The 72,089-nt window shown below is 33.6% G+C and overlaps 6 protein-coding genes across 9 annotated transcripts in view; all 6 read left to right on the forward strand.

The window, feature by feature from the left end:
- Positions 1–4,083: 4,083 nt before the first annotated feature.
- LOC11417090 (probable pectinesterase/pectinesterase inhibitor 7) lies at positions 4,084–6,253 on the forward strand. Of its 2 annotated transcripts, XM_024783693.2 has the most exons (3): positions 4,087–4,300; positions 5,024–5,126; positions 5,325–6,016. In XM_024783693.2, exons 1-3 carry the CDS (start codon positions 4,148–4,150, stop codon positions 6,014–6,016), a joined length of 948 nt encoding a protein of 315 aa, XP_024639461.1. In that variant the 5' UTR covers positions 4,087–4,147. The 2 variants fall into 2 exon arrangements, with proteins under 2 accessions (XP_003591482.1, XP_024639461.1); XM_003591434.4 differs by having other exon boundaries at positions 4,084–5,126; positions 5,325–6,253.
- Positions 6,254–14,192: 7,939 nt separating this feature from the next.
- On the forward strand, positions 14,193–15,638 carry LOC11412280 (probable pectinesterase/pectinesterase inhibitor 7). The gene is made up of 2 exons (XM_003591436.4): positions 14,193–14,511; positions 14,710–15,638. Exons 1-2 carry the CDS (start codon positions 14,256–14,258, stop codon positions 15,399–15,401), a joined length of 948 nt encoding a protein of 315 aa, XP_003591484.1. The 5' UTR covers positions 14,193–14,255; the 3' UTR covers positions 15,402–15,638.
- A 7,870-nt stretch (positions 15,639–23,508) lies between these two features.
- Positions 23,509–25,656, forward strand: LOC25481099 (probable pectinesterase/pectinesterase inhibitor 7). Of its 2 annotated transcripts, XM_039829823.1 has the most exons (3): positions 23,512–23,725; positions 24,449–24,551; positions 24,742–25,433. In XM_039829823.1, the coding sequence occupies exons 1-3, from the start codon at positions 23,573–23,575 to the stop codon at positions 25,431–25,433; spliced, it is 948 nt and encodes a 315-aa protein (XP_039685757.1). In that variant the 5' UTR covers positions 23,512–23,572. The 2 variants fall into 2 exon arrangements, with proteins under 2 accessions (XP_039685756.1, XP_039685757.1); XM_039829822.1 differs by having other exon boundaries at positions 23,509–24,551; positions 24,742–25,656.
- A 25,875-nt stretch (positions 25,657–51,531) lies between these two features.
- LOC120575774 (probable pectinesterase/pectinesterase inhibitor 7) lies at positions 51,532–53,687 on the forward strand. Its single transcript, XM_039829824.1, has 2 exons — positions 51,532–52,574; positions 52,773–53,687. Exons 1-2 carry the CDS (start codon positions 51,596–51,598, stop codon positions 53,462–53,464), a joined length of 1,671 nt encoding a protein of 556 aa, XP_039685758.1. The 5' UTR covers positions 51,532–51,595; the 3' UTR covers positions 53,465–53,687.
- A 9,094-nt stretch (positions 53,688–62,781) lies between these two features.
- On the forward strand, positions 62,782–64,777 carry LOC25484751 (probable pectinesterase/pectinesterase inhibitor 7). Of its 2 annotated transcripts, XM_024783711.2 has the most exons (3): positions 62,783–62,999; positions 63,723–63,825; positions 64,022–64,777. In XM_024783711.2, exons 1-3 carry the CDS (start codon positions 62,847–62,849, stop codon positions 64,705–64,707), a joined length of 942 nt encoding a protein of 313 aa, XP_024639479.1. In that variant the 5' UTR covers positions 62,783–62,846; the 3' UTR covers positions 64,708–64,777. The 2 variants fall into 2 exon arrangements, with proteins under 2 accessions (XP_013469178.1, XP_024639479.1); XM_013613724.3 differs by having other exon boundaries at positions 62,782–63,825.
- Positions 64,778–70,919: 6,142 nt separating this feature from the next.
- Positions 70,920–72,089, forward strand: part of LOC11412469 (uncharacterized) — a 1,237-nt gene continuing 67 nt past the window's right edge. The window contains exon 1 of the mRNA XM_024783712.2: positions 70,920–72,089. This exon is cut by the window's right edge and continues 67 nt beyond it. Within this exon, the coding sequence (XP_024639480.1) occupies positions 71,100–71,597 (498 nt within the window). The 5' untranslated portion in view covers positions 70,920–71,099 and the 3' untranslated portion in view covers positions 71,598–72,089.

The raw sequence follows: 72,089 nt of genomic DNA on the forward strand, positions 1-72,089 counted from the left end.
GTAAAAGGAAAGAACAAAACACCGAGCAAGATTGTTGACCCAGTTCAGCCAATATGGCCTAATCTGGGGGAGAGAGCAGCTCTCCAATCCAATATGTGAAGTGTTACAAAAGGTTACAAGACTCTAGCTTATCAAGCTTTACACATGAACAAACCCTAGAACTACCCTTTGGTATTTTCCCACTCTCACACTATGAACCCAAAATCCCAAGGTGATTACAATGTTTTTCCCAACCTAAGAAACTCTCTCATCAAAGGCACACACCCCATAGGATCCCCTCTTTGATCTCCAAGATTTCTCTCTTAAGCTCTCTTAAGGTTGTCTTCAAAAAAGCACAAGAACACAATATATACTAGTCCTGCCCTGAAGAAATCGTGCCACGATTTCCCTAGATCGTGTCACGATCTGCAACGGTCCCCAGGTTGACCAGTCCTTATCAGTGATACTTAACGAGCAAGTTTCTGGATCGTGTCATGATTTCCCAAGATCGTGCCACGATTTGGCGTCCTGCAAACTTGGCTCACGGCATCTCAAATCGTGTCACGATTCCAAAATCGTGTCACGATTTCTCTGTTCTTCCAGACCACAAATTTGAAGCCAATTTCAACAATTTTTCTATATATTGGAGGATTGAATTAAATTAAATAGAACTTGACATTGGAAATAAATCTAACAAACATTTGTTAAGGAGAGATTTTTTTTTTCTTTTTGTATTTACCCTCTGGTTTCAACGAGAAGGGCTCTCGTAATCCTGAATTCGGTTGGGAGAGAAATAAAATTTGGCCAACAAATGTTTCACTTTAGAATCGAATCCAAATTCTCCTAAAAAATTTGTTATCGGTGGAGTTCATCAACAATTGAGGTCAAATGTTTGGTTATTTGATGATATCACAACAAGAAAATCAACGATTTACTACGAAAATAATGGTAGCTAATCTCTAGCAAAACTCATTTAGCTACTATTAAATTGGGAATTAGCTGTCATATTAGGAAAACTCTAGCTAATTTCAAACTACACCCTGCAATATACTGGTCAAAAAATTATATTTCCTAGCTATTTAGTTAGGATATTTCCTCAATAATTTCGAAGTAAATAACTAGCCACAGGTTCGTTGCAAATTCCTAGTAATTTCCTAGATACATAGATTTTTTAGTATTTTTTTTTCCTGGTATCTAATCAGAAAGTGATTAATCTAAATACATAAAAAATATATTTAAAATGTTGATTAGTTGTCAAAATAGGCATTAATTGGTGATCATAGTGATTACACACTAATTACTAAACAATTCACAATAACATAATATATATTCAATCACAATTAATCAAACTACCAATTTACACATATTCCCTAATAATCAATCATTTCAATAACACAATGTTATACTAGAAAGTAGCAACACATTTGCATAGCACCAAACATTATTTGACTAACATTCTAAGACCTGTTAAGCATGATAATTAACGACAACATTCAATAGCTTTCTTTGGGCTATATTTTCCAAAATCTTCCAACCATAACGATCCTGGAGCTTGCTCATATTCTGACATCATCACTGCAGTCATGAAAACACATGCCTTCCCACACCTTCACTTCTTATTCTCTACTTTGGACTTCTCACTTTCTTCCCATGTCTTCAATAGCAAAACCTGTATACCGCATAAATGCATAAAGACACTTGTTTATGAAGATAAATGCTATGAAAAAAAATAATTATTGGTTAACCATCACATCTAGAAAACATATTTGAAGAGAGGAGCTAGTAAGTATAATCATATATTCATGTTACGAAGGAATATATAAAAATGTGACAGCAAGAACTTATGCATGTAATAGCCATGTGTCTTAGATATTACATGATACAGAAACATGAAGGATAGTTCACAAATTGACAATAACTCAAGTGGTTAAGAAACAAGTAGCTCTTAATATTAATTGTAAATATTAAGATCAAATATTAATAAGATAATGGATAAAGCTAACTGAAATATGAGAAAAAGCAGCAATAACCTTTATGTCCATCTTGTTCCGGCACATTCGAATGTTCACTTGGAGGTTCGTGTCCTTAAGGCTTGTTTCTTCTTCTTCTTCTTGTTCATCTTTCCCATCACTGCTAGGAAAAATTGAATGACTTTAAATAAGCAAGGGGGTTAAAAAGCTACGAATTATAACAAAATTTGAAACTAAAAACACAAAATCAGAGAGCAAGCAGATCCAAATGTTTTGTATCATGAGGTTCCTTATTTTCTAAGTAACATTATCCTCAAACCAACTTCCTCCATTAACCGCCATAATAAAACCGCCGGAAATCTTCTGTTTTTTTTTTAGTGAGATATAAAGGCTCTGTTTGGTAAAAAGAAGCTATAAGCTAGTTGATAGCTGAAAAACTAGCTTATAGCTGATGACTTATAGCTGAAAGCTATTAGTTGAAAAGCTAGCTGTTTGAAATTAAAGTGTTTGGTAAAATTAACTTTTAGAATGAATGATAAGTATAAAATGACATAAAGTACATATATGTTTATTTTTATATAAATTACTAAATATTTTTAACTGATATATTTATCTTAAATATGTAATTTATTTCAAAGTATTTTTTATCTTTAAAATGATAACTGTGATTTATGAATTTAATTGATATATTTTTTTAACAAATCTTGTCTGACTTCATTTTTATATCTTTTTTATGATTTTTTTTTCTTTTTATTTGAATTAGTAAATAAGTTAAAAGGAAAAAAAAAATGAAAATATGAACATAAAAGTACAATAAAAAGTGCCCCTTTTCGACATTTTTCGGCTATTTTTTCTTCAAGTAGACTAATGGTTAGAATTCACCTTTTAGGTGAATAAATGAGGTCTTCGGAGTACATATAACAATGCATTACCCCTACCAACTGACTTAAGTTCACAGGGATATTTTTCGGCTATTTCTATTGTGCATGTTTATTATTATTATTATTTCTCTCTTGGTAGTGCTTAATAGAATAAAGTCGTTACCCCTACCTTTATTCTTTCAAATGAATTTATCTATTTCGAAACCTACGTGATGAAACGACTAAAATGGACTTGTTTGTAGTTGAAAAAGATTCAGTTATATTTACTATGACTATCTTCAATTTAACCAATCATATATTCAACGGTATACACGTAAGTGCAAAAGTCAGAGTTCAAAAACCGAGCGGAATCAACATAAAAATTTCGACATTTTTGTTTGTTGACCTAGTTCTACTATTTTTTTTTTTTTTTTTTATATTATACCAACCGGTTAGTTGAATTTCTCAATAATATTAGTGACAAATCTTGATGAGATCATGACTAGATTCAAACCTTGCCCCGACTTTTAGTTTTTCTTGGACTATTACATCTCTGAAATTAATCACTTTGAATCATTAACATAATGATTTACGATAGTTGGTTCTTAAAAAACCCCACCTATACAAGTACCAACTTAACAATTGGTTAGAAAGGAAGTAAAAAAAAACAATAAAATACCCTGCATGTAGTTTTTTTTTGAATAAAAACTAGGCACAAGGTTGTTAGTATTAATATAACCTTGATTATCACATTGGAGGTTTTATCCAATCCAAATATAACCTTGAGAAACAATATATGTATCCACGATTGCACCAAAAAAAAATATACATTGCACCCACGTTGATGTCGTCTCGTAGAAAATCTTTCGTTTTGTATTTTTGTGTCTAGTGATTGCTGGGAACCAACCCCACCCTGCCGTTAACATGCTATAATTTTATATTTCATGGCTATAAGGTAAGTCGTATATTATTCCTTAAAAAGATGTAAACAAATGAATTAATTAAATCCCAGGGAATACATCCACTTTAGATTGAACTTGATGAATGTTTCCTCATAAAATTAAATATATCACAATATCATGTTGGTTGGTAGGTACTTGGTGAATGCATTCATTCACGTACGGTAGCCACAATATCAACATCAAAGATACAAGGAGACAATATATTCAAATTCATTCTAACAAACTAGTTGACTTTCCAACATTCCCACTAATGATTATAATACGACAAATTAAAATCTTGATCTTAAATCTATATAAACCCTACAAGCCATGCACCTTAAGCTCATATCCCTCCTAGCAATAACAACATCCCTTTAATTCCTTCATCCAAAAACCAATGGCTTTCAAGCACAGATCCATTGCCTATCTACTTTCGATCTTGATCTTTGTATCCTTGCATGTAGCAAATGGTATTCCTCCAGAAACCATTTGTGGGTCCACCGTAAACCCTACTTATTGTAAAAACATACTTGCCAATCAAAATGGAAACATTTATGACTACGGTCGAATTTCAATTCGAAAATCCTTATCGCAATCCCGTAAGTTCATGAACTCAATAGACTCACACCTTCAAGGTGGTTCGTCTTTGTCTCAATCCACAATTCGTGCTCTTGAAGATTGTCGATTCCTTGCTGAATTGAGTTTTGAATACTTATCAAACACCTATACAACAACAAATCAATCTAGTAATGTTCTTCCAACTTCTCAAGCAGAAGACTTTGAAACTTTTCTTAGTGCCGTTTTGACTAATCAACAAACATGTTTGGAAGGTCTAAACACTATAGCTTCTGATCAGAGAGTGAAGAATGATTTGTTGTCATCGCTCTCCGATGATATGAAGCTTCATAGTGTCACCCTAGCGTTGTTCAAAAAAGGTTGGGTTCCTAAAAATAAAATAAGAACATCATGGCCACAAAATGGAAAGCATTTGAATTTCAAAAATGGTCGTTTGCCATTGAAGATGTCAAATAAAGCACGTGCTATTTATGATTCCGCTAGACGCAATGGGAGAAAACTACTTCAAACTAATACTAATGAAGATAGTGTTGTGGTGAGTGATGTTGTCGTTGTTAGTCAAGATGGAAGTGGAAACTTTACCGCAATCAATGACGCCGTAGCTGCTGCACCAAATAACACGGTTGCTAGTGATGGATACTTCTTCATATTTATCACCAAAGGTGTGTATCAAGAGTACGTATCTATACCCAAAAACAAAAAGTACTTGATGATGGTTGGAGAGGGAATCAATCAAACAGTTATCACAGGAGACCACAATGTTGTTGATGGTTTCACAACATTCAATTCGGCTACATTTGGTAAGCAAATTTAATACTTGGACATATTCAATATACCATTACAAAAAAAAAAAAAAAAAATGCCATTTCATCATAAATTGTTTAGCTATATACGGATTAAAAAATTCAGCAACCAATTGAAGATTTTCGGACCACAATGTTGAAGATAATCTATAGGTTAAAAATTTCACTAATTTGACGTTTCTTGTGAATTTTCAGCTGTAGTTGGTCAAGGGTTTGTGGCAGTTAACATAACATTTCGCAACACCGCTGGACCAAGCAAACACCAAGCAGTTGCACTAAGAAGTGGAGCAGATATGTCCACCTTCTATAGTTGTAGCTTTGAAGGGTATCAGGACACATTGTATACACATTCTCTAAGGCAGTTTTATCGAGAATGCGATATATACGGAACAGTTGACTTCATATTTGGAAATGGTGCAGTTGTTTTGCAAAATTGTAACATTTATCCTCGCCTTCCGCTAAGTGGACAATTCAATTCCATCACAGCTCAAGGTCGAACTGATCCAAATCAAAACACTGGAACTTCTATACAAAATGCAACTATTAAAGCAGCAGATGATTTGGCTCCGAAAGTTGGAACTGTACAAACATACCTTGGGAGACCGTGGAAAGAATATTCGAGGACAGTTTTTATGCAATCTTTCATGGACAGCTTCATAAACCCTGCTGGTTGGCATGAATGGAATGGTGATTTTGCGTTGAATACTTTGTACTATGCAGAGTACAGCAACAGAGGAGCGGGTTCAAGCACCGTGAATCGAGTGACATGGCCTGGTTATCATGTTATCGGTGCTACCGATGCAGCCAATTTCACGGTGTCCAATTTCTTGAGTGGTGATGATTGGATTCCTCAAACTGGTGTTCCATACTCCAGTGGATTGATATAGTCAAATTCAAACACCTAGAGTATGAAGTTGTTCAATTTTATATATTTTCTTCTATTTATATAAACGTGTTTTCTCTTCACACCTAGAGCATTTTTGTGTACGTTTTTCACAAAGGCAATATGAGAGTTTGTTGTAAATATCATATTATTATAAAATAATTGATGAATATACATGTCTCTCCAAAGGACATGATTGACTTCAGCAATGGATTCAGTTTATGGCCCGTGTTTATGTTTGCATGATGCCTTTGTATAAATTTCATTATCGAGATTCTTTCACTACAAGAAACTATCGATTTACCTGCGGATTGTCCAGCGGAAATATATCCGCAGGAATACCTGAGGATATCATGCGGTTATCGATACTGCGGTCTTTTCCTGCGGATTTACCCGCCGCACGAAACTCCGCAGGTAATTGTAACTTTTGCTGAGGATTTTCCAGGAAAGATTTTGAATTGTTTTTGGTCACTTTTCCTGCGGCTTTTCCTTAGGATTTGCTTAATTTTTATTTTTTTTAGCTTCTGTATGAAATTTAAATAATTGAAAGATTTAGTATTTTTTTTCCTATTTACATAGTATTAGAACACAAATTATATTTTTTGAACATGTCCAATTATATATATTTTTTTATACATATTCAATGTTAAAATATTAGCATGGGAACATGTATCCATGGCAAAATCCGCTGGAAACAAGTTTCCTGCGGAATATACATTGTTATCCGCAGGAAATGCCCCAGGAAAATCGTGAGTTTCTAGTACTGTTTATATTAGCATATGGAAATGGAAAACCTATGCTTCCATCTTTCTCACTTCAGGTCAGATTTTTACTGTCCACACCATACCTTTTTTTTCTCTCTCTATTTTACCCAATCAAGTTAACTCATAAAATCATGCGCCTTGTTGACCAATAATTATAATAATAGTTAATAAAATTTGAGTCAATAAATCAAAAACGACAATTTGTCCTCGTGAGCTTAGCTCAGTTGGTATGAACAATGCATAAAAATATGCAAGGTCTGGGATTCAAACCCCGGCCACCACAAAAAAAAACGATAATTTACTCAAAAGAATGACAGATAAGAACAACATCCAAGGCCCAATTAGAAGTACAATTGTGAATCAGCATTAGTGAAGACGATGTTTCAACCGATGGGGAAATGTTCTCGTTGAAGATACTACAAGCACTTAAAAGCTCAAGGGAGCTCAACAAGTGATTTAAAAAAAAAAAAAAAAACTAGTAAACTTTGGAAAATCAAGCTAGATTATGTCAACCCTGATAAAGATACCTAACCCCCCAGATGAAAATCATTTCCACTTCGGAGTCTAAAATTTTAAAATTACAAGATGAAATACATGCCCTTGAAATTGCTCATGAAGATACTCAAAAATCACATGTTGAACCACAATTAAAATGTAAAGAAGTTGAAAGTTGGATGGATTTTGCTGTATCTAAAAATTGCAAATATTAGATAAAGAGATTAGATATCTAAAAACTAAATTGACATATTCTCCTCGTAAAGAGAATTTGAAACTAGCTAAAGAAGTGAAGACGTTGAAAAAGCCTCATAAAAGAAATTTCAATAATCTTATAAGAAATTCTTTAAGGCAATTAATAAGAATCATTCTGAAAATGAAAGTAGATCTCATGTTTCTCATGAAGTCAAATCTCTTCCTTTTCATATTGTTTGTCATTATTGTTGCAAGAAATTAGGTCATACCATATCATAGTGATATATACGGAAATATATGGTTCTAAAGGTAGGATGATTTGGATACTCAATTGCAACATTCATGCTACAAACCATCAATGACCCAATATTAGTTAGATACCTACAAAACATACTTGATTTTATGTGATAAGTGCTCAAAAGTAATATATGTTATGTGTTAATTTAGGTATTTTAGTGACTTGTTTTGCAAGTTATCTAAGGAAAAACTACCATTTGTTGTAATTTTGCCATTTATGCTTTATGTGCCTTACTCTACTCAATTTGTGTAGGAAATGACAAGCAAGGACCAAGAAACGATTTTTTGAGCCAAGCCAAACTCGCTTAAGCGAGTTCAACTCACTTAAGCGAGAAAGTTCCAGAGAGCGGCAGACGAACTCGCTTCTAGCACGCTTCCAACTCGCTTAAAGCGAGATCAGTTCGCTTAAGTGAGTTTTTTTTCCAGAGAGCAAGTGAAGAATTTGCTCTCAACTCGCTTCAAGCAGCTCAAGCAAATGAAGCCAACTCGCTTAAAGCGAGATCAGTTCGCTTAAGCGAGTTTTGTCTAGAGGGCAAGTGAAAAATTCGCTCTCAACTCGCTCCAAACACGTTTAAAGCGAGATTCAACAAGGTCAATGGATAAGGTCCACGTGGCAGTCTTTCAATGGCAAGAGTGGGATTCTTTGGCAACCCGTTTAAGCGACTTCAGCTCACTTGAAATGAGTTTGCCTGAACTTAGCCTATATAAATAGCTCTCTCTCTCTCTCTCTCTCTCCTTTGAATCTTTTCACCGTTTTATTCATTTTGTAGTTTTTAGAGAGAGAGAGAGAGAGAGAGAGAGAGAGAGAGAGAGAGAGAGAGAGAGAGAGAGAGAGAGAGAGAGAGAGAGTAAGACATTTCTAGTGAGAGAAACACAAATCAAGCATGTTAGAAGTAGATTCTTCCTAGGATTTGTAGAGATATCATGAATCTTAGTATGGAATCTTCATCTTTCTTCCATCTTTTGCAAAGTTATCATAGACATATGTAGCTACATCTACGCTTGTGGTTTTTAAGGTATTCAAACAAGCTATTAATTTGTAATCTTTGATCATTTAATTTAAGGTTCTAGCTTATTTATTCAATATTGTTATTATTCTTGAGTTTAATGCTTTATTTAAGATTTGAAATGTTATTGAAAGATTGTCATACCCCAATTTTTGACCTAAGGTCACACTGACGCATGTCATTTGACCCTGATCAGTCCCTAACTTTTCAATGAAAAATCTCTATGAAGGTACTTTAAAATACCTCATTTTTGAATCCGAGTCGGGCCCTCTTCTCTATTTATTTTTATTTCCATCTTTTATTTTTAAATTAACTTTAATTTTGCTTTTAAAAAATCTTTTTATTGTTGTCTTTATCTTGTTTTTATTTCATTATTTTTGTCCAATGATAAATCCAAAAACGGTCCCAATCCAAAAATTGCAGTCTGTCACACGAGCGTGCTTCACCTCATCTCAATCCAAATCCAGCAAAACGCGTTGCAATCCAACAACAGCTAACACGCTCCTCTCATCTCAGCACAAGTTTCTGCTCATCTCAACAAACCCTAGTCTCAGCCTTACCCTATAAATACAACCTGAAAGACAACCAGAAAAGGACAGGAATAAAACAAGACAGGAAACACATAAGAGAAAGCCAGCAACGCACACACAGAGGGAAGCGGAATCGCACATCAAGCAATTGGAGTCCAACCACAAACCTACCGCGACGTTCGTGAATCCAAGCCATCACCACCGATCCAAACAAGGCCGCTATTCCAAACACGGCAGCACCTCACGAATCCAAATCCGGTTCGAAATCAGACGCAAAAGGTTTTTGTTTTCCTCTTTTTTTTAGTTTTGAATTTGTCTGTGAACTTCCTGTAAGTTTTTGGTTTAGAAAGGGTTTAGATCTTAGAATATAAAAAAAAAATCAAAAGAGAAGAAAGAAAGTAGTAGAGGTGTAGAAGAAATAGAATAAAAAAAGCAAATTAGGGTTCCGGCCAACCGCCGCTGGAACCCACCTTACCTCCGTCGGAGAAGATGAAGTTTCGCCGGAAACTTCATATCACAACCCAGAAAATGAAGAACATAGAAGAGAGAGTAGAGAGAGAACCGAGAGAGGGAAAGAATGGCAGAGAGAGAAAAGACTTGAGAACATGAAAGAAAAACCGGTCCATAGCCCATATATACATGTCAAACCGGTTCGGTTCTCTGGAACTGACCCAGGGTTTGAACTGAACCGGCCCCAGCCTGTCCTCTAAGTCCAATTCCGAAATTGTTCTTCGGCCCAACTCTCTGCTGTTTTATTTTCTGCTTGCTGTTTGCATCTACCTGAATATTGCTGCACCCCTACCTTGTGATTGAACCCCATTTTATTTTAAGTCTTGCATGCATTTTATTTTATTCTGTTAACCTTGCATTTGGTTGATCTAAATAATTAGAATGTAATCTAGGATTGATGTAAATAATTTATTTTCTTTTTGTCATTTATTTTTCCGCAGACTTTAGAATGTATCATAGGCCTTTTATGTAATAGTCGTAGGTGCAAATATGGGTGCGTGTGTGGGTGTATGCTTTATTTTTATGCTTTTTAGTTTACGGTAATGGTCTTTGTGGTGATCCAACGTCACTACAAAGTACCTACGCTTTTACTTTCTTTTACTTTCTTACTCCGTTAGTTTTAATTTTAGTTATTATTCAAAAAAACAACAAAAACATGCAAATAACAAAAATCACAAAAAAAGTTTTTTTACAATAAACCTTGATCCTAAATCAAGTGATCGTTTATTTTATTTTATTTTCTTAATCAAACTTCAATCAATCTAATCATACTTTGAGCCCATTTTCTTTAATATAAAAAATACAAACAAGCTTATTTTGCCACTCGGCTTTTATTTTTAAAACTTTTTTTCAAAACTAATAAAAAACACACAACCAATCAAACGTCAATTTCTACCCCGAACTACGAGGTTTTGATCCCTCACGGGTACGTAGGCAGAGGACACTCGTCCTTCCAAACAATAAAAACTGTAGATAATTTAGGTCTCACTTTCTTTTTCTTTTAATCATCCCATTAACTCCTTTTTCAAAAGCAAGCAAGTTTATAGCACATTAATTAAATAAAATCAAGAGGTTCACGTAGAGTACTACGGACATAAAGGGTGCTAATACCTTCCCTTTATGTAACTAACCCCCGAACCCAAAATCTTTTCAAAATTGGGTAGTTTAAACTTTTTTTCCCCTTTTCTTAATAAAATTAAATGTTCAGTCGTGAAATAATTAGTGAGTCAAAAGCTAATCAAATAGCCTTGATCTCCGAAAAATGACGCGACAAAGATACTTTTGGGTCTAGGGTTAGAATAATAATCTATCAAAGTTTTTATTCTCGACATAGGGTTTAAGTTTTGGTAATCACTTTGTAATCAAGAACTTAATGCTATTGGATCGTTTAATAGATTGAGAAAACGTCGATTAGACGATATGATTGAACTCATGAAGTTATTTAGACATAAATAACGATTGAAATCATGACATTATTTAGACATGAATAATGTTGTTGAGTGATTGTGATAATATCGTTTGAAAATCTAGAATATGTTATTTGATCATGAGGTTGCAGTTGTTACGCTTGGTTGATTAACTCTAATCCCAAGTGAAATGACCCTATCCCGTCTCTATTTATTTTTAGGAAAATTAGTTATGATAGTTTTACACAAACAAACTTTTAAACCAAACACTTAAGATGATAAATGTCGTTGAATGATTTATTATATACATTAGTCCCTGTAGAGACGATATTAATATACTTACGTGTAAATAGAAATACGATGTGGAAAAATCTTACATCAGTATGTTTGGGAGCATCAAGAAATAAATAATCCACTAGTGAAAAATCGCTCCAAGTATGTTGTTTGATATGACTAATCAAATTTGAAGAATCAAGTGCAGTAATCGAAGGTTTGGTCACCAATGAAATTATAAAAATACAACAAGGGTAAAATGTCAAGTGGACAAATTTTGTTAATTTTAGCTTACCAAGTCTGCACAAAGGTATATCTCTTAATCATCCACTCCACACACACACTTCTCAATCACTCTATTGTATTGACTAATCGAATTTGAAGAATCAAGTGTAGCAATCGAAGGTTTGGGATTTAGGGATTTCTAACTTCATCTTTCACTTTAGTCCATGTCCTTCATTTTGGTTCAATTTCTTTCACTTTAGTCCTTGTGACACATCATGCATCTTGTCAGCACAAAACATTTATCACCTCATTAGTTAACAGGAGTTTTTAATGTCAAGGATTAATCTGATAACGTAAATGCACATCTTGGGACTACTTTGAATTTAATCTCGAGTCAGAGACATTTGTGATAACAAGTTGCAAATTCATGGACCAAAGTGACCATTTATCCACTAAATAATTGTACTCGCAGTTATCCCCTAATAAAATTTGCCTTAGTTACAGAGTGTGTAACTTAATTGATACTCGCATTTTAGGTAAACGTACATTATAACTGTTCGTCAGTTATCGATATGGAGACAGATATAATGGTCATTGTACGTGTGAATACCTTCGTACTTTTTTTTTGTAACGACATTTTTACGAAAATTAGTAAAATTATTAAAATATCTTTTTAATTAAATATAAAACTACCCCAAGTGAAGAAAAAAAATACTAACCTGTTTTCAAAATTTTCGTCTATTTTTTTATTTGTAGTTTTTTTGCAGAAGCGTGAGGGCAATATATTCATATACTTATTTATTACATTTTGTGTTGTCAAGAGAGGATGATGTAGTTCAACATAAATGATAAAAATTAATAATTTCTTTACTTGAATGATTTTTTTTTTTTAAATTAACATTATACACATCGATATTTGCGAATACTCATAGATGCCTTAAAATTCATTAAATACTCGTCTTACGAATATTCACAAGGATAAGGATAACGGAAAGGCACATATGTCATTTTTATATAGAACAAGAAGGGTGGAGATGATTGTTATTTCTATTTGTGGATACCATTATCATCCCTACATCATGTATATATAATTTCTTGTTTATTGCAATACAGCTTGGTCCTCGCATAGTATTTCAACGTTTTTAGATTTTTTTTGTCAAGTAGACTAATGACTAACATTCATCTTTTAGGTGAATAAATGAGGTGTTCGGAGTTCAAACTTAGGCGCATGCATACAACAATGCATTATCCCTACCAACAAACTTATGTTCACGGGGACGTTTTTCGGCTATTTCTATTTTGCATGTGCATTATTTCTCTCTTGGTAGTGCTTAATAGAATAAAGTTATTACCCCAGCCTTTATTCTTTCATATTAATTAATCAATTTCGAAACCTACTTGACGAAACGACTAAAATGGACTTACTTGCAATTGATAAAGATTCGGTTATATTAATGACTATGATTATGTTCAATTTAACCAATCATATATTTAACGGAATACACGTAAGTGGAAAAGTCACAGTTCAAACGCCGAGCGCAATCAACATGATAATTTTGGTATTTTTGTCGGTTGACCTAGTTCTATTTTTTTCTTATATTATACCAACCGGTTAGTTGAATTTCTCAATAATATTAGTGACAAATCTTGATGAGATCATGACTAGATTCAAACCTTGCCCCGACTTTTTGTTTTTTTTGGCTCTATGACCTCCTTGCTAGTTTTTATTGGAGTATTACATTTCTGAAATTAATCACTTTGAATCATTAACATAATAATTTACGATAGTTGGTTCTTAAAAAACCTCACCTATACAAGTACCACCAACTTAACAACAATTGGTTAGAAAGGAAGACAAAAAAAAGAATAAAATACCCTGCATGTAGGTTTTTTTTTTTTTTTGAATAAAAACTAGGCACAAGGTTGTTAGTATTAATATAACCTTGATTATCACATTGGAGGTTTTATCCAATCCAAATATAACCTTGAGAAACAATATATGTATCCACGATTGCACCAAAAAAAAATATACATTGCACCCACGTTGATGTCGTCTCGTAGAAAATCTTTCGTTTTGTATTTTTGTGTCTAGTGATTGCTGGGAACCAACCCCACCCTGCCGTTAACATGCTATAATTTTATATTTCATGGCTATAAGGTAAGTCGTATATTATTCCTTAAAAAGATGTAAACAAATGAATTAATTAAATCCCAGGGAATACATCCACTTTAGATTGAACTTGATGAATGTTTCCTCATAAAATTAAATATATCACAATATCATGTTGGTTGGTAGGTACTTGGTGAATGCATTCATTCACGTACGGTAGCCACAATATCAACATCAAAGATACAAGGAGACAATATATTCAAATTCATTCTAACAAACTAGTTGACTTTCCAACATTCCCACTAATGATTATAATACGACAAATTAAAATCTTGATCTTAAATCTATATAAACCCTACAAGCCATGCACCTTAAGCTCATATCCCTCCTAGCAATAACAACATCCCTTTAATTCCTTCATCCAAAAACCAATGGCTTTCAAGCACAGATCCATTGCCTATCTACTTTCGATCTTGCTCTTTGTATCCTTGCATGTAGCAAATGGTATTCCTCCAGAAACCATTTGTGGGTCTACCGTAAACCCTACTTATTGTAAAAACATACTTGCCAATCAAAATGGAAACAAAAAGTACTTGATGATGGTTGGAGAGGGAATCAATCAAACAGTTATCACAGGAGACCACAATGTTGTTGATGGTTTCACAACATTCAATTCGGCTACATTTGGTAAGCAAATTTAATACTTGGACATATTCAATATACCATTACAAAAAAAAAAAAAAAAAATGCCATTTCATCATAAATTGTTTAGCTATATACGGATTAAAAAATTCAGCAACCAATTGAAGATTTTCGGACCACAATGTTGAAGATAATCTATAGGTTAAAAATTTCACTAATTTGACGTTTCTTGTGAATTTTCAGCTGTAGTTGGTCAAGGGTTTGTGGCAGTTAACATAACATTTCGCAACACCGCTGGACCAAGCAAACACCAAGCAGTTGCACTAAGAAGTGGAGCAGATATGTCCACCTTCTATAGTTGTAGCTTTGAAGGGTATCAGGACACATTGTATACACATTCTCTAAGGCAGTTTTATCGAGAATGCGATATATACGGAACAGTTGACTTCATATTTGGAAATGGTGCAGTTGTTTTGCAAAATTGTAACATTTATCCTCGCCTTCCGCTAAGTGGACAATTCAATTCCATCACAGCTCAAGGTCGAACTGATCCAAATCAAAACACTGGAACTTCTATACAAAATGCAACTATTAAAGCAGCAGATGATTTGGCTCCGAAAGTTGGAACTGTACAAACATACCTTGGGAGACCGTGGAAAGAATATTCGAGGACAGTTTTTATGCAATCTTTCATGGACAGTTTCATAAACCCTGCTGGTTGGCATGAATGGAATGGTGATTTTGCGTTGAATACTTTGTACTATGCAGAGTACAGCAACAGAGGAGCGGGTTCAAGCACCGTGAATCGAGTGACATGGCCTGGTTATCATGTTATCGGTGCTACCGATGCAGCCAATTTCACGGTGTCCAATTTCTTGAGTGGTGATGATTGGATTCCTCAAACTGGTGTTCCATACTCCAGTGGATTGATATAGTCAAATTCAAACACCTAGAGTATGAAGTTGTTCAATTTTATATATTTTCTTCTATTTATATAAACGTGTTTTCTCTTCACACCTAGAGCATTTTTGTGTACGTTTTTCACAAAGGCAATATGAGAGTTTGTTGTAAATATCATATTATTATAAAATAATTGATGAATATACATGTCTCTCCAAAGGACATGATTGACTTCAGCAATGGATTCAGTTTATGGCCCGTGTTTATGTTTGCATGATGCCTTTGTATAAATTTCATTATCGAGATTCTTTCACTACTAGAAACTATCGATTTACCTGCGGATTGTCCAGCGGAAATATATCCGCTGGAATACCTGAGGATATCATGCGGTTTTCGATACTGCGGTCTTTTCCTGCGGATTTATCCGCCGCACGAAACTCCGCAGGTAATTGTAACTTTTGCTGAGGATTTTCCAGGAAAGATTTTGAATTGTTTTTGGTCACTTTTCCTTAGGATTTGCTTAATTTTTATTTTTTTTAGCTTCTGTATGAAATTTAAATAATTGAAAGATTTAGTATTTTTTTTTCCTATTTACATAGTATTAGAACACAAATTATATTTTTTGAACATGTCCAATTATATATATATTTTTATACATATTCAATGTTAAAATATTAGCATGGGAACATGTATCCATGGCAAAATCCGCTGGAAACAAGTTTCCTGCGGAATATACATTGTTATCCGCAGGAAATGCCCCAGGAAAATCGTGAGTTTCTAGTACTGTTTATATTAGCATATGGAAATGGAAAACCTATGCTTCCATCTTTCTCACTTCAGGTCAGATTTTTACTGTCCACACCATACCTTTTTTTTCTCTCTCTATTTTACCCAATCAAGTTAACTCATAAAATCATGCGCCTTGTTGACCAATAATTATAATAATAGTTAATAAATTTGAGTCAATAAATCAAAAACGACAATTTGTCCTCGTGAGCTTAGATCAGTTGGTATGGACAATGCATAAAAATATGCAAGGTCTGGGATTCAAACCCCGGCCACCACAAAAAAAAACGATAATTTACTCAAAAGAATGACAGATAAGAACAACATCCAAGGCCCAATTAGAAGTACAATTGTGAATCAGCATTAGTGAAGACGATGTTTCAACCGATGGGGAAATGTTCTCGTTGAAGATACTACAAGCACTTAAAAGCTCAAGGGAGCTCAACAAGTGATTTAAAAAAAAAAAAAAAACTAGTAAACTTTGGAAAATCAAGCTAGATTATGTCAACCCTGATAAAGATACCTAACCCCCCAGATGAAAATCATTTCCACTTCGGAGTCTAAAATTTTAAAATTACAAGATGAAATACATGCCCTTGAAATTGCTCATGAAGATACTCAAAAATCACATGTTGAACCACAATTAAAATGTAAAGAAGTTGAAAGTTGGATGGATTTTGCTGTATCTAAAAATTGCAAATATTAGATAGAGAGATTAGATATCTAAAAACTAAATTGACATATTCTCCTCGTAAAGAGAATTTGAAACTAGCTAAAGAAGTGAAGACGTTGAAAAAGCCTCATAAAAGAAATTTCAATAATCTTATAAGAAATTCTTTAAGGCAATTAATAAGAATCATTCTGAAAATGAAAGTAGATCTCATGTTTCTCATGAAGTCAAATCTCTTCCTTTTCATATTGTTTGTCATTATTGTTGCAAGAAATTAGGTCATACCATATCAAAGTGATACATACGGAAATATATGGTTCTAAAGGTAGGATGATTTGGATACTCAATTGCAACATTCATGCTACAAACCATCAATGACCCAATATTAGTTAGATACCTACAAAACATACTTGATTTTATGTGATAAGTGCTCAAAAGTAATATATGTTATGTGTTAATTTAGGTATTTTAGTGACTTGTTTTGCAAGTTATCTAAGGAAAAACTACCATTTGTTGTAATTTTGCCATTTATGCTTTATGTGCCTTATTCTACTCAATTTGTGTAGGAAATGACAAGCAAGGACCAAGAAACGATTTTTTGAGCCAAGCCAAACTCGCTTAAGCGAGTTCAACTCACTTAAGCGAGAAAGTTCCAGAGAGCGGCAGACGAACTCGCTTCTAGCACGCTTCCAACTCGCTTAAAGCGAGATCAGTTCGCTTAAGTGAGTTTTTTTTCCAGAGAGCAAGTGAAGAATTTGCTCTCAACTCGCTTCAAGCAGCTCAAGCAAATGAAGCCAACTCGCTTAAAGCGAGATCAATTCGCTTAAGCGAGTTTTGTCTAGAGGGCAAGTGAAAAATTCGCTCTCAACTCGCTTCAAACACGTTTATAGCGAGATTCAACAAGGTCAATGGATAAGGTCCACGTGGCAGTCTTTCAATGGCAAGAGTGGGATTCTTTGGCAACCCGTTTAAGCGACTTCAGCTCACTTGAAATGAGTTTGCCTGAACTTAGCCTATATAAATAGCTCTCTCTCTCTCTCTCTCTCTCTCTCCTTTGAATCTTTTCACCGTTTTATTCATTTTGTAGTTTTTAGAGAGAGAGAGAGAGAGAGAGAGAGTAAGACATTTCTAGTGAGAGAAACACAAATCAAGCATGTTAGAAGTAGATTCTTCCTAGGATTTGTAGAGATATCATGAATCTTAGTATGGAATCTTCATCTTTCTTCCATCTTTTGCAAAGTTATCATAGACATATGTAGCTACATCTACGCTTGTGGTTTTTAAGGTATTCAAACAAGCTATTAATTTGTAATCTTTGATCATTTAATTTAAGGTTCTAGCTTATTTATTCAATATTGTTATTATTCTTGAGTTTAATGCTTTATTTAAGATTTGAAATGTTATTGAAAGATTGTCATACCCCAATTTTTGACCTAAGGTCACACTGACGCATGTCATTTGACCCTGATCAGTCCCTAACTTTTCAATGAAAAATCTCTATGAAGGTACTTTAAAATACCTCATTTTTGAATCCGAGTCGGGCCCTCTTCTCTATTTATTTTTATTTCCATCTTTTATTTTTAAATTAACTTTAATTTTGCTTTTAAAAAATCTTTTTATTGTTGTCTTTATCTTGTTTTTATTTCATTATTTTTGTCCAATGATAAATCCAAAAACGGTCCCAATCCAAAAATTGCAGTCTGTCACACGAGCGTGCTTCACCTCATCTCAATCCAAATCCAGCAAAACGCGTTGCAATCCAACAACAGCTAACACGCTCCTCTCATCTCAGCACAAGTTTCTGCTCATCTCAACAAACCCTAGTCTCAGCCTTACCCTATAAATACAACCTGAAAGACAACCAGAAAAGGACAGGAATAAAACAAGACAGGAAACACATAAGAGAAAGCCAGCAACGCACACACAGAGGGAAGCGGAATCGCACATCAAGCAATTGGAGTCCAACCACAAACCTACCGCGACGTTCGTGAATCCAAGCCATCACCACCGATCCAAACAAGGCCGCTATTCCAAACACGGCAGCACCTCACGAATCCAAATCCGGTTCGAAATCAGACGCAAAAGGTTTTTGTTTTCCTCTTTTTTTTAGTTTTGAATTTGTCTGTGAACTTCCTGGAAGTTTTTGGTTTAGAAAGGGTTTAGATCTTAGAATATAAAAAAAAAAATCAAAAGAGAAGAAAGAAAGTAGTAGAGGTGTAGAAGAAATAGAATAAAAAAAGCAAATTAGGGTTCCGGCCAACCGCCGCTGGAACCCACCTTACCTCCGTCGGAGAAGATGAAGTTTCGCCGGAAACTTCATATCACAACCCAGAAAATGAAGAACATAGAAGAGAGAGTAGAGAGAGAACCGAGAGAGGGAAAGAATGGCAGAGAGAGAAAAGACTTGAGAACATGAAAGAAAAACCGGTCCATAGCCCATATATACATGTCAAACCGGTTCGGTTCTCTGGAACTGACCCAGGGTTTGAACTGAACCGGCCCCAGCCTGTCCTCTAAGTCCAATTCCGAAATTGTTCTTCGGCCCAACTCTCTGCTGTTTTATTTTCTGCTTGCTGTTTGCATCTACCTGAATATTGCTGCACCCCTACCTTGTGATTGAACCCCATTTTATTTTAAGTCTTGCATGCATTTTATTTTATTCTGTTAACCTTGCATTTGGTTGATCTAAATAATTAGAATGTAATCTAGGATTGATGTAAATAATTTATTTTCTTTTTGTCATTTATTTTTCCGCAGACTTTAGAATGTATCATAGGCCTTTTATGTAATAGTCGTAGGTGCAAATATGGGTGCGTGTGTGGGTGTATGCTTTATTTTTATGCTTTTTAGTTTACGGTAATGGTCTTTGTGGTGATCCAACGTCACTACAAAGTACCTACGCTTTTACTTTCTTTTACTTTCTTACTCCGTTAGTTTTAATTTTAGTTATTATTCAAAAAAACAACAAAAACATGCAAATAACAAAAATCACAAAAAAAGTTTTTTTACAATAAACCTTGATCCTAAATCAAGTGATCGTTTATTTTATTTTATTTTCTTAATCAAACTTCAATCAATCTAATCATACTTTGAGCCCATTTTCTTTAATATAAAAAATACAAACAAGCTTATTTTGCCACTCGGCTTTTATTTTTAAAACTTTTTTTCAAAACTAATAAAAAACACACAACCAATCAAACGTCAATTTCTACCCCGAACTACGAGGTTTTGATCCCTCACGGGTACGTAGGCAGAGGACACTCGTCCTTCCAAACAATAAAAACTGTAGATAATTTAGGTCTCACTTTCTTTTTCTTTTAATCATCCCATTAACTCCTTTTTCAAAAGCAAGCAAGTTTATAGCACATTAATTAAATAAAATCAAGAGGTTCACGTAGAGTACTACGGACATAAAGGGTGCTAATACCTTCCCTTTATGTAACTAACCCCCGAACCCAAAATCTTTTCAAAATTGGGTAGTTTGAACTTTTTTTCCCCTTTTCTTAATAAAATTAAATGTTCAGTCGTGAAATAATTAGTGAGTCAAAAGCTAATCAAATAGCCTTGATCTCCGAAAAATGACGCGACAAAGATACTTTTGGGTCTAGGGTTAGAATAATAATCTATCAAAGTTTTTATTCTCGACATAGGGTTTAAGTTTTGGTAATCACTTTGTAATCAAGAACTTAATGCTATTGGATCGTTTAATAGATTGAGAAAACGTCAATTAGACGATATGATTGAACTCATGAAGTTATTTAGACATAAATAACGATTGAAATCATGACATTATTTAGACATGAATAATGTTGTTGAGTGATTGTGATAATGTCGTTTGAAGATCTAGAATATGTTATTTGATCATGAGATTGCAGTTGTTACGCTTGGTTGATTAACTCTAACCCCAAGTGAAATGACCCTATCCCGTCTCTATTTATTTTTATGAAAATTAGTTATGATAGTTTTACACAAACAAACTTTTAAACCAGACACTTAAGATGATAAATGTCGTTGAATGATTTATTGTATACATTAATCCCTGTAGAGACGATATTAATATACTTACGTGTAAATAGAAATACGATGTGGAAAAATCTTACATCAGTATGTTTGGGAGCATCAAGAAATAAATAATCCACTAGTGAAAAATCGCTCCAAGTATGTTGTTTGATATGACTAATCAAATTTGAAGAATCAAGTGCAGTAATCGAAGGTTTGGTCACCAATGAAATTATAAAAATACAACAAGGGTAAAATGTCAAGTGGACAAATTTTGTTAATTTTAGCTTACCAAGTCTGCACAAAGGTATATCTCTTAATCATCCACTCCACACACACACTTCTCAATCACTCTATTGTATTGACTAATCGAATTTGAAGAATCAAGTGTAGCAATCGAAGGTTTGGGATTGAGGGATTTCTAACTTCATCTTTCACTTTAGTCCATGTCCTTCATTTTGGTTTAATTTCTTTCACTTTAGTCCTTGTGACACATCATGCACCTTGTCAGCACAAAACATTTGCCACCTCATTAGTTAACAGGAGTTTTTAATGTCAAGGATTAATCTGATAACGTAAATGCACATCTTGGGACTACTTTGAATTTAATCTCGAGTCAGAGACATTTGTGATAACAAGTTGCAAATTCATGGACCAAAGTGACCATTTATCCACTAAATAATTGTACTCGCAGTTATCCCCTAATAAAATTTGCCTTAGTTACAGAGTGTGTAACTTAATTGATACTCGCATTTTAGGTAAACGTACATTATAACTGTTCGTCAGTTATCGATATGGAGACAGATATAATGGTCATTGTACGTGTGAATACCTTCGTACTTTTTTTTTGTAACGACATTTTTACGAAAATTAGTAAAATTATTAAAATATCTTTTTAATTAAATATAAAACTACCCCAAGTGAAGAAAAAAAATACTAACCTGTTTTCAAAATTTTCGTCTATTTTTTTATTTGTAGTTTTTTTGCAGAAGCGTGAGTGCAATATATTCATATACTTATTTATTACATTTTGTGTTGTCAAGAGAGGATGATGTAGTTCAACATAAATGATAAAAATTAATAATTTCTTCACGTGAATACTCATAGATATTCATATACTTGAATGATTTTTTTTTTTTAAATTAACATTATACACATCGATATTTGCGAATACTCATAGATGCCTTAAAATTCATTAAATACTCGTCTTACGAATATTCACAAGGATAAGGATAACGGAAAGGCACATATGTCATTTTTATATAGAACAAGAAGGGTGGAGATGATTGTTATTTCTATTTGTGGATACCATTATCATCCCTACATCATGTATATATAATTTCTTGTTTATTGCAATACAGCTTGGTCCTCGCATAGTATTTCGACGTTTTTAGATTTTTTTTGTCAAGTAGACTAATGACTAACATTCATCTTTTAGATGAATAAATGAGGTGTTCGGATTCAAACTTAGGCACATGCATACAACAATGCATTGTCCCTACCAACAAACTTATGTTCACGGGGACGTTTTTCGGCTATTTCTATTTTGCATGTGCATTATTTCTCTCTTGGTAGTGCTTAATAGAATAAAGTTATTACCCCAGCCTTTATTCTTTCATATTAATTAATCAATTTCGAAACCTACTTGACGAAACGACTAAAATGGACTTACTTGCAATTGATAAAGATTCGGTTATATTAATGACTATGACTATCTTCAATTTAACCAATCATATATTCAATGGTATACACGTAAGTGCAAAAGTCAGAGTTCAAAAACCGAGCGGAATCAACATCAAAATTTCAACATTTTTGTTTGTTGACCTAGTTCTACTCTTTTTTTTTTTTTATATTATACCAACCGGTTAGTTGAATTTCTCAATAATATTAGTGACAAATCTTGATGAGATCATGACTAGATTCAAACCTTGCCCCGACTTTTTGTTTTTCTTGGACTATTACATCTCTGAAATTAATCACTTTGAATCATTAACATAATGATTTACGATAGTTGGTTCTTAAAAAACCCCACCTATACAAGTACCAACTTAACAATTGGTTAGAAAGGAAGTAAAAAAAAACAATAAAATACCCTGCATGTAGTTTTTTTTTTGAATAAAAACTAGGCACAAGGTTGTTAGTATTAATATAACCTTGATTATCACATTGGAGGTTTTATCCAATCCAAATATAACCTTGAGAAACAATATATGTATCCACGATTGAACCAAAAAAAATATACATTGCACCCACGTTGATGTCGTCTCGTAGAAAATCTTTCGTTTTGTATTTTTGTGTCTAGTGATTGCTGGGAACCAACCCCACCCTGCCGTTAACATGCTATAATTTTATATTTCATGGCTATAAGGTAAGTCGTATATTATTCCTTAAAAAGATGTAAACAAATGAATTAATTAAATCCCAGGGAATACATCCACTTTAGATTGAACTTGATGAATGTTTCCTCATAAAATTAAATATATCACAATATCATGTTGGTTGGTAGGTACTTGGTGAATGCATTCATTCACGTACGGTAGCCACAATATCAACATCAAAGATACAAGGAGACAATATATTCAAATTCATTCTAACAAACTAGTTGACTTTCCAACATTCCCACTAATGATTATAATACGACAAATTAAAATCTTGATCTTAAATCTATATAAACCCTACAAGCCATGCACCTTAAGCTCATATCCCTCCTAGCAATAACAACATCCCTTTAATTCCTTCATCCAAAAACCAATGGCTTTCAAGCACAGATCCATTGCCTATCTACTTTCGATCTTGATCTTTGTATCCTTGCATGTAGCAAATGGTATTCCTCCAGAAACCATTTGTGGGTCCACCGTAAACCCTACTTATTGTAAAAACATACTTGCCAATCAAAATGGAAACATTTATGACTACGGTCGAATTTCAATTCGAAAATCCTTATCGCAATCCCGTAAGTTCATGAACTCAATAGACTCACACCTTCAAGGTGGTTCGTCTTTGTCTCAATCCACAATTCGTGCTCTTGAAGATTGTCGATTCCTTGCTGAATTGAGTTTTGAATACTTATCAAACACCTATACAACAACAAATCAATCTAGTAATGTTCTTCCAACTTCTCAAGCAGAAGACTTTGAAACTTTTCTTAGTGCCGTTTTGACTAATCAACAAACATGTTTGGAAGGTCTAAACACTATAGCTTCTGATCAGAGAGTGAAGAATGATTTGTTGTCATCGCTCTCCGATGATATGAAGCTTCATAGTGTCACCCTAGCGTTGTTCAAAAAAGGTTGGGTTCCTAAAAATAAAATAAGAACATCATGGCCACAAAATGGAAAGCATTTGAATTTCAAAAATGGTCGTTTGCCATTGAAGATGTCAAATAAAGCACGTGCTATTTATGATTCCGCTAGACGCAATGGGAGAAAACTACTTCAAACTAATACTAATGAAGATAGTGTTGTGGTGAGTGATGTTGTCGTTGTTAGTCAAGATGGAAGTGGAAACTTTACCGCAATCAATGACGCCGTAGCTGCTGCACCAAATAACACGGTTGCTAGTGATGGATACTTCTTCATATTTATCACCAAAGGTGTGTATCAAGAGTACGTATCTATACCCAAAAACAAAAAGTACTTGATGATGGTTGGAGAGGGAATCAATCAAACAGTTATCACAGGAGACCACAATGTTGTTGATGGTTTCACAACATTCAATTCGGCTACATTTGGTAAGCAAATTTAATACTTGGACATATTCAATATACCATTACAAAAGAAAAATGCCATTTCATCATAAATTGTTTAGCTATATACGGATTAAAAAATTCAGCAACCAATTGAAGATTTTCGGACCACAATGTTGAAGATAATCTATAGGTTAAAAATTTCACTAATTTGACGTTTCTTGTGAATTTTCAGCTGTAGTTGGTCAAGGGTTTGTGGCAGTTAACATAACATTTCGCAACACCGCTGGACCAAGCAAACACCAAGCAGTTGCACTAAGAAGTGGAGCAGATATGTCCACCTTCTATAGTTGTAGCTTTGAAGGGTATCAGGACACATTGTATACACATTCTCTAAGGCAGTTTTATCGAGAATGCGATATATACGGAACAGTTGACTTCATATTTGGAAATGGTGCAGTTGTTTTGCAAAATTGTAACATTTATCCTCGCCTTCCGCTAAGTGGACAATTCAATTCCATCACAGCTCAAGGTCGAACTGATCCAAATCAAAACACTGGAACTTCTATACAAAATGCAACTATTAAAGCAGCAGATGATTTGGCTCCGAAAGTTGGAACTGTACAAACATACCTTGGGAGACCGTGGAAAGAATATTCGAGGACAGTTTTTATGCAATCTTTCATGGACAGCTTCATAAACCCTGCTGGTTGGCATGAATGGAATGGTGATTTTGCGTTGAATACTTTGTACTATGCAGAGTACAGCAACAGAGGAGCGGGTTCAAGCACCGTGAATCGAGTGACATGGCCTGGTTATCATGTTATCGGTGCTACCGATGCAGCCAATTTCACGGTGTCCAATTTCTTGAGTGGTGATGATTGGATTCCTCAAACTGGTGTTCCATACTCCAGTGGATTGATATAGTCAAATTCAAACACCTAGAGTATGAAGTTGTTCAATTTTATATATTTTCTTCTATTTATATAAACGTGTTTTCTCTTCACACCTAGAGCATTTTTGTGTACGTTTTTCACAAAGGCAATATGAGAGTTTGTTGTAAATATCATATTATTATAAAATAATTGATGAATATACATGTCTCTCCAAAGGACATGATTGACTTCAGCAATGGATTCAGTTTATGGCCCGTGTTTATGTTTGCTTGATGCCTTTGTATAAATTTCATTATCGAGATTCTTTCACTACAAGAAACTATCGATTTACCTGCGGATTGTCCAGCGGAAATATATCCGCAGGAATACCTGAGGATATCATGCGGATATCGATACTGCGGTCTTTTCCTGCGGATTTACCCGCCGCACGAAACTCCGCAGGTAATTGTAACTTTTGCTGAGGATTTTCCAGGAAAGATTTTGAATTGTTTTTGGTCACTTTTCCTGCGGCTTTTCCTTAGGATTTGCTTAATTTTTATTTTTTTTAGCTTCTGTATGAAATTTAAATAATTGAAAGATTTAGTATTTTTTTTCCTATTTACATAGCATTAGAACACAAATTATATTTTTTGAACATGTCCAATTATATATATTTTTTTATACATATTCAATGTTAAAATATTAGCATGGGAACATGTATCCATGGCAAAATCCGCTGGAAACAAGTTTCCTGCGGAATATACATTGTTATCCGCAGGAAATGCCCCAGGAAAATCGTGAGTTTCTAGTACTGTTTATATTAGCATATGGAAATGGAAAACCTATGCTTCCATCTTTCTCACTTCAGGTCAGATTTTTACTGTCCACACCATACCTTTTTTTTCTCTCTTTATTTTACCCAATCAAGTTAACTCATAAAATCATGCGCCTTGTTGACCAATAATTATAATAATAGTTAATAAATTTGAGTCAATAAATCAAAAACGACAATTTGTCATCGTGAGCTTAGCTCAGTTGGTATGAACAATGCATAAAAATATGCAAGGTCTGGGATTCAAACCCCGGCCACCACAAAAAAAAAAATGATAATTTACTCAAAAGAATGACAGATAAGAACAACATCCAAGGCCCAATTAGAAGTACAATTGTGAATCAGCATTAGTGAAGACGATGTTTCAACCGATGGGGAAATGTTCTCGTTGAAGATACTACAAGCACTTAAAAGCTCAAGGGAGCTCAACAAGTGATTTAAAAAAAAAAAAAAAAAAACTAGTAAACTTTGGAAAATCAAGCTAGATTATGTCAACCCTGATAAAGATACCTAACCCCCCAGATGAAAATCATTTCCACTTCGGAGTCTAAAATTTTAAAATTACAAGATGAAATACATGCCCTTGAAATTGCTCATGAAGATACTCAAAAATCACATGTTGAACCACAATTAAAATGTAAAGAAGTTGAAAGTTGGATGGATTTTGCTGTATCTAAAAATTGCAAATATTAGATAAAGAGATTAGATATCTAAAAACTAAATTGACATATTCTCCTCGTAAAGAGAATTTGAAACTAGCTAAAGAAGTGAAGACGTTGAAAAAGCCTCATAAAAGAAATTTCAATAATCTTATAAGAAATTCTTTAAGGCAATTAATAAGAATCATTCTGAAAATGAAAGTAGATCTCATGTTTCTCATGAAGTCAAATCTCTTCCTTTTCATATTGTTTGTCATTATTGTTGCAAGAAATTAGGTCATACCATATCAAAGTGATACATACGGAAATATATGGTTCTAAAGGTAGGATGATTTGGATACTCAATTGCAACATTCATGCTACAAACCATCAATGACCCAATATTAGTTAGATACCTACAAAACATACTTGATTTTATGTGATAAGTGCTCAAAAGTAATATATGTTATGTGTTAATTTAGGTATTTTAGTGACTTGTTTTGCAAGTTATCTAAGGAAAAACTACCATTTGTTGTAATTTTGCCATTTATGCTTTATGTGCCTTACTCTACTCAATTTGTGTAGGAAATGACAAGCAAGGACCAAGAAACGATTTTTTGAGCCAAGCCAAACTCGCTTAAGCGAGTTCAACTCACTTAAGCGAGAAAGTTCCAGAGAGCGGCAGACGAACTCGCTTCTAGCACGCTTCCAACTCGCTTAAAGCGAGATCAGTTCGCTTAAGTGAGTTTTTTTTCCAGAGAGCAAGTGAAGAATTTGCTCTCAACTCGCTTCAAGCAGCTCAAGCAAATGAAGCCAACTCGCTTAAAGCGAGATCAGTTCGCTTAAGCGAGTTTTGTCTAGAGGGCAAGTGAAAAATTCGCTCTCAACTCGCTCCAAACACGTTTAAAGCGAGATTCAACAAGGTCAATGGATAAGGTCCACGTGGCAGTCTTTCAATGGCAAGAGTGGGATTCTTTGGCAACCCGTTTAAGCGACTTCAGCTCACTTGAAATGAGTTTGCCTGAACTTAGCCTATATAAATAGCTCTCTCTCTCTCTCTCTCTCTCTCTCTCTCTCTCTCCTTTGAATCTTTTCACGTTTTATTCATTTTGTAGTTTTTAGAGAGAGAGAGTAAGACATTTCTAGTGAGAGAAACACAAATCAAGCATGTTAGAAGTAGATTCTTCCTAGGATTTGTAGAGATATCATGAATCTTAGTATGGAATCTTCATCTTTCTTCCATCTTTTGCAAAGTTATCATAGACATATGTAGCTAAATCTACGCTTGTGGTTTTTAAGGTATTCAAACAAGCTATTAATTTGTAATCTTTGATCATTTAATTTAAGGTTCTAGCTTATTTATTCTATATTGTTATTATTCTTGAGTTTAATGCTTTATTTAAGATTTGAAATGTTATTGAAAGATTGTCATACCCCAATTTTTGACCTAAGGTCACACTGACGCATGTCATTTGACCCTGATCAGTCCCTAACTTTTCAATGAAAAATCTCTATGAAGGTACTTTAAAATACCTCATTTTTGAATCCGAGTCGGGCCCTCTTCTCTATTTATTTTTATTTCCATCTTTTATTTTTAAATTAACTTTAATTAACTTTAATTTTGCTTTTAAAAAAACTTTTTATTGTTGTCTTTATCTTGTTTTTATTTCATTATTTTTGTCCAATGATCAATCCAAAAAAGGTCCCAATCCAAAAGTTGCAGTCTGTCACACGAGCGTGCTTCACCTCATCTCAATCCAAATCCAGCAAAACGCGTTGGAATCCAACAACAGCTAACACGCTCCTCTCATCTCAGCACAAGTTTCTGCTCATCTCAACAAACCCTAGTCTCAGCCTTACCCTATAAATACAACCCGAAAGACAACCAGAAAAGGACAGGAATAAAACAAGACAGGAAACACATAAGAGAAAGCCAGCAACGCACACACAGAGGGAAGCGGAATCGCACATCAAGCAATTGGAGTCCAACCACAAACCTACCGCGACGTTCGTGAATCCAAGCCATCACCACCGATCCAAACAAGGCCGCTATTCCAAACACGGCAGCACCTCACGAATCCAAATCCGGTTCGAAATCAGACGCAAAAGGTTTTTGTTTTCCTCTTTTTTTTAGTTTTGAATTTGTCTGTGAACTTCCTGTAAGTTTTTGGTTTAGAAAGGGTTTAGATCTTAGAATATAAAAAAAAAATCAAAAGAGAAGAAAGAAAGTAGTAGAGGTGTAGAAGAAATAGAATAAAAAAAGCAAATTAGGGTTCCGGCCAACCGCCGCTGGAACCCACCTTACCTCCGTCGGAGAAGATGAAGTTTCGCCGGAAACTTCATATCACAACCCAGAAAATGAAGAACATAGAAGAGAGAGTAGAGAGAGAACCGAGAGAGGGAAAGAATGGCAGAGAGAGAAAAGACTTGAGAACATGAAAGAAAAACCGGTCCATAGCCCATATATACATGTCAAACCGGTTCGGTTCTCTGGAACTGACCCAGGGTTTGAACTGAACCGGCCCCAGCCTGTCCTCTAAGTCCAATTCCGAAATTGTTCTTCGGCCCAACTCTCTGCTGTTTTATTTTCTGCTTGCTGTTTGCATCTACCTGAATATTGCTGCACCCCTACCTTGTGATTGAACCCCATTTTATTTTAAGTCTTGCATGCATTTTATTTTATTCTGTTAACCTTGCATTTGGTTGATCTAAATAATTAGAATGTAATCTAGGATTGATGTAAATAATTTATTTTCTTTTTGTCATTTATTTTTCCGCAGACTTTAGAATGTATCATAGGCCATTTATGTAATAGTCGTAGGTGCAAATATGGGTGCGTGTGTGGGTGTATGCTTTATTTTTATGCTTTTTAGTTTACGGTAATGGTCTTTGTGGTGATCCAACGTCACTACAAAGTACCTACGCTTTTACTTTCTTTTACTTTCTTACTCCGTTAGTTTTAATTTTAGTTATTATTCAAAAAAACAACAAAAACATGCAAATAACAAAAATCACAAAAAAAGTTTTTTTACAATAAACCTTGATCCTAAATCAAGTGATCGTTTATTTTATTTTATTTTCTTAATCAAACTTCAATCAATCTAATCATACTTTGAGCCCATTTTCTTTAATATAAAAAATACAAACAAGCTTATTTTGCCACTCGGCTTTTATTTTTAAAACTTTTTTTCAAAACTAATAAAAAACACAACCAATCAAACGTCAATTTCTACCCCGAACTACGAGGTTTTGATCCCTCCGGGTACGTAGGCAGAGGACACTCGTCCTTCCAAACAATAAAAACTGTAGATAATTTAGGTCTCACTTTCTTTTTCTTTTAATCATCCCATTAACTCCTTTTTCAAAAGCAAGCAAGTTTATAGCACATTAATTAAATAAAATCAAGAGGTTCACGTAGAGTACTACGGACATAAAGGGTGCTAATACCTTCCCTTTATGTAACTAACCCCCGAACCCAAAATCTTTTCAAAATTGGGTAGTTTAAACTTTTTTTCCCCTTTTCTTAATAAAATTAAATGTTCAGTCGTGAAATAATTAGTGAGTCAAAAGCTAATCAAATAGCCTTGATCTCCGAAAAATGACGCGACAAAGATACTTTTGGGTCTAGGGTTAGAATAATAATCTATCAAAGTTTTTATTCTCGACATAGGGTTTAAGTTTTGGTAATCACTTTGTAATCAAGAACTTAATGCTATTGGATCGTTTAATAGATTGAGAAAACGTCGATTAGACGATATGATTGAACTCATGAAGTTATTTAGACATAAATAACGATTGAAATCATGACATTATTTAGACATGAATAATGTTGTTGAGTGATTGTGATAATATCGTTTGAAAATCTAGAATCTGTTATTTGATCATGAGGTTGCAGTTGTTACGCTTGGTTGATTAACTCTAATCCCAAGTGAAATGACCCTATCCCGTCTCTATTTATTTTTAGGAAAATTAGTTATGATAGTTTTACACAAACAAACTTTTAAACCAAACACTTAAGATGATAAATGTCGTTGAATGATTTATTATATACATTAGTCCCTGTAGAGACGATATTAATATACTTACGTGTAAATAGAAATACGATGTGGAAAAATCTTACATCAGTATGTTTGGGAGCATCAAGAAATAAATAATCCACTAGTGAAAAATCGCTCCAAGTATGTTGTTTGATATGACTAATCAAATTTGAAGAATCAAGTGCAGTAATCGAAGGTTTGGTCACCAATGAAATTATAAAAATACAACAAGGGTAAAATGTCAAGTGGACAAATTTTGTTAATTTTAGCTTACCAAGTCTGCACAAAGGTATATCTCTTAATCATCCACTCCACACACACACTTCTCAATCACTCTATTGTATTGACTAATCGAATTTGAAGAATCAAGTGTAGCAATCGAAGGTTTGGGATTTAGGGATTTCTAACTTCATCTTTCACTTTAGTCCATGTCCTTCATTTTGGTTCAATTTCTTTCACTTTAGTCTTTGTGACACATCATGCATCTTGTCAGCACAAAACATTTGTCACCTCATTAGTTAACAGGAGTTTTTAATGTCAAGGATTAATCTGATAACGTAAATGCACATCTTGGGACTACTTTGAATTTAATCTCGAGTCAGAGACATTTGTGATAACAAGTTGCAAATTCATGGACCAAAGTGACCATTTATCCACTAAATAATTGTACTCGCAGTTATCCCCTAATAAAATTTGCCTTAGTTACAGAGTGTGTAACTTAATTGATACTCGCATTTTAGGTAAACGTACATTATAACTGTTCGTCAGTTATCGATATGGAGACAGATATAATGGTCATTGTACGTGTGAATACCTTCGTACTTTTTTTTTGTAACGACATTTTTACGAAAATTAGTAAAATTATTAAAATATCTTTTTAATTAAATATAAAACTACCCCAAGTGAAGAAAAAAAATACTAACCTGTTTTCAAAATTTTCGTCTATTTTTTTATTTGTAGTTTTTTTGCAGAAGCGTGAGTGCAATATATTCATATACTTATTTATTACATTTTGTGTTGTCAAGAGAGGATGATGTAGTTCAACATAAATGATAAAAATTAATAATTTCTTCACGTGAATACTCATAGATATTCATATACTTGAATGATTTTTTTTTTTTAAATTAACATTATACACATCGATATTTGCGAATACTCATAGATGCCTTAAAATTCATTAAATACTCGTCTTACGAATATTCACAAGGATAAGGATAACGGAAAGGCACATATGTCATTTTTATATAGAACAAGAAGGGTGGAGATGATTGTTATTTCTATTTGTGGATACCATTATCATCCCTACATCATGTATATATAATTTCTTGTTTATTGCAATACAGCTTGGTCCTCGCATAGTATTTCGACGTTTTTAGATTTTTTTTGTCAAGTAGACTAATGACTAACATTCATCTTTTAGGTGAATAAATGAGGTGTTCGGAGTTCAAACTTAGGCGCATGCATACAACAATGCATTATCCCTATCAACAAACTTATGTTCACGGGGACGTTTTTCGGCTATTTCTATTTTGCATGTGCATTATTTCTCTCTTGGTAGTGCTTAATAGAATAAAGTTATTACCCCAGCCTTTATTCTTTCATATTAATTAATCAATTTCGAAACCTACTTGACGAAACGACTAAAATGGACTTACTTGCAATTGATAAAGATTCGGTTATATTAATGACTATGATTATGTTCAATTTAACCAATCATATATTTAACGGAATACACGTAAGTGGAAAAGTCACAGTTCAAGCACCGTGAATCGAGTGACATGGCCTGGTTATCATGTTATCGATGCTACCGATGCAGCCAATTTCACGGTGTCCAATTTCTTGAGTGGTGATGATTGGATTCCTCAAACTGGTGTTCCATACTCCAGTGGATTGATATAGTCAAATTCAAACACCTAGAGTATGAAGTTGTTCAATTTTATATATTTTCTTCTATTTATATAAACGTGTTTTCTCTTCACACCTAGAGCATTTTTGTGTACGTTTTTCACAAAGGCAATATGAGAGTTTGTTGTAAATATCATATTATTATAAAATAATTGATGAATATACATGTCTCTCCAAAGGACATGATTGACTTCAGCAATGGATTCAGTTTATGGCCCGTGTTTATGTTTGCATGATGCCTTTGTATAAATTTCATTATCGAGATTCTTTCACTACTAGAAACTATCGATTTACCTGCGGATTGTCCAGCGGAAATATATCCGCTGGAATACCTGAGGATATCATGCGGTTATCGATACTGCGGTCTTTTCCTGCGGATTTATCCGCCGCACGAAACTCCGCAGGTAATTGTAACTTTTGCTGAGGATTTTCCAGGAAAGATTTTGAATTGTTTTTGGTCACTTTTCCTTAGGATTTGCTTAATTTTTATTTTTTTTAGCTTCTGTATGAAATTTAAATAATTGAAAGATTTAGTATTTTTTTTTTCCTATTTACATAGTATTAGAACACAAATTATATTTTTTGAACATGTCCAATTATATATATATTTTTATACATATTCAATGTTAAAATATTAGCATGGGAACATGTATCCATGGCAAAATCCGCTGGAAACAAGTTTCCTGCGGAATATACATTGTTATCCGCAGGAAATGCCCCAGGAAAATCGTGAGTTTCTAGTACTGTTTATATTAGCATATGGAAATGGAAAACCTATGCTTCCATCTTTCTCACTTCAGGTCAGATTTTTACTGTCCACACCATACCTTTTTTTTCTCTCTCTATTTTACCCAATCAAGTTAACTCATAAAATCATGCGCCTTGTTGACCAATAATTATAATAATAGTTAATAAATTTGAGTCAATAAATCAAAAACGACAATTTGTCCTCGTGAGCTTAGCTCAGTTGGTATGAACAATGCATAAAAATATGCAAGGTCTGGGATTCAAACCCCGGCCACCACAAAAAAAAACGATAATTTACTCAAAAGAATGACAGATAAGAACAACATCCAAGGCCCAATTAGAAGTACAATTGTGAATCAGCATTAGTGAAGACGATGTTTCAACCGATGGGGAAATGTTCTCGTTGAAGATACTACAAGCACTTAAAAGCTCAAGGGAGCTCAACAAGTGATTTAAAAAAAAAAAAAAAACTAGTAAACTTTGGAAAATCAAGCTAGATTATGTCAACCCTGATAAAGATACCTAACCCCCCAGATGAAAATCATTTCCACTTCGGAGTCTAAAATTTTAAAATTACAAGATGAAATACATGCCCTTGAAATTGCTCATGAAGATACTCAAAAATCACATGTTGAACCACAATTAAAATGTAAAGAAGTTGAAAGTTGGATGGATTTTGCTGTATCTAAAAATTGCAAATATTAGATAAAGAGATTAGATATCTAAAAACTAAATTGACATATTCTCCTCGTAAAGAGAATTTGAAACTAGCTAAAGAAGTGAAGACGTTGAAAAAGCCTCATAAAAGAAATTTCAATAATCTTATAAGAAATTCTTTAAGGCAATTAATAAGAATCATTCTGAAAATGAAAGTAGATCTCATGTTTCTCATGAAGTCAAATCTCTTCCTTTTCATATTGTTTGTCATTATTGTTGCAAGAAATTAGGTCATACCATATCATAGTGATATATACGGAAATATATGGTTCTAAAGGTAGGATGATTTGGATACTCAATTGCAACATTCATGCTACAAACCATCAATGACCCAATATTAGTTAGATACCTACAAAACATACTTGATTTTATGTGATAAGTGCTCAAAAGTAATATATGTTATGTGTTAATTTAGGTATTTTAGTGACTTGTTTTGCAAGTTATCTAAGGAAAAACTACCATTTGTTGTAATTTTGCCATTTATGCTTTATGTGCCTTACTCTACTCAATTTGTGTAGGAAATGACAAGCAAGGACCAAGAAACGATTTTTTGAGCCAAGCCAAACTCGCTTAAGCGAGTTCAACTCACTTAAGCGAGTTCAACTCACTTAAGCGAGAAAGTTCCAGAGAGCGGCAGACGAACTCGCTTCTAGCACGCTTCCAACTCGCTTAAAGCGAGATCAGTTCGCTTAAGTGAGTTTTTTTTCCAGAGAGCAAGTGAAGAATTTGCTCTCAACTCGCTTCAAGCAGCTCAAGCAAATGAAGCCAACTCGCTTAAAGCGAGATCAGTTCGCTTAAGCGAGTTTTGTCTAGAGGGCAAGTGAAAAATTCGCTCTCAACTCGCTCCAAACACGTTTAAAGCGAGATTCAACAAGGTCAATGGATAAGGTCCACGTGGCAGTCTTTCAATGGCAAGAGTGGGATTCTTTGGCAACCCGTTTAAGCGACTTCAGCTCACTTGAAATGAGTTTGCCTGAACTTAGCCTATATAAATAGCTCTCTCTCTCTCTCTCTCTCTCTCTCTCTCTCTCTCCTTTGAATCTTTTCACGTTTTATTCATTTTGTAGTTTTTAGAGAGAGAGAGTAAGACATTTCTAGTGAGAGAAACACAAATCAAGCATGTTAGAAGTAGATTCTTCCTAGGATTTGTAGAGATATCATGAATCTTAGTATGGAATCTTCATCTTTCTTCCATCTTTTGCAAAGTTATCATAGACATATGTAGCTAAATCTACGCTTGTGGTTTTTAAGGTATTCAAACAAGCTATTAATTTGTAATCTTTGATCATTTAATTTAAGGTTCTAGCTTATTTATTCTATATTGTTATTATTCTTGAGTTTAATGCTTTATTTAAGATTTGAAATGTTATTGAAAGATTGTCATACCCCAATTTTTGACCTAAGGTCACACTGACGCATGTCATTTGACCCTGATCAGTCCCTAACTTTTCAATGAAAAATCTCTATGAAGGTACTTTAAAATACCTCATTTTTGAATCCGAGTCGGGCCCTCTTCTCTATTTATTTTTATTTCCATCTTTTATTTTTAAATTAACTTTAATTAACTTTAATTTTGCTTTTAAAAAAACTTTTTATTGTTGTCTTTATCTTGTTTTTATTTCATTATTTTTGTCCAATGATCAATCCAAAAAAGGTCCCAATCCAAAAGTTGCAGTCTGTCACACGAGCGTGCTTCACCTCATCTCAATCCAAATCCAGCAAAACGCGTTGGAATCCAACAACAGCTAACACGCTCCTCTCATCTCAGCACAAGTTTCTGCTCATCTCAACAAACCCTAGTCTCAGCCTTACCCTATAAATACAACCCGAAAGACAACCAGAAAAGGACAGGAATAAAACAAGACAGGAAACACATAAGAGAAAGCCAGCAACGCACACACAGAGGGAAGCGGAATCGCACATCAAGCAATTGGAGTCCAACCACAAACCTACCGCGACGTTCGTGAATCCAAGCCATCACCACCGATCCAAACAAGGCCGCTATTCCAAACACGGCAGCACCTCACGAATCCAAATCCGGTTCGAAATCAGACGCAAAAGGTTTTTGTTTTCCTCTTTTTTTTAGTTTTGAATTTGTCTGTGAACTTCCTGTAAGTTTTTGGTTTAGAAAGGGTTTAGATCTTAGAATATAAAAAAAAAATCAAAAGAGAAGAAAGAAAGTAGTAGAGGTGTAGAAGAAATAGAATAAAAAAAGCAAATTAGGGTTCCGGCCAACCGCCGCTGGAACCCACCTTACCTCCGTCGGAGAAGATGAAGTTTCGCCGGAAACTTCATATCACAACCCAGAAAATGAAGAACATAGAAGAGAGAGTAGAGAGAGAACCGAGAGAGGGAAAGAATGGCAGAGAGAGAAAAGACTTGAGAACATGAAAGAAAAACCGGTCCATAGCCCATATATACATGTCAAACCGGTTCGGTTCTCTGGAACTGACCCAGGGTTTGAACTGAACCGGCCCCAGCCTGTCCTCTAAGTCCAATTCCGAAATTGTTCTTCGGCCCAACTCTCTGCTGTTTTATTTTCTGCTTGCTGTTTGCATCTACCTGAATATTGCTGCACCCCTACCTTGTGATTGAACCCCATTTTATTTTAAGTCTTGCATGCATTTTATTTTATTCTGTTAACCTTGCATTTGGTTGATCTAAATAATTAGAATGTAATCTAGGATTGATGTAAATAATTTATTTTCTTTTTGTCATTTATTTTTCCGCAGACTTTAGAATGTATCATAGGCCATTTATGTAATAGTCGTAGGTGCAAATATGGGTGCGTGTGTGGGTGTATGCTTTATTTTTATGCTTTTTAGTTTACGGTAATGGTCTTTGTGGTGATCCAACGTCACTACAAAGTACCTACGCTTTTACTTTCTTTTACTTTCTTACTCCGTTAGTTTTAATTTTAGTTATTATTCAAAAAAACAACAAAAACATGCAAATAACAAAAATCACAAAAAAAGTTTTTTTACAATAAACCTTGATCCTAAATCAAGTGATCGTTTATTTTATTTTATTTTCTTAATCAAACTTCAATCAATCTAATCATACTTTGAGCCCATTTTCTTTAATATAAAAAATACAAACAAGCTTATTTTGCCACTCGGCTTTTATTTTTAAAACTTTTTTTCAAAACTAATAAAAAACACAACCAATCAAACGTCAATTTCTACCCCGAACTACGAGGTTTTGATCCCTCCGGGTACGTAGGCAGAGGACACTCGTCCTTCCAAACAATAAAAACTGTAGATAATTTAGGTCTCACTTTCTTTTTCTTTTAATCATCCCATTAACTCCTTTTTCAAAAGCAAGCAAGTTTATAGCACATTAATTAAATAAAATCAAGAGGTTCACGTAGAGTACTACGGACATAAAGGGTGCTAATACCTTCCCTTTATGTAACTAACCCCCGAACCCAAAATCTTTTCAAAATTGGGTAGTTTAAACTTTTTTTCCCCTTTTCTTAATAAAATTAAATGTTCAGTCGTGAAATAATTAGTGAGTCAAAAGCTAATCAAATAGCCTTGATCTCCGAAAAATGACGCGACAAAGATACTTTTGGGTCTAGGGTTAGAATAATAATCTATCAAAGTTTTTATTCTCGACATAGGGTTTAAGTTTTGGTAATCACTTTGTAATCAAGAACTTAATGCTATTGGATCGTTTAATAGATTGAGAAAACGTCGATTAGACGATATGATTGAACTCATGAAGTTATTTAGACATAAATAACGATTGAAATCATGACATTATTTAGACATGAATAATGTTGTTGAGTGATTGTGATAATATCGTTTGAAAATCTAGAATCTGTTATTTGATCATGAGGTTGCAGTTGTTACGCTTGGTTGATTAACTCTAATCCCAAGTGAAATGACCCTATCCCGTCTCTATTTATTTTTAGGAAAATTAGTTATGATAGTTTTACACAAACAAACTTTTAAACCAAACACTTAAGATGATAAATGTCGTTGAATGATTTATTATATACATTAGTCCCTGTAGAGACGATATTAATATACTTACGTGTAAATAGAAATACGATGTGGAAAAATCTTACATCAGTATGTTTGGGAGCATCAAGAAATAAATAATCCACTAGTGAAAAATCGCTCCAAGTATGTTGTTTGATATGACTAATCAAATTTGAAGAATCAAGTGCAGTAATCGAAGGTTTGGTCACCAATGAAATTATAAAAATACAACAAGGGTAAAATGTCAAGTGGACAAATTTTGTTAATTTTAGCTTACCAAGTCTGCACAAAGGTATATCTCTTAATCATCCACTCCACACACACACTTCTCAATCACTCTATTGTATTGACTAATCGAATTTGAAGAATCAAGTGTAGCAATCGAAGGTTTGGGATTTAGGGATTTCTAACTTCATCTTTCACTTTAGTCCATGTCCTTCATTTTGGTTCAATTTCTTTCACTTTAGTCTTTGTGACACATCATGCATCTTGTCAGCACAAAACATTTGTCACCTCATTAGTTAACAGGAGTTTTTAATGTCAAGGATTAATCTGATAACGTAAATGCACATCTTGGGACTACTTTGAATTTAATCTCGAGTCAGAGACATTTGTGATAACAAGTTGCAAATTCATGGACCAAAGTGACCATTTATCCACTAAATAATTGTACTCGCAGTTATCCCCTAATAAAATTTGCCTTAGTTACAGAGTGTGTAACTTAATTGATACTCGCATTTTAGGTAAACGTACATTATAACTGTTCGTCAGTTATCGATATGGAGACAGATATAATGGTCATTGTACGTGTGAATACCTTCGTACTTTTTTTTTGTAACGACATTTTTACGAAAATTAGTAAAATTATTAAAATATCTTTTTAATTAAATATAAAACTACCCCAAGTGAAGAAAAAAAATACTAACCTGTTTTCAAAATTTTCGTCTATTTTTTTATTTGTAGTTTTTTTGCAGAAGCGTGAGTGCAATATATTCATATACTTATTTATTACATTTTGTGTTGTCAAGAGAGGATGATGTAGTTCAACATAAATGATAAAAATTAATAATTTCTTCACGTGAATACTCATAGATATTCATATACTTGAATGATTTTTTTTTTTTAAATTAACATTATACACATCGATATTTGCGAATACTCATAGATGCCTTAAAATTCATTAAATACTCGTCTTACGAATATTCACAAGGATAAGGATAACGGAAAGGCACATATGTCATTTTTATATAGAACAAGAAGGGTGGAGATGATTGTTATTTCTATTTGTGGATACCATTATCATCCCTACATCATGTATATATAATTTCTTGTTTATTGCAATACAGCTTGGTCCTCGCATAGTATTTCGACGTTTTTAGATTTTTTTTGTCAAGTAGACTAATGACTAACATTCATCTTTTAGGTGAATAAATGAGGTGTTCGGAGTTCAAACTTAGGCGCATGCATACAACAATGCATTATCCCTATCAACAAACTTATGTTCACGGGGACGTTTTTCGGCTATTTCTATTTTGCATGTGCATTATTTCTCTCTTGGTAGTGCTTAATAGAATAAAGTTATTACCCCAGCCTTTATTCTTTCATATTAATTAATCAATTTCGAAACCTACTTGACGAAACGACTAAAATGGACTTACTTGCAATTGATAAAGATTCGGTTATATTAATGACTATGATTATGTTCAATTTAACCAATCATATATTTAACGGAATACACGTAAGTGGAAAAGTCACAGTTCAAGCACCGTGAATCGAGTGACATGGCCTGGTTATCATGTTATCGATGCTACCGATGCAGCCAATTTCACGGTGTCCAATTTCTTGAGTGGTGATGATTGGATTCCTCAAACTGGTGTTCCATACTCCAGTGGATTGATATAGTCAAATTCAAACACCTAGAGTATGAAGTTGTTCAATTTTATATATTTTCTTCTATTTATATAAACGTGTTTTCTCTTCACACCTAGAGCATTTTTGTGTACGTTTTTCACAAAGGCAATATGAGAGTTTGTTGTAAATATCATATTATTATAAAATAATTGATGAATATACATGTCTCTCCAAAGGACATGATTGACTTCAGCAATGGATTCAGTTTATGGCCCGTGTTTATGTTTGCATGATGCCTTTGTATAAATTTCATTATCGAGATTCTTTCACTACTAGAAACTATCGATTTACCTGCGGATTGTCCAGCGGAAATATATCCGCTGGAATACCTGAGGATATCATGCGGTTATCGATACTGCGGTCTTTTCCTGCGGATTTATCCGCCGCACGAAACTCCGCAGGTAATTGTAACTTTTGCTGAGGATTTTCCAGGAAAGATTTTGAATTGTTTTTGGTCACTTTTCCTTAGGATTTGCTTAATTTTTATTTTTTTTAGCTTCTGTATGAAATTTAAATAATTGAAAGATTTAGTATTTTTTTTTTCCTATTTACATAGTATTAGAACACAAATTATATTTTTTGAACATGTCCAATTATATATATATTTTTATACATATTCAATGTTAAAATATTAGCATGGGAACATGTATCCATGGCAAAATCCGCTGGAAACAAGTTTCCTGCGGAATATACATTGTTATCCGCAGGAAATGCCCCAGGAAAATCGTGAGTTTCTAGTACTGTTTATATTAGCATATGGAAATGGAAAACCTATGCTTCCATCTTTCTCACTTCAGGTCAGATTTTTACTGTCCACACCATACCTTTTTTTTCTCTCTCTATTTTACCCAATCAAGTTAACTCATAAAATCATGCGCCTTGTTGACCAATAATTATAATAATAGTTAATAAATTTGAGTCAATAAATCAAAAACGACAATTTGTCCTCGTGAGCTTAGCTCAGTTGGTATGAACAATGCATAAAAATATGCAAGGTCTGGGATTCAAACCCCGGCCACCACAAAAAAAAACGATAATTTACTCAAAAGAATGACAGATAAGAACAACATCCAAGGCCCAATTAGAAGTACAATTGTGAATCAGCATTAGTGAAGACGATGTTTCAACCGATGGGGAAATGTTCTCGTTGAAGATACTACAAGCACTTAAAAGCTCAAGGGAGCTCAACAAGTGATTTAAAAAAAAAAAAAAAAACTAGTAAACTTTGGAAAATCAAGCTAGATTATGTCAACCCTGATAAAGATACCTAACCCCCCAGATGAAAATCATTTCCACTTCGGAGTCTAAAATTTTAAAATTACAAGATGAAATACATGCCCTTGAAATTGCTCATGAAGATACTCAAAAATCACATGTTGAACCACAATTAAAATGTAAAGAAGTTGAAAGTTGGATGGATTTTGCTGTATCTAAAAATTGCAAATATTAGATAAAGAGATTAGATATCTAAAAACTAAATTGACATATTCTCCTCGTAAAGAGAATTTGAAACTAGCTAAAGAAGTGAAGACGTTGAAAAAGCCTCATAAAAGAAATTTCAATAATCTTATAAGAAATTCTTTAAGGCAATTAATAAGAATCATTCTGAAAATGAAAGTAGATCTCATGTTTCTCATGAAGTCAAATCTCTTCCTTTTCATATTGTTTGTCATTATTGTTGCAAGAAATTAGGTCATACCATATCATAGTGATATATACGGAAATATATGGTTCTAAAGGTAGGATGATTTGGATACTCAATTGCAACATTCATGCTACAAACCATCAATGACCCAATATTAGTTAGATACCTACAAAACATACTTGATTTTATGTGATAAGTGCTCAAAAGTAATATATGTTATGTGTTAATTTAGGTATTTTAGTGACTTGTTTTGCAAGTTATCTAAGGAAAAACTACCATTTGTTGTAATTTTGCCATTTATGCTTTATGTGCCTTACTCTACTCAATTTGTGTAGGAAATGACAAGCAAGGACCAAGAAACGATTTTTTGAGCCAAGCCAAACTCGCTTAAGCGAGTTCAACTCACTTAAGCGAGTTCAACTCACTTAAGCGAGAAAGTTCCAGAGAGCGGCAGACGAACTCGCTTCTAGCACGCTTCCAACTCGCTTAAAGCGAGATCAGTTCGCTTAAGTGAGTTTTTTTTCCAGAGAGCAAGTGAAGAATTTGCTCTCAACTCGCTTCAAGCAGCTCAAGCAAATGAAGCCAACTCGCTTAAAGCGAGATCAGTTCGCTTAAGCGAGTTTTGTCTAGAGGGCAAGTGAAAAATTCGCTCTCAACTCGCTCCAAACACGTTTAAAGCGAGATTCAACAAGGTCAATGGATAAGGTCCACGTGGCAGTCTTTCAATGGCAAGAGTGGGATTCTTTGGCAACCCGTTTAAGCGACTTCAGCTCACTTGAAATGAGTTTGCCTGAACTTAGCCTATATAAATAGCTCTCTCTCTCTCTCTCTCTCTCTCTCTCTCTCTCTCTCTCTCCTTTGAATCTTTTCACGTTTTATTCATTTTGTAGTTTTTAGAGAGAGAGAGTAAGACATTTCTAGTGAGAGAAACACAAATCAAGCATGTTAGAAGTAGATTCTTCCTAGGATTTGTAGAGATATCATGAATCTTAGTATGGAATCTTCATCTTTCTTCCATCTTTTGCAAAGTTATCATAGACATATGTAGCTACATCTACGCTTGTGGTTTTTAAGGTATTCAAACAAGCTATTAATTTGTAATCTTTGATCATTTAATTTAAGGTTCTAGCTTATTTATTCAATATTGTTATTATTCTTGAGTTTAATGCTTTATTTAAGATTTGAAATGTTATTGAAAGATTGTCATACCCCAATTTTTGACCTAAGGTCACACTGACGCATGTCATTTGACCCTGATCAGTCCCTAACTTTTCAATGAAAAATCTCTATGAAGGTACTTTAAAATACCTCATTTTTGAATCCGAGTCGGGCCCTCTTCTCTATTTATTTTTATTTCCATCTTTTATTTTTAAATTAACTTTAATTTTGCTTTTAAAAAATCTTTTTATTGTTGTCTTTATCTTGTTTTTATTTCATTATTTTTGTCCAATGATAAATCCAAAAACGGTCCCAATCCAAAAATTGCAGTCTGTCACACGAGCGTGCTTCACCTCATCTCAATCCAAATCCAGCAAAACGCGTTGCAATCCAACAACAGCTAACACGCTCCTCTCATCTCAGCACAAGTTTCTGCTCATCTCAACAAACCCTAGTCTCAGCCTTACCCTATAAATACAACCTGAAAGACAACCAGAAAAGGACAGGAATAAAACAAGACAGGAAACACATAAGAGAAAGCCAGCAACGCACACACAGAGGGAAGCGGAATTGCACATCAAGCAATTGGAGTCCAACCACAAACCTACCGCGACGTTCGTGAATCCAAGCCATCACCACCGATCCAAACAAGGCCGCTATTCCAAACACGGCAGCACCTCACGAATCCAAATCCGGTTCGAAATCAGACGCAAAAGGTTTTTGTTTTCCTCTTTTTTTTAGTTTTGAATTTGTCTGTGAACTTCCTGTAAGTTTTTGGTTTAGAAAGGGTTTAGATCTTAGAATATAAAAAAAAAATCAAAAGAGAAGAAAGAAAGTAGTAGAGGTGTAGAAGAAATAGAATAAAAAAAGCAAATTAGGGTTCCGGCCAACCGCCGCTGGAACCCACCTTACCTCCGTCGGAGAAGATGAAGTTTCGCCGGAAACTTCATATCACAACCCAGAAAATGAAGAACATAGAAGAGAGAGTAGAGAGAGAACCGAGAGAGGGAAAGAATGGCAGAGAGAGAAAAGACTTGAGAACATGAAAGAAAAACCGGTCCATAGCCCATATATACATGTCAAACCGGTTCGGTTCTCTGGAACTGACCCAGGGTTTGAACTGAACCGGCCCCAGCCTGTCCTCTAAGTCCAATTCCGAAATTGTTCTTCGGCCCAACTCTCTGCTGTTTTATTTTCTGCTTGCTGTTTGCATCTACCTGAATATTGCTGCACCCCTACCTTGTGATTGAACCCCATTTTATTTTAAGTCTTGCATGCATTTTATTTTATTCTGTTAACCTTGCATTTGGTTGATCTAAATAATTAGAATGTAATCTAGGATTGATGTAAATAATTTATTTTCTTTTTGTCATTTATTTTTCCGCAGACTTTAGAATGTATCATAGGCCTTTTATGTAATAGTCGTAGGTGCAAATATGGGTGCGTGTGTGGGTGTATGCTTTATTTTTATGCTTTTTAGTTTACGGTAATGGTCTTTGTGGTGATCCAACGTCACTACAAAGTACCTACGCTTTTACTTTCTTTTACTTTCTTACTCCGTTAGTTTTAATTTTAGTTATTATTCAAAAAAACAACAAAAACATGCAAATAACAAAAATCACAAAAAAAGTTTTTTTACAATAAACCTTGATCCTAAATCAAGTGATCGTTTATTTTATTTTATTTTCTTAATCAAACTTCAATCAATCTAATCATACTTTGAGCCCATTTTCTTTAATATAAAAAATACAAACAAGCTTATTTTGCCACTCGGCTTTTATTTTTAAAACTTTTTTTCAAAACTAATAAAAAACACACAACCAATCAAACGTCAATTTCTACCTCGAACTACGAGGTTTTGATCCCTCACGGGTACGTAGGCAGAGGACACTCGTCCTTCCAAACAATAAAAACTGTAGATAATTTAGGTCTCACTTTCTTTTTCTTTTAATCATCCCATTAACTCCTTTTTCAAAAGCAAGCAAGTTTATAGCACATTAATTAAATAAAATCAAGAGGTTCACGTAGAGTACTACGGACATAAAGGGTGCTAATACCTTCCCTTTATGTAACTAACCCCCGAACCCAAAATCTTTTCAAAATTGGGTAGTTTGAACTTTTTTTCCCCTTTTCTTAATAAAATTAAATGTTCAGTCGTGAAATAATTAGTGAGTCAAAAGCTAATCAAATAGCCTTTGTTATCATGGTTTTTGGGTGCCAAGCCATTAATTGGACTTGAACCTTTCGACCGTTGATATCTCTCTTTTTTCTTGGGAAGGGTAAAAGGAGAAAAACCCTTAAAAAGTTCTAGATTCGGGGGTCGTTTTCGCTACGGGAAGGTGTTAGGCACCCGGAGCGATTATGGTATTCCATAAGAACCGCTCTCCTAAGTTTATTTCTACGCTTTAGTTTTATTGCTTATTTGTAAAAAAAGAAGGTGTGATTAGTTAAGAATGGGGGGTGAGAAGAAGTAGAATTTGATTTTTATTTCGGCTTGGAGGAGTTTTGACTCCTTGCCTACGTACCCTTTTAAGGGATCAAAACCGTTCGTAGTTCATTCTCAAAAATGGTTTTTGTTTTTTTGTTGGTTGATTTTAAGTTTGAAAAGAGATTTTGAAGAAAGGAGATGAGAGGCCTCAAGGGCATAAGATTTGGAAAGTGTGAGGTGGAATTAGTCATTTTGCAAAAGTAAAGTCCAAGGAGGATTAAGATTTATTGAAAATTTTACTTAAGAAAATAAAAGGGAAAAGTTATTGGAGTTTTGACTCCATTTTTTATAAAAATATTTGAAGTGAATTTATTTGCATATTTTTTGGAAAAAATTGGATTTTCTCTAAGTGTTCGAAACTAAGCGTTCATCTAATCATGCAATCCTAGCCATACATCTATGCATACAATCCTAAACATACATCTAGGGGTGAGTGTGTGCGTGTCGGTGCGCCATAGTGTCCATAGTCCATATTACAAAAATTGCCTAAATACATTCTATGGCCCCTTTGCCAAGCTACAAACCAATGATAACAAATTACACCTCTAAATGAATTAAAACTTGCAAAAATAAATGCTAAGCTAAAGAAAGTGGAGGAGGTAGTGAAATGCTATGAAATGTATGGCACATGAGATGAAATAGTTAGTAAAATAAAGCATAGAGTAAAAGAAATGCACAAGACAAAATAATATTGAAAAGGGAGGAAATGAAAAGAAATTAATAAAGTGTCAAAAATACGCATGAAAGTGGTTATAGAATTCTAGTACATGCATGACCCCTAATTCCTTCATTATGACAAATTTTAGAGGTCTTGTTTGGTGTCGAAATGAGGGAAAATAGGACACATTTTATGCTAGAATTTATAGCACACTTTCACAATATTTTGGCACTTCATTAACTAGTAAAAGTGCATGTTAATTGCAAAGCAAAGAGGGAAGTAAAAACACTATACACAAGCAGCAACTTGCACCCATAACCAGTGATAAATTCATCACAAAAATTGCATCTTAAGAACTCATATCACATGCCAACGTTTTCATGAGGAATATACTACTAAAATGCACAAAATTATGCCTAAGCACTCTAATTAACCAAGAAATATCACATACTCTCTTTTATCATTTTAAAACCATTGAGAAGTATCAAAAAGGCATGAAAATTCATCAAGAAATATGTGATAATTTTTGGAGATTTTATTAAGAAAATTTAAGCATGCAGAGGTTCCAGTAGCAAAGAGACAGGGTGCAGATAGCAAAAAAAAGCAGCAAAAACGAAAATGAAAGGCCCAAACCATAACAAGAAAATCTGGAGCATCAGGGAGCGTTAGATTGATCTGAAGGCTGAGAACGAGGGAGTAAAACCGAAAATAAACCGGACCGGTTTAAATCTCTATATATATATGTGAAATCCGGTTTTTTCTCATTTGTTACTCCTCTTTCTCTTTCTTCTCTCTTTTAGAGAGAGAAGCTCCACCTTCTCTCTAACTTTCCGGTCATCTTCTCCGGTTGGCATGGCTTTTCCGGCGCGGCGGACGGCGGTGGCGCCTCCGCGCCGGAGTACGAAACTGCTCCGATTCAAATTTTTTTTACGTTTTTAAACCTCCTTTTTTACGTATTACTCGAATCCGAGCTTAGATTTTTCAAAAGAGCTTTGAATCGGAGTAGATCTAAACTTGAATCTTGATGAAGAAAACTAAAAAAACGGAAAGGAAAAGAGGAAGAACGGCGGCGGTTACCTCACGATTGCGGTGACTCTTGGCTTGGCGTTGTTGCTTCGTGTTCTTCGCGTTCTTCACGTTCTTGTGGCTTCGCGTTCTTCGCGGTTGTCACGTTCTTGTTGCTTCGCGTTCTTCACGTTCTTGTTGCTTCCGTACAGATTCGGTTTTCCCTTTCTTCTTCTCGGATTCGCACACCTTTCGTGATCGTGCTTGAGTCCGGTGACGGATTCGCACTCGTATTGCGAAAGGAAACAAATCGATGATGATGATTCTCTGACGAATCTTCTGAGATTTGCGGAAACTTCAATGGATTTTGATGATTTTGTTATGAATTTGTGTGTTAGGGTTTGATGAATTTTTCTGTGTTCTTGGTGATTCTGTTTTCTTTGATCTAACAGAATGGAGAGAGAAAGTTTTGGATCTGTTTGTGATGTGGCACTGTGTGAATGGAATCCCCTGAAAAAATCTGACACTGTTTCCCTTTTATATGCTGCCATGTGTACCTGAACCAATAAAAAAGTGACATCTGGACTGGACTAAAATTTGTGCGAAAATTTGGACCAAAATGCCCTTTGGGGCGTTTCTGCAAAAAAAATGATAATAAAAGGACTGAAATGCAATTTTTAGAAACTTTTGGACTTAAATGTAATTTTAAAAATAAAATTGGACTAAAAAACAAATTTGATAAAACGTAAAGCGAAACAAAAATAAAATTAACAAAACGGACTAAAACGAACCAATGGCCTAAATGAGGTACTTCAAAGTAACCTCTCTATGCCAAAATTTTGTGTGAAATGACCAAAATGCCCCTAGGGCTAAAAATGACCTAAACAGATTCAAATTGACTTGACGCTGACTCGGATGCAAGTTTGAAATGAATTTGATAAGGCTTACTGATGAAATGTTTAAAAACAAACTGAAAAGACTCGGAGACAGTCACAAGGATGAAAATGGGTCCCACTGCAAGAAATGACCAAAATACCCTTCTGTATGACTTTTTGCAAATTTTGAAATAAACTGTAGAAAAAGCAATGTAACGATCCAGAGACACTTTTGAATGACTTACAAGACAAGTAAAGACATTTTGAAAAGTTTTATGCAAGGAAAACATAAGTAAAATTGTGATTGAAAATACAGCGAGGCAGAGACAATTTGAACTGTGCAGTTGAAATTTGATATTTGACAAAGTTTGAAATGCAATTGGGCCCAGTAATTTTAGGTCCAAAAACAGGGTATAACAGCCTTGATCTCCGAAAAATGACGCGACAAAGATACTTTTGGGTCTAGGGTTAGAATAATAATCTATCAAAGTTTTTATTCTCGACATAGGGTTTAAGTTTTGGTAATCACTTTGTAATCAAGAACTTAATGCTATTGGATCGTTTAATAGATTGAGAAAACGTCGATTAGACGATATGATTGAACTCATGAAGTTATTTAGACATAAATAACGATTGAAATCATGACATTATTTAGACATGAATAATGTTGTTGAGTGATTGTGATAATGTCGTTTGAAAATCTAGAATATGTTATTTGATCATGAGATTGCAGTTGTTACGCTTGGTTGATTAACTCTAACCCCAAGTGAAATGACCCTATCCCGTCTCTATTTATTTTTATGAAAATTAGTTATGATAGTTTTACACAAACAAACTTTTAAACCAAACACTTAAGATGATAAATGTCGTTGAATGATTTATTGTATACATTAATCCCTGTAGAGACGATATTAATATACTTACGTGTAAATAGAAATACGATGTGGAAAAATCTTACATCAGTATGTTTGGGAGCATCAAGAAATAAATAATCCACTAGTGAAAAATCGCTCCAAGTATGTTGTTTGATATGACTAATCAAATTTGAAGAATCAAGTGCAGTAATCGAAGGTTTGGTCACCAATGAAATTATAAAAATACAACAAGGGTAAAATGTCAAGTGGACAAATTTTGTTAATTTTAGCTTACCAAGTCTGCACAAAGGTATATCTCTTAATCATCCACTCCACACACACACTTCTCAATCACTCTATTGTATTGACTAATCGAATTTGAAGAATCAAGTGTAGCAATCGAAGGTTTGGGATTTAGGAATTTCTAACTTCATCTTTCACTTTAGTCCATGTCCTTCATTTTGGTTTAATTTCTTTCACTTTAATCCTTGTGACACATCATGCACCTTGTCAGCACAAAACATTTGCCACCTCATTAGTTAACAGGAGTTTTTAATGTCAAGGATTAATCTGATAACGTAAATGCACATCTTGGGACTACTTTGAATTTAATCTCGAGTCAGAGACATTTGTGATAACAAGTTGCAAATTCATGGACCAAAGTGACCATTTATCCACTAAATAATTGTACTCGCAGTTATCCCCTAATAAAATTTGCCTTAGTTACAGAGTGTGTAACTTAATTGATACTCGCATTTTAGGTAAACGTACATTATAACTGTTCGTCAGTTATCGATATGGAGACAGATATAATGGTCATTGTACGTGTGAATACCTTCGTACTTTTTTTTTGTAACGACATTTTTACGAAAATTAGTAAAATTATTAAAATATCTTTTTAATTAAATATAAAACTACCCCAAGTGAAGAAAAAAAATACTAACCTGTTTTCAAAATTTTCGTCTATTTTTTTATTTGTAGTTTTTTTGCAGAAGCGTGAGTGCAATATATTCATATACTTATTTATTACATTTTGTGTTGTCAAGAGAGGATGATGTAGTTCAACATAAATGATAAAAATTAATAATTTCTTCACGTGAATACTCATAGATATTCATATACTTGAATGATTTTTTTTTTTTAAATTAACATTATACACATCGATATTTGCGAATACTCATAGATGCCTTAAAATTCATTAAATACTCGTCTTACGAATATTCACAAGGATAAGGATAACGGAAAGGCACATATGTCATTTTTATATAGAACAAGAAGGGTGGAGATGATTGTTATTTCTATTTGTGGATACCATTATCATCCCTACATCATGTATATATAATTTCTTGTTTATTGCAATACAGCTTGGTCCTCGCATAGTATTTCGACGTTTTTAGATTTTTTTTTGTCAAGTAGACTAATGACTAACATTCATCTTTTAGATGAATAAATGAGGTGTTCGGATTCAAACTTAGGCACATGCATACAACAATGCATCGTCCCTACCAACAAACTTATGTTCACGGGGACGTTTTTCGGCTATTTCTATTTTGCATGTGCATTATTTCTCTCTTGGTAGTGCTTAATAGAATAAAGTTATTACCCCAGCCTTTATTCTTTCATATTAATTAATCAATTTCGAAACCTACTTGACGAAACGACTAAAATGGACTTACTTGCAATTGATAAAGATTCGGTTATATTAATGACTATGACTATCTTCAATTTAACCAATCATATATTCAATGGTATACACGTAAGTGCAAAAGTCAGAGTTCAAAAACCAAGCGGAATCAACATCAAAATTTCGACATTTTTGTTTGTTGACCTAGTTCTACTCTTTTTTTTTTTTTTTTATATTATACCAACCGGTTAGTTGAATTTCTCAATAATATTAGTGACAAATCTTGATGAGATCATGACTAGATTCAAACCTTGCCCCGACTTTTTGTTTTTCTTGGACTATTACATCTCTGAAATTAATCACTTTGAATCATTAACATAATGATTTACGATAGTTGGTTCTTAAAAAACCCCACCTATACAAGTACCAACTTAACAATTGGTTAGAAAGGAAGTAAAAAAAAACAATAAAATACCCTGCATGTAGTTTTTTTTTGAATAAAAACTAGGCACAAGGTTGTTAGTATTAATATAACCTTGATTATCACATTGGAGGTTTTATCCAATCCAAATATAACCTTGAGAAACAATATATGTATCCACGATTGCACCAAAAAAAAATATACATTGCACCCACGTTGATGTCGTCTCGTAGAAAATCTTTCGTTTTGTATTTTTGTGTCTAGTGATTGCTGGGAACCAACCCCACCCTGCCGTTAACATGCTATAATTTTATATTTCATGGCTATAAGGTAAGTCGTATATTATTCCTTAAAAAGATGTAAACAAATGAATTAATTAAATCCCAGGGAATACATCCACTTTAGATTGAACTTGATGAATGTTTCCTCATAAAATTAAATATATCACAATATCATGTTGGTTGGTAGGTACTTGGTGAATGCATTCATTCACGTACGGTAGCCACAATATCAACATCAAAGATACAAGGAGACAATATATTCAAATTCATTCTAACAAACTAGTTGACTTTCCAACATTCCCACTAATGATTATAATACGACAAATTAAAATCTTGATCTTAAATCTATATAAACCCTACAAGCCATGCACCTTAAGCTCATATCCCTCCTAGCAATAACAACATCCCTTTAATTCCTTCATCCAAAAACCAATGGCTTTCAAGCACAGATCCATTGCCTATCTACTTTCGATCTTGCTCTTTGTATCCTTGCATGTAGCAAATGGTATTCCTCCAGAAACCATTTGTGGGTCTACCGTAAACCCTACTTATTGTAAAAACATACTTGCCAATCAAAATGGAAACATTTATGACTACGGTCGAATTTCAATTCGAAAATCCTTATCGCAATCCCGTAAGTTCATGAATTCAATAGACTCACACCTTCAAGGTGGTTCGTCTTTGTCTCAATCCACAATTCGTGCTCTTGAAGATTGTCGATTCCTTGCTGAATTGAGTTTTGAATACTTATCAAACACCTATACAACAACAAATCAATCTAGTAATGTTCTTCCAACTTCTCAAGCAGAAGACTTTGAAACTTTTCTTAGTGCCGTTTTGACTAATCAACAAACATGTTTGGAAGGTCTAAACACTATAGCTTCTGATCAGAGAGTGAAGAATGATTTGTTGTCATCGCTCTCCGATGACATGAAGCTTCATAGTGTCACCCTAGCGTTGTTCAAAAAAGGTTGGGTTCCTAAAAATAAAATAAGAACATCATGGCCACAAAATGGAAAGCATTTGAATTTCAAAAATGGTCGTTTGCCATTGAAGATGTCAAATAAAGCACGTGCTATTTATGATTCCGCTAGACGCAATGGGAGAAAACTACTTCAAACTAATACTAATGAAGATAGTGTTGTGGTGAGTGATGTTGTCGTTGTTAGTCAAGATGGAAGTGGAAACTTTACCGCAATCAATGACGCCGTAGCTGCTGCACCAAATAACACGGTTGCTAGTGATGGATACTTCTTCATATTTATCACCAAAGGTGTGTATCAAGAGTACGTATCTATACCCAAAAACAAAAAGTACTTGATGATGGTTGGAGACGGAATCAATCAAACAGTTATCACAGGAGACCACAATGTTGTTGATGGTTTCACAACATTCAATTCGGCTACATTTGGTAAGCAAATTTAATACTTGGACATATTCAATATACCATTACAAAAAAAAAAAAAAAAAATGCCATTTCATCATAAATTGTTTAGCTATATACGGATTAAAAAATTCAGCAACCAATTGAAGATTTTCGGACCACAATGTTGAAGATAATCTATAGGTTAAAAATTTCACTAATTTGACGTTTCTTGTGAATTTTCAGCTGTAGTTGGTCAAGGGTTTGTGGCAGTTAACATAACATTTCGCAACACCGCTGGACCAAGCAAACACCAAGCAGTTGCACTAAGAAGTGGAGCAGATATGTCCACCTTCTATAGTTGTAGCTTTGAAGGGTATCAGGACACATTGTATACACATTCTCTAAGGCAGTTTTATCGAGAATGCGATATATACGGAACAGTTGACTTCATATTTGGAAATGGTGCAGTTGTTTTGCAAAATTGTAACATTTATCCTCGCCTTCCGCTAAGTGGACAATTCAATTCCATCACAGCTCAAGGTCGAACTGATCCAAATCAAAACACTGGAACTTCTATACAAAATGCAACTATTAAAGCAGCAGATGATTTGGCTCCGAAAGTTGGAACTGTACAAACATACCTAGGGAGACCGTGGAAAGAATATTCGAGGACAGTTTTTATGCAATCTTTCACGGACAGTTTCATAAACCCTGCTGGTTGGCATGAATGGAATGGTGATTTTGCGTTGAATACTTTGTACTATGCAGAGTACGGCAACAGAGGAGCGGGTTCAAGCACCGTGAATCGAGTGACATGGCCTGGTTATCATGTTATCGGTGCTACCGATGCAGCCAATTTCACGGTGTCCAATTTCTTGAGTGGTGATGATTGGATTCCTCAAACTGGTGTTCCATACTCCAGTGGATTGATATAGTCAAATTCAAACACCTAGAGTATGAAGTTGTTCAATTTTATATATTTTCTTCTATTTATATAAACGTGTTTTCTCTTCACACCTAGAGCATTTTTGTGTACGTTTTTCACAAAGGCAATATGAGAGTTTGTTGTAAATATCATATTATTATAAAATAATTGATGAATATACATGTCTCTCCAAAGGACATGATTGACTTCAGCAATGGATTCAGTTTATGGCCCATCAAGCTTGCAACCAAGACGAATGTAATACGATTTGCTGCCGCTGCCCACAAATCAAAGTATCTTCAATCTTTTTCGTTGAAATTTGGGTGAATGAAAACAACCAACACCTAGCTGTGAAATTGATAAATTTGAATGGATTGGAATGAAAATAAAACCTTGATATGGATTAGTTCCTCAAACATTGAGATCTTTTTCTGGGATATTTTCGACGACATCTTATGTTGGGGTCAATTTACTGATGATTTCGGCTTACTATTATTTACTAAAAATGATTAAAACAATTAAGCAAATGAGAGAAATGAATTACATGGAACCCAAAATCCGAAACTTTTTTATTTGAAATGGTGAGTGCTCTAACATGTTGAAGGAATGAAAAAGATTGTTATTGAAGCTGCAGATGAGAAGGTGAATCTTACGAAGGGGGATGAAAGATGGTATCAGTTTTTTTATCCGTTTTGGCTTAAAGTGGAAAAATTAGAGAAGGTGCATTTGCACCCTTAATTTAATAAGATGATTGTGTTTTGTTTGACTGTGTGACTGCATCTTTTTTCTAACTGCAGTGAATCAAAATCCGAAAACTTGCGCATAGAAAGAGTGAAATATGATTGTCCCTTTAATTTTTCTATTTTGAGTGTTTATTTATCCCGTTGGGATTTAATACTTTAATTTTATGTTTAGTTTGTATACTGTTTTTTAGTCTTTGTAAGAGCAACTGTTAGAAATTGAATTTGAACCAAAATTGGATAATGGCTTCCTAGCATTCATAGGAACATTAGAACATGAAATTTTAGTGGGGGAGTGTAGGTTGGATGCTAGATCAGCAAAGGGATTAGAATGAGCTTTTGAGACAATATGAGTTTCTTCCTTCTGTTTTACCATCTAATTTTCATTTTTTTTCTCAAAAATCTGAGATAGATTAAAAATATCCACCTTTAAGCAAGTTAGTTGCTTACAAGAAAAATCAGAGTGCATAAAAAGGAACTTTTTTGCTTCGGAAGTAATGAGAATTTTTATTTTTGAGAAAGAAATAAAGATCAGACTCACAATTCGTCATGGTGAATATATGATGATTAGCTATAGAAAAATGTTGGTGAAAATTAATTGTAGCAAACGTATAATATATTATTTCATTATTTTAATTCTTTAATCAACATGTGAGAGTTAACTTAAAATCAGGTTCTGCAGAAATCGTGACACAATGGTTGGGCAACGTGGCACGATTAGAGGTTTCAGTTTTGAGGCAAGTCAGTGGATTTTTCGTGGCACGATGGGATTGCAATGTGGCACGATGGTGCGCTTGCAGTGAATAACAGAAACGTATTTTTTGGGTGCAGATTTGTTCCAAATTTTAAGTAATACTTTCACTATAAATATAGACCTTGTATCAGAGTAAACTTTGAGATAGAGAAGGCTGAAACAAAGGTTTAGAAATGCAAAAACAAAACTAGGGTTTGTATAGAGTTTGTCTCTTTGGAACAAACACTAGGGTTTGAGGGTTGATTCACCTTGGGAAACACTATTAGGATTGAGTCTCTTGGTTACGGGAAGAGATTGGGACTTTGGGTAGAATTAGGCGGGAGAATTATTCTTGTAACCCTTTGATATCTCTTTTGAAAAGTTATTCATCATATAGTGAAACGGAGAGCTGCTCTCTCCCCCAGACTAGGTCAATTTGGACCGAACTGGGTCAACAAATTCTTTTGTGTTCTCTCTTCTTTTTCTCTCGCTGTTGTTTTCTAATTTTGGCTTGTGTTTATAATTGTTCCATACACTTTGATTTTGATTGCCTGATTATCCCTTGCTCCACACATCAAGTTTGTTATTGGTGTGATTTTTCATCGAATTCGCAACACAACATATTGGTCCTATTACACATTAAGAGTATGACCAAGTTGCCTATCTTCTACAACATTAGGATTCCAAGGGAAGCATTCTGTACTCCCATCGTTAATCTTACAAGGTCCTGACTCCTTTATTTGCCAGTGACATTCATGTTCGCATTTAGTCTGATCTCGTTTTTGAACATAAATGTCAAAACGATGAAATTCGTTATTAAATGAAAAACCACAAAAGTATAAGGATCTATATGACATGTATGCCGGCCTAAAAGTGAAGGTGTAACTTTCTGCAAAATGTAGTGATTGAAACCCAATATCATTATTTTTGTCTTTGCAATGGACGCCGAGCTGAACATAATTGGTTAAGTTGTTTGTAACATACACGGTTACTTTGGGGACGACGAAGAAGATACTTTCACCATCCTTAAAATGAAAAGCAAAGAGAATTGTTAGTAACATAGAAACAAATAACACAGTTTTGGAGATCGAAGCCATCTTGTTTGCTCAATAAATTAATTTATATCGTGGTATTAAAACTTATGATCAGTGGTATATATACTCTAAAACCGGATGAATGAAGACACTTTTTTGTAAAGTCAACATGAGATCAAATATTTTTTTGGTCAATGATATTAAATGTTTTAAATTATTAATGTATAAATCTGGCAAACATCTTGACCAAAAAAATAAATAAATCTGGTAAACATTAGCAAGTCAATGATTTTAATTTTCGTGAAAAAAGTAAATGATTAACGACTTGCTAATGTTTACACATATTGTGTTTTTAAAATAAAAATTATTTGAACCTACACTATTGTGTTTTTAAATGTGTTTACACATAAAAACAAGCATTATTAAACAAGTTTTTGGTCCATATAATTATTTTAAATTTTGATTGTAGTCTCTCTAATAAATTTTAACAAGTTTTGGTCTCCAAATATTTTTAGTCATGATTTTTTATTAATGTTTTTAAGTCGACTCATGTGTACCCTTCACTTTTTGGAATAAATTTTTACAGAGATGTTTAGAACATTTTATAGAGATGCTTAGAATATTAAAACAATCTCTTCCACAAATTTTTTGAATTGTTTTAAAGAAACATGAATTAAATATAAATTTTTAAGTGTTAAAAATCTTCCTTAAAAAAAGGTGCTAAAAACATAAAAATTTATATTTAATTCATTCGTTATTAAAAAAAAATTAAACTTTCGCAATAGAGATTTTTATTAGACTGGTGCTAGTCACACCCCAAAAAAAACTAGTTATACCCAAATTTATTTAAAATTTTACAATAATATCAAAATTGCCCTCTTCATGTAAATTTTTAAAAACTCATCTTTTATGATCATTCTGAACCCTTACCCCTCTTTCATCCACAAATCACCATAGATGTGCAACCAATATCTGAATCAACATCTTTATTATTGATCTGTACTATATTCATAAAGGTTAGTGAATTTCATGAATTTCATTTTCAATTTTCAATGAGTTTCTATTTGTTTTGGTATGAGATATGTTCAATTTAAGTTCTTGTAAATTAAGTTTACTTATGTTCAATTTAGGTTAATGTAAATTTAGTTTACTTATCTCAATGTAAATTAAGTTTACTTATTATGTTCAATCTAGGTTAATGTAAATTTAGTTTACTTTACCTTCAATATAGGTTAGTGTAAATTCAGTTTACATGTATATAAGAGGTTAGTGTAAACTCAGTTTACTCAATCTAGGTTAATGTAAATTAAGTTTACTTATGTTCAATCTAGGTTAATGTAAATTCAGTTTACTTATGTTCAATTTAGTTTAATGTAAATTTAGTTTACTTATGTCAATGTAAATTAAGTTTACTTATGTTCAATTTAGGTTAATGTAAATTTAGTTTACTTATATTCAATCTAGGTTAATGTAAATTTAGTTTACTTACGTTCAATCTAGATATAAGAGGTTTGTGTAAATTCAGTTTATCTAGGTTAATGTAAATTAAGTTTACTTATGTTCAGTTAATGTAAATTTAGTTTACTTATTCAATTTAGGTTAATGTAAATTAAGTTTACTTATGTTCAACTTAGGGGTATATTAGTCATTCTGGGGTGTAACTTGTTTTTTTTGGGGTGTGACTAGCACCAGTCTTTTTATTATGTGGTGAACATGAGTGCAATAAGTATTTGAAAATTTTAAAGGATACACATGATTTTACTAAAAAGCTAAACCAAAAGTCGTGGCATAAAATATTTGGAAGACCAAAACTTGATGAAATTTTTTGAGAAGGACTAAAAACAAAGATTGATATATATTTATAAAGACCAAAAACTTATTTAATCCTAAAAATAATTATCCTATTATAGTCAAAACTGGCAGATAGACAATTGCAAAAATAAGTTAATTTCCCTCGGTTATTGGTAGGTTACACGAGCGCCATTACAACCGAACAAGAGTTGAGCAATTCTTTCTCGAGTGTCTGCTGGAGAATATGAAGATCCTAGAGACATCAAGCTTAGTCAAAGCTCAAAAAAATTGGACAATTAGGCATTCAACTCTTGCTCTATGTTTGTAGTGCCACTAATCGAAAGGAGTGATGGACATGAAAGCACGTTCTAAGGGGAGGTTGCACACATTGTACTTAGTTAATTGATCACACTACAAAGTTGAAAGTTGATAGCCGAACAAGGGGTGACATGTACCCCCTCAACAAAGGAAAATTTACATACAGTGTCGTTGTCAGAACCTTGAGTCAGGAGGTTCAAACTTTTAAAATTTAATATATATATATATATATATATATATATATATATATATATATATATATATGCAAAATTAGTATTGTAGTCAATTCACTTTACATTAAAAAATTACTTGCATACTCTACAATACTTTGAAAAAAATTAGTCAAGCGATTTATGAATTTATTGTCAGATCATTGGATAAAAAAACAAGTTCAATTTGAAATAATATAAGTATGTGCCTATGTGGAGATAAAGATACACTTTTAATATATATATATATATATATATATATATATTTAATAAAAAGGAAATGATATTGGAAATACCATACATTTTATTTATTGAGACAACTCTCTCATACTCTCATTTTATTTTTACTTTCTCTTTATTGTTTTGATTTATCGTGTTAATATCTACATTTTTTTGTAAGTTTTTTTTGGTCAAATGGACTAATGACTAAAAATTTACCCTTAAGGTGAATAAGTGGAGAATCCAGATTTTAAACTTTAGTCTCTAAATGTATTATACAATGTCCGTTTCAACTGAACTATCACGGAAACCATTTCTTTGTATGTTTTAGTTATCTCATAAGTTGTCCAAAATATTCTTCAAATAGCATACCTCATTTGATAAGTGCGCACATATGTCCAATTTATCATGTACTAATGCTGCCATCGATCGTCTTATAAACTATACTAGAGGCAGAACCAAACATCACTCCTCCTTCCTAAGCCTTCATATTATCAGCATCTGTTACCATCATCAGTTAAAAGACATCTTATACTTTCCCTCGAAAGAGTTAATGAATAATCAAACTTCCGCTAAAGTTTACCACCGAGTTATGACCAAAATAGATTTGTTTGGTAATGTTTTCTTTTGCATAAGCTTATAGTCTTTTAATACTACTACCTTAAAAGCGTTTTTTTTTTATAAGCTACATCAAGTGAATCATGGAAGATTGTGTGTTTGGACTACATCAAGTGAATCTTCTCTTATCTTTGCTGTATGAGCAATTCCAGGGATATTTTTATTTAGCAAGTTGTATATTTTAACAAGCGATGATGTCTTACATATAAACACATTTCCATTATACTTTGTATAGTGCAAACTAAAACTAGAGAAGACATCTAGAAGTCCTAGCTCAACTGGCAAAATGGTAAAATTGTTAGGCCAGATGCTATGATCGGGGTTCGAACCCCGGTACCTTCACTTGTGTGTAAGTTTATAATGGTTTTTCCATTTCGTCTATCTATCAAAAAAAAAAAACTAGAGAAGACAATTTTTTTTTCCTTTTTCAAATTAGCTGCTATGTTTACTATTTAAACTTCTGATTTACGTGGGAATTTTCTTTTAAACTCAGCACACAATTCGCGGCACAAAGAAGCATAACTTAGAGAAGATTATGAGGAAAACAAGTTATTATAAACTCGCACAACTGTTCATGAATCTTGAAAGTCCTCCTACCCAGTGGTGGATCCAGGACCCTGAATCAGGGGGTGCAAACTTTTAATTATATTAATAATTATAAAATAAAACTATAAATATTGAACCATAAATTTTAATTCGACTAACGACGTCAATTTTTTTTGGGTCAAAGACGTAGCATATTGGTTAGAAATTCACATTTTTAAGTTGAATAAGTGGGTGTTGGGGTTCAAACCTTGGCCCATGATATATCATACAATGTCCTTACCAACTGAACTAAACAACGACATCAAATTTTATAAATATACTCCTAAAAAAATCGTCCTTGGTGGAGTTCATCAACAATTAATCTCAAATGTTTGGTTATTTGTTGATGTCACAACAAGAAAATCAATTATTTGCTACGAAATTATTAATAGCTAATCTCTAGCAAAACTCATTTAGCTACAATTTAATTAGGAATTTGCTGTCATACTAGCAAAACTCTAGCTAATTTCAAACTACACCCTAGCAATATACCGGTCAAAACATTATATTTCCTAGCTATTTAGTTAGGATATTTCCTTCTTTCAAAAAAAAAGTTAGGATATTTCCTCAATAATTTCGAAGTAAATCATTATCCACAAGTTCGTTGCAAATTCGTAGTAATTTCGTAGCTATATAGATTTTCTACTTTTTTTTTCATGGAATCTAATCAGAAAGTGATTAATTTAAATACACAAAAAATATATTTAAAATGTTGATTAGTTGTCAAAATAGGCATTATTTCACTATCAATAGTGATTACACTAATTGCTAAACAATTCACAATAACACTACATCATTTATTGTCTCTGGCGAAAAATGGAAAAATGTTGCCAGAACTGTGAAAAATGTTGCCTAAGAAAATAGGGGACGTTTTTCAGACGTCTCATATGCGAGCGTAGCCTATTGAGTTAAATCCACATGATTTTATGAGTTAACTTGATTGGATAATAGAGAGAAAAAAAAAGGTGTGGACCTTAATAGGAAAAAGCCCGACCCGAGGTGAGAAAGAAGGAAGCATAGGTTTTCAATTTCCATGCTAATATAAAGAATTCAGATAATTGAAATTACAAAGGCATCATTCGAACTTTACCACGGACAATAAACTGAATTCATTGGTGTAGTCAATCATATCCTTTTTTGTTTTAAACATGCTTTCAATCAAATTAGAAGAAAATAGTTAATGGGAACGATATGAAATAACATAAATTATGAGTGTGCAAAATATGAAAATACAGGTTAATAAGCAAGCAATCTATTATTATTTATACCTGTAACAAAGTCAAGTATTCTGCAAGATGTTTAGTCATATAATGGGAGCTATTATTAAGATCCTTTTACAAGTGAGTTAGGGCAGCCTCCCTCCATGCATAATTTGACACCAGTTCCATGTCTCTGAAGTATAGCAGGTATGACACATCCACATCTGTGGCGCTTTTGTCAGTGAAGAGCATGATACCCATCAAGTAAAGCAGATAGATGTGGAACGTATGGTCCCACTTCTCCTTCATCTCTACATCATCACAATCCTCCTGAAGAAGTGCCTTGAAAATCTCCCTCAACCGCTTGAAATATGTATGATCACCATTCGTCTTTCACACCTGTTTTTCACCCTTGTCCACATCATCCCCCAACAGCTCCACCATCATATCAACTCCATTAGGCCTGGACATCCCACGGTGGTCTATGAGCGTGCCCTGGACGGGGAGATGCAACAAACATGACACATTATCAAGTGTCATTGTCATCTCCCTCATCGAAAGACGGAAGCTAGAGCTCTTCTCATGATGTAGTACTATCTAAATCAATTTTAGTCTTAGATTGTAGAATAGTTGTACTATTTAGTTCGTTTACAAGAGTTGCTAGTACTGCTTTGTTGTATGTAGATTCTTCAAAATAACATAACATAGTAATTGCAGAATATATTTGAACTAAAGAGAGAATTTGGGATTTAGGGATTTCTAACTTCATCTTTCACTTTAGTACTGCTAGTCCATGTCCTTTATTCTTTCATATTAATTAATCAATTTCGAAACCTACTTGACGAAACGACTAAAATGGACTTACTTGCAATTGATAAAGATTCGGTTATATTAATGACTATGACTATCTTCAATTTAACCAATCATATATTCAATGGTATACACGTAAGTGCAAAAGTCAGAGTTCAAAAACCAAGCGGAATCAACATCAAAATTTCGACATTTTTGTTTGTTGACCTAGTTCTACTCTTTTTTTTTTTTTTTATATTATACCAACCGGTTAGTTGAATTTCTCAATAATATTAGTGACAAATCTTGATGAGATCATGACTAGATTCAAACCTTGCCCCGACTTTTTGTTTTTCTTGGACTATTACATCTCTGAAATTAATCACTTTGAATCATTAACATAATGATTTACGATAGTTGGTTCTTAAAAAACCCCACCTATACAAGTACCAACTTAACAATTGGTTAGAAAGGAAGTAAAAAAAAACAATAAAATACCCTGCATGTAGTTTTTTTTTGAATAAAAACTAGGCACAAGGTTGTTAGTATTAATATAACCTTGATTATCACATTGGAGGTTTTATCCAATCCAAATATAACCTTGAGAAACAATATATGTATCCACGATTGCACCAAAAAAAAATATACATTGCACCCACGTTGATGTCGTCTCGTAGAAAATCTTTCGTTTTGTATTTTTGTGTCTAGTGATTGCTGGGAACCAACCCCACCCTGCCGTTAACATGCTATAATTTTATATTTCATGGCTATAAGGTAAGTCGTATATTATTCCTTAAAAAGATGTAAACAAATGAATTAATTAAATCCCAGGGAATACATCCACTTTAGATTGAACTTGATGAATGTTTCCTCATAAAATTAAATATATCACAATATCATGTTGGTTGGTAGGTACTTGGTGAATGCATTCATTCACGTACGGTAGCCACAATATCAACATCAAAGATACAAGGAGACAATATATTCAAATTCATTCTAACAAACTAGTTGACTTTCCAACATTCCCACTAATGATTATAATACGACAAATTAAAATCTTGATCTTAAATCTATATAAACCCTACAAGCCATGCACCTTAAGCTCATATCCCTCCTAGCAATAACAACATCCCTTTAATTCCTTCATCCAAAAACCAATGGCTTTCAAGCACAGATCCATTGCCTATCTACTTTCGATCTTGCTCTTTGTATCCTTGCATGTAGCAAATGGTATTCCTCCAGAAACCATTTGTGGGTCTACCGTAAACCCTACTTATTGTAAAAACATACTTGCCAATCAAAATGGAAACATTTATGACTACGGTCGAATTTCAATTCGAAAATCCTTATCGCAATCCCGTAAGTTCATGAATTCAATAGACTCACACCTTCAAGGTGGTTCGTCTTTGTCTCAATCCACAATTCGTGCTCTTGAAGATTGTCGATTCCTTGCTGAATTGAGTTTTGAATACTTATCAAACACCTATACAACAACAAATCAATCTAGTAATGTTCTTCCAACTTCTCAAGCAGAAGACTTTGAAACTTTTCTTAGTGCCGTTTTGACTAATCAACAAACATGTTTGGAAGGTCTAAACACTATAGCTTCTGATCAGAGAGTGAAGAATGATTTGTTGTCATCGCTCTCCGATGACATGAAGCTTCATAGTGTCACCCTAGCGTTGTTCAAAAAAGGTTGGGTTCCTAAAAATAAAATAAGAACATCATGGCCACAAAATGGAAAGCATTTGAATTTCAAAAATGGTCGTTTGCCATTGAAGATGTCAAATAAAGCACGTGCTATTTATGATTCCGCTAGACGCAATGGGAGAAAACTACTTCAAACTAATACTAATGAAGATAGTGTTGTGGTGAGTGATGTTGTCGTTGTTAGTCAAGATGGAAGTGGAAACTTTACCGCAATCAATGACGCCGTAGCTGCTGCACCAAATAACACGGTTGCTAGTGATGGATACTTCTTCATATTTATCACCAAAGGTGTGTATCAAGAGTACGTATCTATACCCAAAAACAAAAAGTACTTGATGATGGTTGGAGAGGGAATCAATCAAACAGTTATCACAGGAGACCACAATGTTGTTGATGGTTTCACAACATTCAATTCGGCTACATTTGGTAAGCAAATTTAATACTTGGACATATTCAATATACCATTACAAAAAAAAAAAAAAAATGCCATTTCATCATAAATTGTTTAGCTATATACGGATTAAAAAATTCAGCAACCAATTGAAGATTTTCGGACCACAATGTTGAAGATAATCTATAGGTTAAAAATTTCACTAATTTGACGTTTCTTGTGAATTTTCAGCTGTAGTTGGTCAAGGGTTTGTGGCAGTTAACATAACATTTCGCAACACCGCTGGACCAAGCAAACACCAAGCAGTTGCACTAAGAAGTGGAGCAGATATGTCCACCTTCTATAGTTGTAGCTTTGAAGGGTATCAGGACACATTGTATACACATTCTCTAAGGCAGTTTTATCGAGAATGCGATATATACGGAACAGTTGACTTCATATTTGGAAATGGTGCAGTTGTTTTGCAAAATTGTAACATTTATCCTCGCCTTCCGCTAAGTGGACAATTCAATTCCATCACAGCTCAAGGTCGAACTGATCCAAATCAAAACACTGGAACTTCTATACAAAATGCAACTATTAAAGCAGCAGATGATTTGGCTCCGAAAGTTGGAACTGTACAAACATACCTAGGGAGACCGTGGAAAGAATATTCGAGGACAGTTTTTATGCAATCTTTCACGGACAGTTTCATAAACCCTGCTGGTTGGCATGAATGGAATGGTGATTTTGCGTTGAATACTTTGTACTATGCCGAATACGGCAATAGGGGTTCGAGCACCGCGAATCGAGTGACATGGACTGGTTATCATGTTATCGGTGCTACTGATGCAGCCAATTTCACGGTGTCCAATTTCTTGAGTGGTGATGATTGGATTCCTCAAACTGGTGTTCCATACTCTAGTAGATTGATATAGTCAAATTCAAACACCTAGAGTAAGAATTTGTTGAATTTTATATATTTTCTTCTTTTTATATAAACGTGTTTTCTCTAAATTATATTATTTTCCGTCTTGAAACCATTTTTTTTCTTGTAGTGAAATATTTTAAATCGGGTACTTATATAACTGGGATAAAAATAAAAAAAAACTATGTTGTTAAGTTAGATTTAAAGTTCTGATATCTCTAACTTGCTACTTTGAGGTTAGCATCAGTAAAGCAACAATGTTAGGAACTGAAAAATTTCAGAACCATAAGCATTTATTAATAACAAACAAGCAAGCTTCTTCAAAAAAAAAAATAACAAACAAGCAATGCAGGTTATTGAAAAAAGGGATCAAACTAACAACCGACATTGACAAAGACAAGTTATTAAAAGAGGATATCGTTTTTACACTCTCCAATCGAGCCACAATTTGTCCAATTGTGTTGTGATTGCGCAGTGTGGGTGTTTCCAGTAGATTGAGTTTTCTTTTTCCGTCCCATCTAACGCTCCTTTAATATAATCAGCTTCAGGCCTTAACCATTGTTAGGTTGATATATATTCTTCTTTCTCTTGTTTGATAGGAATTTCATGAACTTGACTCAAAGAAGTAGATGTTCCCAAGCTCCAACCACTAGACCTTTGGAATTTGTGCTCTCCAACCTTAGAGAAGAATAAGTCTCTTTTTGCAAATGAATATGTTCTTTTTAATCCTCATAGGTAGTGTCTCAATTGACAGGTATAGATTGACACCCTCACTCTGGCTTCTCTTCCACGCAATTACTTTTGTTTTTCAACTTTTCTTCTTGCACCACAACATAATCCCACCTCATCCCAATCTCAACCAACTTAATTTCTAACTCATTTGCTTTCTAAATAAGATCACCGCACTAAACTTCAAATTCATCAAATGAAACTTGATTGGACCTCAAGAATATTCATCTCGACTATATTTGAGTTGGGAGCTGTAATTGATGTTGATAACTTATTGCTCTTCTTCTTTTATACAAGGCTCCTCACAATAGTCGCCTTGATGATTCTCACCACATCTCACATTTGATCTTGAGATTTTTTTCATCCAAACATTATATTTTGCGAGATGGTAAATAGTTTTCATACCGAAGGATATTTATCGTTCAGTATCAATCAGTCATATTTTGTCTTTGATTGCTACTGGATATTTATCGCTTCAGTATCAATCAGCCATATTTTATCTTTGATTGCTATAAAACTCGAAGAAATTTTTAGTATCATAGCACAATTAAAAATACATAATGAGTACAACAAATCAAATATTTTTTTGTGTAAAAATAAAATAAAAATCTTAAGTATCCATTTCAATAGCCTCGTTGAAATTAATCAACAATGCCCTTAAACGACACCAAAATGGATTTTTAGTAGGTGTACTAGAAATTTGTCAAAGTTATAAAATTTTCTCTCCAAATGGATTGTTTCAATCTTGACTCGGCACTAATGTAATTATAAATAAAAATTTAGGGTATGCAAAGCATATATTTGAGTTCATAAAATAAATTGTTTTGGTAAAATCAGATATTAGAATGATTAGGTCTTTTGAATTCTTTATTTCTTGATACTTGGCAATTGCGTCTATAATTTCTACAATTGGTCGCATGGTATTACGATGAACTAACAAATTAGTTAAGGTCAATATATTGACTCACAACCTTTTTATTTGATTACAATTTCCTAATGTCTTAGGTGAGTTCGTAATTATCGAATGATTTATGAACAATAATTTCTAAAATCACAATCAAATATACAATATGTCTAAAACTATTATCGATTGAACCATTACATTAGATCGAGTTCAAAGATTATGGTTAGAAATCATTCAATGTTGGAATCAATATATACTCATCAAGAGTTACATAGTTGAAGTAGCTCAAAATAAATTTTTATGGTTAGAAGGAAAATTGGGTACACAAGTGCAACCATCATGCTACTAGTCATCAATGACCCAACATTAGTTTCGCTAAAAAAAAAAAAATGACCCAACATTAGTTAGGGACCTACAAACCATACTTGGTAGTAGATGTGTTGTTAAGCATCAAGTAATAAATAATCCGCTAGTGAAAAATGATCCAAGTTTGTTTAATGTGACTAATCAAATTTGTAGAATCAAGGGTGTCTATGTATCATTACTCTTTGAAGAATCAAGTGTTGTAATTTTGCTATAAAAAAAAGTGTTGTAATTGAAGGTTTGGTCACCACTGAATTATAAAAAACGTTCGAAGCCCCTTATTTTTTTAGATTTTAGGATCCAAAAGGTAGAGCGAGTAGTTGGAGGGCCGAACAGAAATTCACTTTTTATAATAGGTTTAACTAATCCTTACAAAACTTAAAGTTTGAAAAGGTTTCCATGTTGATTTTGATGAATAATATTAGATTTTTATATTATTAGGCCTAAGTACCTTGGTCCGAGGAAATAATTGTTGGGTAGTCCAAATCAATAGGAATTGGTACCACATTAATATTGTATATTGAATTTAACTCATCTTTACAAAAATTAGTGTGTGTAATGTGAGGGGTGTCAATCTTTATAAACTCTGGAGAAACCTTATTTTAAATTTATGTGGGACTTAGTTTTTTCAATAAGTTAACCAGATTTCAATGTGAGAATATAAAATGCACAAACACTTGGAAGATTGCGAGAGTCATGGATGGTTTTGTTTGGATCAAAGACAAGGATACAAACGCAGGAAGATCAAAAAACGAAAGTTGTTGTGGTTTTTTGACATATCAATTTACATCAAATGATAGTAACCTCAAAAAAGATTAGTAGTCAACGATGATTGCAAAGATTAGTTAAACTCTAACAACGACACAAAGTTTATAAAGATTGACACCCCTCACATTTCTTTAGTTACCACTTCCTTATGTTTTCCATGTTAAATTCTCTTAAACATCCTTCATGTCGTTGGTTTCCATTTTTATCTTTCTGGTTTATTTCTATTCTTGAAAAAATTTCAACGATGATTTTTTCTATACTATTTTTTCACTGTGTCTGTTTGTCAATGCACTTATCATATATTTTGTATCCCTCCTATTGCATGTTATCTTTTTCAACATAGTAAAAAATTGATTTTGAACAGTTTTTTTTATTTTTATTTAAATCATTTTTGTTTGGATGTGAACTGCTCCAACAAGTAAAATTGGCATAAATCGTTAATGATTCATCTCAAACCAAACCGAAATGTTTTAAAAGTTCAGTGCATCAATTCTAAGGCTTCAAATCTAACAGAAACTATCTTCACAAAAAAGGACTGCCCTACAAGTAGATAAAATTCACTTACACCGTCATATTTTATATCTCACGTGGTACGCGAGTTCCTCGCATGGGTAAAATATTATTATTAATTCTTAAGTTTTATTTTCTTTTTGACAAGTATATTATTTTTTGGTGACAACTAGGGTACCCATGAAAAAATGATGGGTTATTTATCCCAACCAATAAACGTTCACATTTTTAGGTGGTATCCATAAACTATCTTGACCCACCAATAAATTGCTCATTATGATTGGTTGGTGGGTAAATTACCCATCATTTTTCAAAGGTACTCTAGAAAAAACCTTTTTTTTTATTTTTTTTGTACAAAAGAGGGTCAAAGCCCCGACAAGTATATTATTATTATTATTTTTATTATTATTATTATTATTATTATTTTATGGAACGACTCCTACTTTGGTCAGGTATATTCGATAGCTTTTGAGTTTGGGTTGGACCGTCAAAATTACTCATACTTGGCGTGAAGGCAACAAAAGTGCAGATTGTCTTGCTAATTTCAGCATTTCGATGGATTTTCTAGATTTTCATATCCTGAAGACTCCCCCTAGTGAACTTCAAAATCTTTTGTTTGACGATATTTCTGAAACTTGCATGCCTAGGAACGTCCGTTTAATTTCTTACTTTTCTTTCTTTTTGGATTTTCCCCTCTTTTATACCAAAAAAAAAAATATTGGTAGACTTTTGTAATGGACTTTTTTTGTTAAAAAAATAAATAAATAAATTGACTCAAAATCCGTCAAAAACAACTGTAGGACCCGGAAAATTAAAATATTGGATTATTAATGAAGCTTGAGCATGAAGGTGCGAAAAACGCACAAGAAAGGAGGGGGTTTGAATTATATGAGTCTTTTTCCTCTATTTCTTCTTCTAAGTGTTAAATACAAATCTTGATAGAATCTGATGTTGCAGATTCTGACTCAGAGTCTGAATGCAGCGGAAAAGTACATTGAATATCTGTTGAGAAGCTTCAATCATGAACGTTGGCCATTTGTCTGATATAGATAATTCTGTTGAAAAGTACTTTGAATCTCTTTTGCTGAAAGGGGAATAATTTGTTGCTTTATGATTTATTTCATAAAATGATCATTCGTTAATGACATGAAAAGAGATCACAAAGAATATACAAAGTCAGCACCTGAATACAGATACAAATCAGTCGATACCCAAACAAACAAACAAGCGGGCTCGACCACCACATATGAGTCCCAAAAACAAAAAGGACTTTCTTAGCTTGAAGGCTTCATAGAGAATGTGACTTAACTTTTTCTAATAATTCAAACATAGTATTGTCTTTCTGCTTAAATAACATGATATTACGCTCATTCCACACAATCCAAGTGCCGAATAATCTAATCAACTGAATCCACGACCACACTAGCTGCCACAGAGTACCAAATGTGCTACACGAGAGGAACAAATGTTAGACGTCCTCCTCGCGACCACACCCAGCCAGACAAAACTAATCTTCTAAAGAGATGATACCGCGCTTCGCCAAATTCGCCTTAGTTGGCAAACGATCACGCAACAACCGCCACGCAAAAATGAAGACCTTCAACTAAACTTGTTTGTGTCAAATGGAATCTAAGTCCAAACACACAGGAGGGTGTTCCTGAGTAGTGAGCATATCATAGACACCACGAACTGAGTACCCCTTGAAGGATCCGGGAGCCACTACCAACCATCTGAGAAGGTAGATTGCAAAGAAACATCATATAATAATAACCTACACTCCGCTAACATCTCCTCCTCCCACAACCTCATCCTCCAAACCCAAACTTCCCCTCCTTCCCCCCACCCAAGCAAAAACATACTTCTAACCGTAGTTGATTTATCAATAGCTAAATCAAACTGATGGCGGAAACGCGCTCTAAACATAACACCACCAACCCAACAATCATACTGAAACAAAGTATTTTCCCCATCCCCCACCTTCCTCACCACCATCTGCTCAAACCAACCCCCCTCACCGCCGTCACCACCCTCCCTAATCTTCAATATCTCTCTCCACCACATGGAACAACTCCGGCCTCCTTCCTCCAACCTACCAGCACCATACCGTGCCAACAACACCTTATAGCAATGAAAAAATAATACTTAGGAAGTAGTGTATATAGTATTAATTGAAGTGTACAATTGAAAAAAAAAATTATTATTGCATTGGAAATTAAAAGTGACATCCATTTTAAAACAATTTTATTTTGCTAAAACAACACTCATTTTAAAACGGATGAAGTATAAAATACGGAAGGAGTATAAGTATAGATAAGATGGACTCCTAAAAGTAACTATCAGTAACCATCGATGTTTTCTTTTCAATAAAGAAACTATTAATTAAATCAGATTTTTTGTTGAATTTATAAATTTTCATTGAAGAATAATTTCTTAATTTTTTAAAATCTATATAATAATTAAATAAAACTAGCTACCAATTTTGTCAAACATTTTTCTTCACAAATTTATCCTTAATAACATAAATTTAGTCGGTAAAAACACACAATTAATCCAAATTTAAATTATAAAACATTATTGAAAGTTAAATTTAATTAAGTTTTTTAATAAAAATTTAAATAACATAGATACTACAAAATAAAACAAGTATCACAATTAAATAATATACAAGATAATAAATGCCCTTTTGACTAGTTCTCATAAAAAAACAAAAAAACAAAATCATGGTCAGGCTGGTTAAATATCACAATTATTTTTTTTGTATAATACTAAATATTGGAAGAAAAAAAATTGATTAAAAATATCACAGACAAAAAAAAAAAAAAACACAGATGTATTCAATGAAACTTTTTTTTTTTTTGACGAATTCAGTGAAATTATTTAATATAAATTTTTGACAATTATGTAAAATAGAGATATTTGAACTTATAAAAGATTTTCTTGTTAAAAATTTAATATTTTCCAAACCTACCAAAACAAAGCATATCATAAGAATCTCCCCATCTAACCTCGATTTCCACCGCATCTTCAAACTTCAAACAAACAACCAAACAACAATAAACCAAAAATCCTATTCTTCTAAACAACCCCTTTTCATAACCAAACCAATTTACAATTCAAAACTTGTAATTATGTATTCGCTTAAATCGGTGTTGATTTTGTTAATCTCTCTAACAATATCATCATCATTATCATCATGTACCTTAATCGAACCAAAAAATTTATCAGCATACGATCTTCTAATGGAATACGGTTTCCCAATGGGTCTTCTTCCAAAAGGAGCAATTGGGTATTCCCTTAACAGAGAAACAGGTCAATTTTCTGTGTATTTCGAGAAAACTTGTAGCTTTGTTATTGAGAGTTATACACTTAGTTACAAATCTACTATCAGTGGTGTGATTTCGCAGAATAGACTTTATAAACTGAAGGGTGTTTCCGTCAGGATTTTGCTTTTGTGGTTGAATATTGTTGAGGTTTCTCGTAAGGGTAATGATATTGATTTTTCTGTTGGGATTACTTCTGCTGGTTTTGGAGTTGAGAATTTCCTTGAATGCCCTCAGTGTGGTTGTGGGTTTGATTGCAATAATATTCTGAGGTTAAACGGTGATGTTCAAGTTTCTTCAATTTAGGTTTTATTGTATTTTATTGTATCATTCAATTTCGGAATGGATTATTGAACGAACTTTTCTGTTGAAGATTTTAGATCTATATCTATTTATCTTCTTTGTTTTATGCTTTTTGGAATTGAAATTCAGTAATAATAATAGGTGAATTTTTTGAGGGTGTATTTTGTTTTCTCTCACGTGAATTAAAGATCCAAACTGGGGTTAGTGTAACTTGCATCATTCTATTGTCTTGCCCTGCCGTGGGCATGTCGTTTTTTGTTTATCTCTTTTAGTTTTATGTCTTTTTAGGTTCATAAAGGAAGTATGTACTTCATTAATATTAATGATTGCTGCTGTTATTATCATGAAACAGCTTATGAATTTTGCTGCAAGTCAGGTTGTCTAGTTGGTAAGGAGTTGACTCATACTTTGTAAGAGTGTGTGTTCAACTTCTGTTGCAGGCGTAAGAACTTTGTTGCTAGGTTTTATGTAAGTACTCTCTGAGTCTCGTCGTCG

This window comes from Medicago truncatula, chromosome 1 (assembly GCF_003473485.1).
Source record: "Medicago truncatula cultivar Jemalong A17 chromosome 1, MtrunA17r5.0-ANR, whole genome shotgun sequence".
NCBI lineage: Eukaryota > Viridiplantae > Streptophyta > Magnoliopsida > Fabales > Fabaceae > Medicago > Medicago truncatula.

Coding starts and splice junctions, on each gene's coding strand:
- LOC11417090 (XM_003591434.4), top strand. CDS start 4,148: ATGGCTTTCAAGCACAGATCCATTGCCTATCTACTTTCGATCTTGATC. Junction 5,127..5,324: donor ATTCAATTCGGCTACATTTG/GTAAGCAAATTT, acceptor GTGAATTTTCAG/CTGTAGTTGGTCAAGGGTTT.
- LOC11412280 (XM_003591436.4), top strand. CDS start 14,256: ATGGCTTTCAAGCACAGATCCATTGCCTATCTACTTTCGATCTTGCTC. Junction 14,512..14,709: donor ATTCAATTCGGCTACATTTG/GTAAGCAAATTT, acceptor GTGAATTTTCAG/CTGTAGTTGGTCAAGGGTTT.
- LOC25481099 (XM_039829822.1), top strand. CDS start 23,573: ATGGCTTTCAAGCACAGATCCATTGCCTATCTACTTTCGATCTTGATC. Junction 24,552..24,741: donor ATTCAATTCGGCTACATTTG/GTAAGCAAATTT, acceptor GTGAATTTTCAG/CTGTAGTTGGTCAAGGGTTT.
- LOC120575774 (XM_039829824.1), top strand. CDS start 51,596: ATGGCTTTCAAGCACAGATCCATTGCCTATCTACTTTCGATCTTGCTC. Junction 52,575..52,772: donor ATTCAATTCGGCTACATTTG/GTAAGCAAATTT, acceptor GTGAATTTTCAG/CTGTAGTTGGTCAAGGGTTT.
- LOC25484751 (XM_013613724.3), top strand. CDS start 62,847: ATGGCTTTCAAGCACAGATCCATTGCCTATCTACTTTCGATCTTGCTC. Junction 63,826..64,021: donor ATTCAATTCGGCTACATTTG/GTAAGCAAATTT, acceptor GTGAATTTTCAG/CTGTAGTTGGTCAAGGGTTT.